Source organism: Canis lupus, chromosome 1, assembly GCF_003254725.2.
Source record: "Canis lupus dingo isolate Sandy chromosome 1, ASM325472v2, whole genome shotgun sequence".
NCBI classification, from domain to species: domain Eukaryota; kingdom Metazoa; phylum Chordata; class Mammalia; order Carnivora; family Canidae; genus Canis; species Canis lupus.
Window position 1 is genome coordinate 5,127,834 of NC_064243.1, and position 70,529 is coordinate 5,198,362.

Genomic DNA, 70,529 nt, shown 5'->3' on the forward strand with positions numbered 1-70,529 from the left:
CGCCACCCAGGGATCCCTATCTGTTTCTATGTGATAGGAAAGCCAGCTATGTCTCCTGCTGTGGAAAGTGGTGACTTAATGACGAAGCCCTGTAGTGCCCTGTACTGCAGTGTCCCCTATTCACCAGAACCTAGCACTTATAGATCTCTGCTATGTGTGTTGTGTTTGTGGCTGAGTCACCTTTTGCCTTCAGCCTTCATTGTCTGCAATGGCTCTCTTCATGTGTTCTGGGCAGAGCTTGGTTCCTGTGTTGTTAGTAGGCCAGTCTTGGGTTGCTTTGGGCTTGAGTTGAGTCGGACCAGGTGCTTGCCAGAGATGTAGTTCCATGAAACCATACTGTGCTTTCCTTATGTTATCCCCTGACAAGCTTTCATTGGTGGTGGGGCCTGTAGGCAGACCAGCTGTCTGCTCCCAGCTCACTGATGGGGTTTCAGTCAGATTGGTGTCCGTGATTATCTTCCCCTCTCCTCAAAGCAGGAGTAACTTTAGGGTGGTAATTGCCCCTGCTGGGGCTATTTGCACACTGCCATTTGTGGCGCCAGTTTGGATGGACTTTTGCTTAGAGTGGGTCTGCAGGAGGATGGATCAACAGAAGAACATGGTAGCGGTGTGTGCTGTTAGCAAGATAGGTAGAGAGTGTTCATGTTGCACTGGTTCCTGCAGGCATCCATATGTTTTAGGCTGTGGGGCAAGGGAGGGAAATGGTGCCTGCCAGCCCTTATATTCTTGGAGAAGTTTCCCAAAGATCCCTGTCCCTCCAGTATATCTCTGAGATTAGTAGATAAATCTCCCTCCTGTTTACCCCAGTCTTTTTTCTTTTTCTTTCTTTCTTTCTTTCTTTCTTTCTTTCTTTCTTTCTTTCTTTCTTTCTTCTTCTTTCTTTCGTCACAGAGAGAGAGAGAGAGAGAGAGAGAGAGAGAGAGAGGCAGAGACACAGGCAGAGGGAGAAGCAGGCTCCATGCACCGGGAGCCCAATGTGGGATTCAATCCCGGGTCTCCAGGATTGCGCCCTGGGCCAAAGGCAGGCGCCAAACCGCTGTGCCACCCAGCGATCCCCCCAGTCATTTTTCAAACTGCTATTTATATGCTATATCTTCGTGGGGTTGTTTGTTAATGTTATTTCTGTAAGGGTAGGGATTTAGTTTCCCTTTGCCCTACCAGGTCTCCCAGAGCCATGTTCAGTGATTTAAAAGTTCGAGATGTTAAGCTCCACTGATTGTAATAACTCTAGAAGTTAGGCCCCCCTTGTTTTCTTTTCTTTTTTTCTTTGTATATTTTTTATTGGAGTTTAATTTGCCAACATATAATATAACACCCAATGCTTATCCCATCAAGTGCCCCCCTCAGTGCTCGTCACACCATCCCCCTGCCCACCTTCCCTTCCACTACCCCTTGTTCGTTTCCCAGAGTTAGGAGTCTCTTATGTTCTGTCACTCTCTCTGATGTTTCCCACTCATTTTCTCTCCTTTCCCCTAGTGAATGAAACCATATAATACTTGTCCTTCTCTAATTGACTTACTTCACTCAGCAAGATAAAAAGCTTCTGCACAGCAAAAGAAACAAACAAAACTAAAAGACAACCTACAGAATGGGAGAAGATATTTGCAAATGACCTATCAGATAAAGGGCTAGTATCCAAGATCTATAAAGAACTTATTAGACTTAACAGAAAAGAAACAAACAATCCAATCATGAAATAAGCAAAAGACATGAACAGAGATTTCACCAAAGAAGACATAGACATGGCCAACAAGCACATGAGAAAATGCTCTGCATCACTTGCCATCAGGGAAATGCAAATCAAAACCACAATGAGACACCACCTCACACCAGTGAGAATGGTGAAAAGTAACAAGACAGGAAACAACAAATGTTGGAGAGGATGTGGAGAAAGGGGAACCCTCTTGCACTGTTGGTGGGAATGTGAACTAGTACAGTCACTCTGGAAAACTGTGTGGAGGTTCCTCAAAGAGTTAAAAATAGAGCTATCCTATGACCCAGCAATTGCACTAGTGGGTATTTACCCCAAAGATACAGATACAGTGAAATGCCAGGACACCTGCACCCCGATGTTTATAGCAGCAATGTCCACAATAGCCAAACTGTGAGACTCGGTGTCCATTGAAAGATGAATGGATAAAGAAGATGTGGTCTATATATACAATGGGATATTACTCAGCTGTTAGAAATGATAAATACCCACCATTTGCCCCCTTGTTTTCAAAGCCAAATGTTATACGGATTCATCTTCCCAGTGCAGCTTCCCCATGCTTGGTGTGCTTGGGGTGCTTGGCTTGGGTTTTTGCTCCTCTCTCCTCTCCACACTCTCTGCTCCACTCCTCCCTTTCCGCATGGCTGTTGACTGTGTTTTCACCCTTCCTACCCTCCTTGATGTGGCCTTTTCTCTACATTTAGCTGAGGAGAATCTGTTTTGCCAGTCTTTGGGTCATGTTCTGGGTTGCTTACACTGGTGTGGGTGTTTTCTAGGTGTATCCATGGGATGAGGTGAGCCCAGGACCCTCTTTCTGCACCATCTTCCCCCTCATTAAGTTTTAATTTTCTCAGCTGTGAAGTGAGAATAGTACCTGTTTCACAAGTTGGTCATGAGAATTAATAAACCCTACAGAAAGAGGCATGTGAACCACACTTGACTAAAGCCTGTTTCCTGAAGTTTCTCCTGTACTTCCTGGATTGTGTGGATTTATACTGGGAACTCCTAAAATATTGAAATAGCAGAAAACAGGAGACTTACAGGTGAATAATGTTTGGTTTAAGTGGGAGGTCTTTAATTAAAGTGATAAACTCTGAGCAGCTCATAATGGACAGCTCTCTAGAACGAGCACATCAGTTCAGGCAAAAAACCTGGAATGGACTAGCTTGGACCAGCTTGGGGAAACCAAAGGGACAAGTCCATGAGTGATAAAATGGTAAAGAAGAATATCTGGAGGAAGGCCAGAATTAGGGACATTATCCTAGCAATTCCTGACTAAGAGCTTGGCCAGTGCTTCATGGAGAGGCAGAATGGAAGCAAGGTGCCAGTTTGCCAGATACCTACAGTGTCAGCCTGGGTTTGGACAGGAAAATAGAGCCATTTAATACATGTGTGTTTAGTATAGGATTTCTGTTTACACAAATGTGGGAAGAATTGGGGAGTTAAGGGCAGTTAAGGGTATATCCAGAAGTTTGGGAAATAGTCACTGAAGACCTCAGCCAGAAGAACCAAGGTAGCTGCTTTTCAGAACTTAGGCAGGAAGATCCTGGGAGAGTTCCCACCAACTGGTTCTCACTGCAATGCCCTGGTGAGCTCAAGGCAACCCAAGAAGCCTTAATCAATCTGGAGCTGCCCTTGCGGGTGGCCACTATCAGCCCCAGGAACACTGGCCTTCCTCGCTATTACTCTCTGCTTCTCCTCAGGAACCTTCTACAGAGGAACATGGCTCCTAGCTTCTCCTCTGCCACATGGAAGGACAACATATGCACTAAGCATCAGGCACTTGAAATACACTGAATTTTCATGCAATCCATGTAATAGAGCCATGTTTATTAAATATATTTTCCTAAGATGTAATGAAGCAAAGCCACAAACTCAAAGCAGGGCTAATTTTAAACCCAAGTCTTTCTGACTCCTGAGCCTTGCTAGTTCATGCCTCTATATTTGTTGTTATTTGCCAAAATGTCGGGTCTAATGTTAACTGTGAATAAATAGTGAGTGGTTAATTTAATGTGACATTGTTTTCTTCACTAAACTTTTTGTTACGTTTATAAAATTTCCATGAAAAAGTATCTGTGTAGTATTGAGCTGGAGGATCCAGCTCACATTATGATCAATACTTTAGTAACTTTACACACGAGACTAATTACAGAGACCTAACATCTTTCTACCCTTTCTCTTTTTAAACATTGTTTATCTCTTTGACTATTTCATTTGCATATATATCTTACTGAGTTTCTCAAGGTCAAAGATTATGCTCTGTAGTTCTCTTATAGCACATTAGATTTTTATAAATGTATGTTGAGTGTCCATCTTTGCTGAATTTCACACAATGTGTACGTTCAAGCTATAAGACAATAACTGCATTAATACGTTCTAAGGGTTCCATTAAAAGGCCATAAAATACTAAAGTTTGAGGTAATTTGTGTCATTCTATTGTATTTGTAATGACTATGATTTAATATTATATATTTAACAAATTTTAGCATAAGCACAATTTAAAACCAAATTATTGTACAATTATGAATATAGATTTTTGTTTAGTAAATAGTTACTACTATACACTACTATATGGCATACAAGTGGTAGAACTTTTTTATTTTATGTTGAGAATCATTCTTTAGAAAAGTTTCAAAGGGAGCAGTGAGTAAAAGTATATCATTTTAGTAAGTTGCTTATTCAGGTAAACATTCTGACTGGAAGGTGAATCTTAGAAGAACTCATGATTTGCCTGGAATTTTCTGTTTGTACTCTCTGTAAGTGAAAAGATACAAAGAACCAAGCTTCTCTTTGGAGGGCCTGAGTAGAGATGAAAGTGTCACCAAAACCTAAATGGACGGAACTGTATGACCTCAATCAGGTTATGGATGGATAAAAGAACATGGGTATAATTAAAGTGTTAGGGAAATATATCTGGAAGGGCTTTTCATGTTGACATTTAAGTAAGTATCTTTATGAAGTGGTTTGGGAATGCTAATTCTTTATTTTTAAAAAAGATTTTATTTATTTATTCATGAGAGATACAGAGAGAGGCAGAGACACAGGCAGAGGGAGAAGCAGGCTCCCTGATATGGGATTTGATCCCAGAACCCCGAGATCATGACCTGAGTCAAAGGCAAACACTAAACCACTGAGCCACCCAGGTTTGAAGTTAAAGAAGGGAGATGCTTTTTGAGAAGCATGTGCGGTCGTGCACACACACACAGTGTTAGTCTTGCCTTATGGAGCACTTTTTTAATGGTTACCATACATTGAGATAAAATTATTCAGAAAATAACTCTAATCCTCACAAATAACTGGCCGTGTCATTATGGCAGTTTGTGGATGAAGTGACTGTACTCAGGTACCTTCCAAATTTACACAGAGCTGGGATTTGAACCTGTGCCTTCCATACTGTGATGTGGCTGAGATGGAAACCCTTTATAGAGGAGCTAGGCTTTCCCTGGAGTCAGAGATTCCAGGCTCCAGTTGTGCTTGTGGGCTTCTAGCCTGCCCTGATCTTTTCTTTTTGCCTGTCTGCCTGTGGACTGAAAGCTTCAGCTAATGCTCATGAGGTCCAGCCTCTTTGTGATTTCCCTTCCTGACTGCCTGTCCTGTGGGCTTCAGGCTTCTCAGCCAGTGTCCATAAGTGTGTAAGTCAATTTCTTGTTATATACAACCTCCTGCCTTTGCCTCTCTGGTCCAACCCTGACTCAACCACCAACCCTCCCACTGTATTTCTGTGATAGTATTCCTTTAAATCTTGCTCCAAGTAACTATTGTTTTTCTATCAACTTTTTAAATATGTTACCATACATTGTTACATATTTATGATAGTCATAAACAAGATAATTTATTTTTCATGTACAAAGTATGTTCAAGAACGGAAGACAGTGCTTCATCATGACTCATTTATCTCTACCTATGAATACTGCTCAATCTTTTCCATAGGGCTTGGGAAATATTCTTAAATACTGAACCCAGAAATGGACCTCAAATCTATGCTTAACTAATCTTAGACAAAGCAGGAAGGGATATCCAATGGAAAAAAGACAGTCTCTTCAATAAAGAGAGTTGGGAAAACTGTACAGCCACATACAGAAGAATGAAACTGGACCACTTTCCTACACCATATACAAAAATAAATTCAAAATGGATGAAAGACCTAAATGTGAGACAGGAATCCATCAAAATCCTAGAGGAGAACACAGGCAGCAACCTCTTTGACCTCAGCTGCAGCAAGTTCTTGCTAAATATGTCTCCAGAGGCAAGGGAAACAAAAGCAAAAATGAACTAGTGGGACTTCATCAAGATAAAAAGCTTCTGCACATCAAAGGAAACAATCAACAAAACTAACAGACAACCTATGGAACGGGAGAAGATATTCATAAATGACATCTTGGATAAAGAGTTAATATCCAAAATCTATAAAGAACTTGTCAAACTCAACATCCCCAAACCAAAAAATTCAGTCAAGAAATGAGCAGAAGGCATTAACAGACATTTCTCCAAGGAAGACATACAAGTGGTCAACAGACATGTGAAAAAATGCTCAACATCACTCAGCATCAGGGAAATACAAATAAAACCATAATGATATACCATCTTACACCAGTCAGAATTACTAAAATTAACAACTCAGGAGACAACAGGTGTTGATGAGGATGCAAAGAAAGGGGTAACCTTCTTACACTGTTTTTTTTTTTTTATTGGAGTTCAATTTGCCAACATATAGCATAACACCCAGTGCTCATCCCATCAAGTGCCTTCTTACACTGTTAATGGGAATGCAAACCGGTGCAGCTACTTTGGAAAACAGAATGGAGCTTCCTCAAAAAGTTAAAAATCAATCGGAGAAGGACAAACATTATATGGTCTCATTCATTTGGGGAATATAAATAATAGTGAAAGGGAATAAGGGGAAAGGAGAAAAAATAAGTGGGAAATATCAGAAAGGGAGACAGAACATGGAAGACTCCTAAATCTGGGAAACGAACTAGGGGTGGTGGAAGGGGAGGAGGGCGGGGGGTGGGGGTGACTGGGTGGTGGGCACTGAGGTGGGCACTTGAGGGGATGAGCACTGGGTGTTATTCTGTATGTTGGCAAATTGAACACCAATAAAAAAATTTATTATTAAATTAAAAAAGTTAAAAATAGAACTACTTTAGCACCCAGCAATGGTACTACTAGGTATTTATCCAAAGGATCCAAAAAAATACTGATTGGAAGGGCACATGCACCCCAACATTTATAGCAGCAATGTCCACAATAGCCAAACTATGAAAAGAGACCAGATGTGCATCAACAGATGAATGAATAAAGAAGAAGATATCCATTCATCTGTTGATGCACATCTGGTATCCTCTTCTTTATTCATTCATGTGTATATATATATATATATACAGATAGGTAGGTAGATAGATACCTTAGTCATCAAAAAGAATGAAATTCTTTGCCATTTGCAATGACATGAATGGAACTAGAGGATCCTATGCTAAGCGAAATAAGTTAGTCAGAGAAAGACAAGTACCATATGATTTCACTCATATGTGGAATTTAAGAACAAAACTGATGAACACAGGGAAGGAAAGAAAAAATAAAATAGGATAAAGACAAAGATGGAGATAAACCATGAGACTTTTAACTATAGAGAACAAACTGAGGGTCTCTGGAGGGGAGGTGGATAGGGGGATGGGATAACTGGGTGATGGACATTAAGGATGGTACATGATGTAATGGGCATTAGGTATTATATACAACTGATGAATCCCTGAATTCTACTCCTGAAACTAATAATATATGTTAACTAACTTGAATTTAAATAAAACAATAAATAAGTAGATAAACATAGGAGTCAAATATTAGGAAAAAAACATGGGATTTCTCTTATGATTCAGCACTCTGAATTCTGTTGGTCTTGGCTCTAAGTTTGGAAACTGACAGTGTGTTTTATTTCTAAGCCTTACGGACATTTTATACTGGCTCTAATATTGTTTAGCATTATGCACTTTTCTTAGAAATATTAATAAGCAACCAGGAGCAAGTTGCACCTCATGAGCATTGAGTGACACATTTAGCATGTCCTGACTCAGCAAAAGTGCCTTGGTTTTTTCAGAAAGGCAAGCATCTGGCTATAATACAACTTAGTGAATGGTTCAGATAATTCCAAGTCATGAGTAGAGCTGGTTCTGGGCGTCAGTTAGCAGCAAGATAGTTGGTGATAACCCTGACAGCATCTTGAAGAAGTGTAAATCTTTTGTCGATATCATAACATTGCTGCACGTTGAGCTTGGTTCCCTAAACAAACCCCATAATTGCAGTTTGGCTGGATATGCCTTAGTATCTAGAGGTTTCTGGAATATCTAATATGATAATATTAAAATAATTTACATCTGAGAGAGTGTTGGAGGAGGCAGTTGGCCAAGAGCCCTGAGTGTTCTGCACATTCTTGCTGAGCGTGCTGGGCTGCAAGACTTATCTGTCTCCATTTCTAGAGCTAGTCACCTAGGAAGTGAAGTCCATTGCTTACTCCCTAGAGGATGGGGGACTGGCTTGTTTGTTTTTTGTTGAAGTATTTCTATTTGTTCCAAAAGTACTGGGCATTGGTTTTCCACAATCTTCCACAATGTGAAAGATTTATCTAGGCCAGTTGTCACCTGTATGGGACATGGGGCATGGGAACCAATGAGACTAGGAAGTTCTGGCTACTGCTCAATCCATGAGCAATAACATCCTTTGATTTTGACTGGGAGTCCTGTGTCTTTGCCAGCTTTTAAGTAGGGTGAAATCTCAGACTCTTCAAAATTTTTATTAAGTTATTTGCCTTTGTTTAGAACCATGATAATGCTGCTTTTATGTAGCAGTCAGTGTTGACCAGATTAAAGACCCCCACAACCAAACATTATTAAGCCCTTGCTGTTCCAGATGTGGCACACACGGGCGCTGTACCAAAAACTTCATAGTGGTATAAGTTAGATATTTCACTGGGCTATGGGCAAATGAAATTTAAGTGCTAAATGAGAGTTCCGTGTTTTTTTCACATGAACAAGAAGTCTAGAGTTCATGGCTTACACCTGGTATGGTGGCTCTGTGAGGTCACTAAAGTTCCAGATCCTTGACTATATGTGTTACCACACTCAGCATGTGACTTTACCTCACAGTCCCACTTTCTCCTCAAATCTCTTGACACCTTGTTCGACTACTCATTCTTGGCTAATGACTATGCTCCTTACTTCACTTGGGAGGAGAAAGAGGGGAAGATGGAGGAAGAGGAAATGAGCAGTATCCATTTCAGAAACATAAAAAAAATTCAGAAATACCTATCGACCCTCGGCTTATGTCTCATTAGCTAGAACCAAGTGTCTTGTTATAGTGAACAAAACTGGGGTTTTGCCAGGAAGGAGAATAAATATGGATTAGGTAACTACTAGCATCTTTAAAAATGTTAGTATCTATATGACCTTTGAAGCTACCCTTACATAGATGTTATTATTTGTTTTCTGTAAGTGTGGAATAAAAAGGTTCACTTGCCCAAGGTCACACTGGTGAATGGAAGACCTAATATTGAACTCTAGTCTCTCCTGTTCCATCCTGGTATTGCTAGTAACCATATAGTTGCTAATGGCCATAGATTCCTCCTAATTGATTCAGTTAATTGACAACGATACTTTGAGCACTACTGTCTTAGTTTGCTTGGACTGCTATGACAAAATACCATAGGCTGTGTGGCTTAAGCAACAGGAATTGTTCACAATTTGAGAGTCTGGAAGTTGAGATAAGGTGCCAGTGTGGTCAGGCTCTGGTGAAGGCCTTCTTCCTGGCTTACATGTGGTTGCCTTCTTGCTGTGTCCTCATATGGCCTCTGGGTGCGGGGGTGGTACACGGAGGGCAGGAGTGGGAGAGAAGTCTTTGGTTTCTTTTAATAAGAGCACCAATCCCATCACCTCTCCAAGGTCCTGTCCCAGTATCATCACATAGGGGTGGGGGTAGGGCTTCAACGTATAGATTGGGTGGGGGGACAAACATTCAATTCAAAGAAACTGCTCTTGGTAAATTGTTATGGTAGGTTCTATGGATAGATATGTTTTCTTCTTGCCCCTGAGAATTTTATATTCCAATAGGCATGGTAAGATATAATCACAGAAAAGGAAGGCTAGGACATACTCCAGAAGTCCATGTTGTCAGAGTTCAGAGGAAAGACTATCTGGCTGGTCTGAGAAGGCTTCAGAGAATAGGGAGATTTGCTCTGGGTTCAGAGAACAGGTCCACATAGAAGAACGGGGTGTCATTTAGGAGCAAGAAATGGTTTGTGTCTTGGTAGTAATGATGACATGTCCTTTCTTAGGACATATTCTGAAGAATCATACTGGGGAGATTAATTATAATTTTAATGCATTCTGACACATATGGAAACAAATAATTTGAATAAGCATGCTGTTGGTAGATTTATCAGTTGGATGTGGGTGAATGTGAATTTATAGTCATCTCATCTCATTAATGAATAGAAAACTATTCAGCTGGTGAAAGGGGAGGTATGGAAGACCCTGAAGGCAGGGACCATGTTCTCTGTATGGCAGTTAATTTCCTTCCTGGGCATCTGGCACATTACCTCAATCTGTTGGGTGGGTCAAGGTTGAGTGCATCAAGCTTCAGAAACCACTACACACATAATAACTTTTTAGTGATGGCTGATCTCTTAAATTTTTTTTTGTTATTCTTGTAATTATTGCTTGGTTATGTAGGCAAACCCAGCTGCTACTGTTGACTTGGGGTGGCTGCATCAGCTAGAAGGAACCATCCACAGGCTGGTCTAATGGCACCAGCCACCTGTGGTCGTTTCTCAAACCTTACGTTAGAGGTATTCTAATCCAGTGGGCATCCAACCAGTGCAACCCACTGTCCTGGGCCTCAGTTCTTGCTGAAGAAAGAAGCAAGAGTTCTTCAGGCTGATAGGGACAATTACTATTTTACTGCCCACACGTAGACAGGTGAAGGATGTCTAGCTTTCGACACAGTTGAGTGGTACCAATATATTTGAAAGAAGACCACAAGGTTCTTTCTCACTACCTTGTTCTGTTCTTTGTGAACTGGAGGCTGTCCTAAGATGCTTCTAGTTATCCTTTTTGACAAGATACTTCTGTGGCAGAAGGTGCAGGAAAACAGAGGTGTGCTCCATACAGGCATGTTGCACATAAAGGAGCACAGTGAACTGGGTGGCCAAATCCACAGTGGCTGGCAAGTTGCTCTCCTGCTGCCTGGCAGTAGTGGGAAGTGCAGCCTCCCCCAGGGCTCTGTTGTAATTCCCAGCTGGGCTGTTGGTCTGATTGTGCTCTTGGCTGTTGCCCAGGTGCAACCTCTACCTGTTCCTCTGTGGCATGTTACTTGGTGGAATGGCTCTATTTCAAAGGTCTAGAGCAGAACAGACTCTCACTTATGAGAAGACCACCTGGGTGGCACTTCCTTTTCCAGCATCTCAGAGAAAATGGGACAAACAGGTTCTCACACTACTTACCAGTGATTATTATATAGGACTATGAAAAAGCTAAATTAACCAAAGTTGATATGAGCATGAAGTCCGTGGATGGTGTCTGGGGTCTGCACACATGCCTCCCCTCTGAGGGCCCAGTTTGCATGTCTTTTACTTTGCTCAAAGTGTCAGAAAGTGGGGTGCCTTGCTCTCTTGGCTTTTTGCTCCTCCTCTGCCTCATATCTTCTGCCCCTGCCCCCTACCTTGCTTTGCTGTGGGCTCCCTTCCTAGATCACTCACAGCCCTTCTACTGCCCAAGGACTCTGACTGTGTCTTCATGTTCTCCGCTCTGTGCTGGGCTTCTTGGCCCGCTCTCATGGCCACATTCACATACAAAACCACCTTGAAGTTGTGTGCTGGGGGAAGGTCAAGGTGTCTTCCTGTCGGAGCTGTCATTACCACTTTCCTTTCTTACTCTAAGGCAGCAGATGGCTTGTGCTCACCAAGGCACTGCTTTTTCCAGTGATTTGGCATGGGGCCTGTGGCTGGTTCTAGACAATGGAGCATGGGTGTGGGGTGGCGGTAGTGACACAGGGATCTCCTAGTGGGAGGTGTTTAAGAGCACGTCCAAGTGTTATAGGTTCTTTTCCCTATAGGAGCAACATAGGTGCCACACATTGACTAAAGTGCAGCCTAGATCCTGAGTGGCATGTGGGTAGGCACCCTGCAGTCCCTCTGTTGTGTGAGTGGGAAAGAAGCTTCTTCAGTGAGCTGTTGGATCACTGAGATTTGGGTCTATTGTTATCGGTGCTGAGGCCAGGGGGCTCTTGCTAATTTAGAAGCCATTCATGAATGTTTTCCCAAGTGACATACCCGTGAATCCCGCTATGGGGGATTCACAGTCTTGGGACTGTCCCAAGAGAAGCATAGCGGGATTCACGGGTATGTCACTTGGGAAAACATTCATGAATGGCTTCTAAATTAGCAAGAGCCCCCTGGCCTCAGCACCGATAACAATAGACCCAAATCTCAGTGATCCAACAGCTCACTGAAGAAGCTTCTTTCCCACTCCTATTAGAAATGACAAATACCCACCATTTGCTTCAACGTGGATGGAACTGGAGGGTATTATGCTGAGTGAAGTAAGTCAGTCGGAGAAGGACAAACATTATATGTTCTCATTCATTTGGGGAATATAAATAATAGTGAAAGGGAATATAAGGGAAGGGGGAAGAAATGTGTGGGAAATATCAGAAAGGGAGACAGAATGTAAAGACTGCTAACTCTGGGAAACGAACTAGGGGTGGTAGAAGGGGAGGAGGGTGGGGGGTGGGAGTGAATGGGTGACGGGCACTGGGGGTTATTCTGTATGTTAGTAAATTGAACACCAATAAAAAATAAATTAAAAAAAAAGGTTGATATGAAGTCTACTTCTCGGCCACATGTTCCTAGAAGATGCTAGAAATTAGTTCTAGGAAAAGGAGATAGTCCAGAAATAGAATTGTTTGTAAGAGAGAGGAATAGACTTGGAGAAGCAGGAAGGATTCAACAGTTCTGTCTGGAAAGTTTCCCAAATGAGGAAAAGAAAATAATTCAAACTCACAGATTCAGAGGCCAATAAACTCGGTTGGGAAGATGAGGATGAATGGAATCCACACAGATTTCAGAGCACAGAACCGCATATACTAAGGGAGGGAAAGCAAGAGAAGCTAAATGCAAAACAGCACAGCAAACCCATGGAGACCTCTATGACTATTTGTCAAGGGATGTTTGGGGCACTTAATTCCCCTCAGACTCTCATTAGCTGCTCAGTAAACTGGATCAAGAGATGTGATAAAGAGGAGAGGAAAAGACAGAGTGGAGGAGTGCAAGCAACATGACCATCAGTACAGAGATCCCTTGGGATGCATCTCCAGGGCTGAGGGTCCACTGTGATTGCCCAGAACAGAAGCACAGCCTCTCAAGAACCGTTAGAAACATTATACCCAGAGTGATGGCTGCAGAGGCCTTCTCCAGTCTTCTCCAGTCTAATTCTTTTGTTCTGGAAAACATTCGGTGGAAAAATGTGAGCCGAATGTGCAGTTATGGTCAGGAAGGGACAGACACAACGATAGCATGGCCTGTGGTCAGGCACCTTTCCCATCTGGACCCTTTTGATTTCTGAGCTCCATCTATGCTCTGGCAAAATGGGATTTTGGGTGTGATTGGTATGGCACAGGCTCTGAAGGAGTAAGACTCCTAGCTTTTCTCATCCAGCAGAGACTTTCACCTTAGCTAAGACCATATGGGTATTTTCCCTCCTCATTTCAGAGTCCCAGTCAAAATGTGGACTTTTTAATTTATGTTCTGTTCATCCCATAACTGACTTTTGGGGCCAAATAATGATTATTTTCACTCTGGGAACTTTATTTGTTGATCATGAAATTTGAGACAGCGGGGCAGACACAACTGTACAAAACAAGTGTTCTAATGCTTCCCGCCAGGGCCAAAGAGTGGTTGATGGTAATTACTCTGGCTCACCCTTTAGAACTATGAATGATTCACTAATAAATCCGCAATAGCATAATTTATGCATAATGACAATTAAGGTAATAAGAACCTCAAGGAGTAAATATTTTATGTAATGAATTAGCCATGTAAGTTTCACTCATGAATGCTAACTAGAATCCTGAACTTAAATCCTATGTGTTGAGAAGTCAGTTTACGTAACAGATCGATTTGATAAAGGATAATGATGCAGGATTTATATTTTAATTTACTGTGATCTCCTCCTGCCGCAAATGTGAGCTCAGCAAGCACCTCCATTCTCCCTGCTGTTCCTAAGAGGAAACCCATGCATGCCCTCCTCTGGCAGTGACACACAACCAAAGGGCCAGGCCTCCTCCTGCAATGCCAACCAGGTTCAACCAGGCTGAGCTGAGTTGGCCCAGAAACATCAGATAACAGATTTCTCATGAACATGAAGTTCCATGGGTCCACGAGTGGTAGGCAGGATTGTCCCCTCAAAATGTCCATTTCCTAATTCCAGGAACCTGTGAATATGTTATTTTACATGGTAAAGTGATTTTGCTGATGTGATTAGGGTAAGGCTTTTGAGATGACAATATCCTGGATTATCTGGGTGGAACTGGTGTAATCATGATGGTCCTTCAAAGTGGAAAAGGGGAGGCAGAAGAGGTCAGGATGATGCAGCACGAGAGGGACTCAAACTGCTGTTGCTGGCTTCTTGACGATGGAGGTAGGGGGCTATGAGCCAAGGATTGCAAGTGGCCTCTGGAGACTGGAGAAGTCAGGGATGCAGTTTCTCCCTAAGAGACTCCAGAAAGGAATTCGGACTTGCAAACACCTGGATTTCACCCAGTGAGACCCATGTTGGGCCAATGCCTCTGTAGGGCAGGTCCTTTTCCTTCTCTAAAATGGTAGCCCTTATCCACCCCTCTCTGTCCTGGTTCTATTCTCATCATGGAATTTACCACCATCTGAAACATTCACATTCATTTCATGTCTTGCTTGTTTATTTTCTTCCTCACTTTCCTGGAATGCAAACTCTGTGAGTATGGGGACCTGATGTAGGCTGGGGGTTTGGACATGATAATCTATCATGCTTCTTCCTGAGCAGATGGATCAAATATCAGCATTGAGCAGATCCAGTGCAAGTGGGGAATGTGGGACCTCTCCCATTTCATTTGCTCTCAATCAGCAGGATTATCCGCAGCTCTCCTGTAGGAACTGAGTTTCCCCCAGGAGCTTGCAGAGAGAGCACTGAGCTCATGGCAGTTTCTCCTCTCTAGCTCACCCATCAGGTAAGCTGCTGGTCCCTGTCAGAGGAAAATGAGGGATCAGGGACAGGTGCAGAATATCCTCCTGCAGAAGACCCCCAACACAGAGACAGAGGTCTGGGGGGGATGAGGTTCTAGATTGACTCCAACCTTGAATCTCTGTGCATCTCCAGTGTCTAAAACCACTCAATAAACAGGGTTCAAGGAATAATGCATAAACGTATTATCTCATTTCATATTCAGAGCAACTCTGAAAAATGTTGTTTTGTGTCTACTCAACTGGGAACCTGAGGTAAACTTCCTGAACTTGGATAATTACTTAAGTGGCAGTGTTAGGCTTCAAAATCTAATTCAGCCTTCCTCTGCAGCCCATTATGCTGCCTCACAGAGCAGCCCTACAGAAAGAGGCAACCATCCGATAGATGTGGGCAAGTCTTGTCGGCCAGTATCAGCTCAGGAGTCTACAGTTGAGCTTTTTGGGAAACCGTGAGTGCAGGGTTTCCATAAGGAGGAATGTTTCAGGCTGTAGGAAACACCTTCTTAGGGCATCTCTTGCTGGGTGCAAATGCACTCTCAACTCCATTCACTGCTGCTCAGGGTGTTCATGACACTGAAAGGATGCTGCTCAGGGTGTTCATGACACTGAAAGGATACTGAGGAGTGTTTTGGTCTTTCCTTGACCATATAAAATTCCTCTGAGGAACTCAAACCCTTCATAGCTACTATTATAGTAATGTTCCCCAAATTCCTGGGAAGGAGGTAGGTGAGCACCAATTCGTATGAGAATGGAGCAAATGGAGAGAAGTACCCATGGTCCTCAGCATTTTGAGGACTAAAGCTAGGGCTGGCATGACCCTCTGTTTGTGGACTGAGCACATTTTATTCTCTGCCTACCAAGGAATATTTGCATCTGCACTCTAACTTAATTGTAGAGAAGGCATTAGAGGACACGCTTAGGTCTGTGACCAACGGGAGCCTTGTGTTCTGAGGAACTTCATAAACTAAGAGAAATTACCAATTCAGCAAAGATTATAGCAGAAGTGTTTGGTAAGGAACATTGTATACACACTGTCTCTCCTGAGCCAACACCCACCACACACCTTGTTCGTAGTGGACCCTTGACAGGTACTGGATACCAAAGTTAGCAGGTTGTACACTACATTTTAGCTAGCTTTACGGCTGTGTGTCCTCATTATACTACATAATTCTTTAATAAATCATTAGTTCCTTCATATTCCAACATGAGGGAGGGCGCTTTTGTCAGCACCCCTCCTTCATCTCGGTCTCAGCCAGCGAGCATGCCTTCCTTCACTTCCCTTCTTATAAACTCTGGTTCCAGCTCTTTTTCCCTTTTCGCTATGAAGTTTAATAGTCTCAATAAACTTTTATCTTGCATTTTATGTGGTTGCTACTAAATCTCTTATGCTGTCATTTTAATGATGCACTTACACCTATTCCAATGGCTCTCAGCTCTGTGATATGGGGACCTGGCATCTGGATCTTTTCTGAAACACAGTATTCGCCCCGAACCATTTCCTGTTATGCCACGCTGGAGTGTTGGTTTCAAGAAGGAATTTCAGGGCTAAATACATAGATGTCCTTCCTTTTGCGATCTCATGGAGTTTCCATTCTCCATAGATTTGAAGGCACAATGCTCTATTTTATTTATTTATTTATTTATTTATTTATTTATTTATTTATTTATTATTTTATTTATTTATTCATGAGAGAGAGAGAGAGAGAGGCAGAGACACAGGCAGAGGGAGAAGCAGGCTCCACGCAGGAAGCCTGATGTGGGACTGATCCTGGGTCTCCAGGATCACACCCTGGGCCAAAGGCAGGCGCTAAGCCACTGAGCCACCCAGGGATCCCACAACACTATTTTAGAAACATGTTCCAGGCCATGATGACATCTGTCTCTTTGAACCCAAACTAGTGTCTGGGCCATTCACTTGGTACTTTCCAGTCTGATTCCTGTTCATATGTTTTGACATCTCACGTATGAATGCTCTGTGTGCACACCAGGACTTCACATTCTGTCATGAGAGGGTCTGCCACTTACACTTAAAACCCTTCTCGCACCTCCCACAGCAATGAGCACTGTCAGTAGACACTGGCCTGAGTGTCAGAGTGCAGGGCATCTTGTTCCTTCTTAGGCTTCAGTGTATAATTAAAAAGAGAAGCATATCCACCAGAAAGAGTTCCCATTGACTCTGGATTCAGTTAAGGGGCCATTGGCCTGGTATTCTGATCTGATCACCAATTACACTACTAGTTACCCTAGAACTTTTTAGATCGAGTCTAGAATCTGAAGGGCTATTTTGATTCTGGACTCCATATAAACCACTCAAGTATTTGTCAACAGCATTAATCCATACTTTATAATTAACTGTATAGTTCTTTAATGATATACCCAAGGATAGAGCTGATTATAGTAATATACAAGAATAGTTAACTTTAATGTGTCCTGGTATTGAAACTCATCCTTTCAAATTAAATTACTTATGAACTACATAGCCAGGGATGTTTTAGGCAGTTTCTATTTTGATATGTATTTTTGTTTGTTGTTCTGAATGTCTCTCTGTGGCCTATGCCGGTCTACAACAAGTCATGGGACAGCCATTTCCTTATATTTGAGTTTATATTAAAATTACATATTTCACCAAGAATGTTATTGCTAGGCACCATATAACAAGAGTCCTCCATACAAATAGGCTCATAAAATGCCTAGTTAGATAAATTTCTTTACTGTGGGATTTCTTAGAGTCTCTAATACTATAATATGTGGTGACAGAGGCTCAGCAGCGTTGAGGAGAACTAGGCTGCCAGCTGATTAAGACAACCAGCCAAAATGAAAATAACAGTCAAGCCTTTACTCACTTACTACAATGGCACAAACAAGAGGCCAAACCAGAGACGGTGTGACTCATTCCTGTTCCATTTCCCATCATGGAAGGGCAACTGCCCAAGGGTCAAGTGGGTCAGCACAGATCTATCAGATGTCATTGCTGAGGGAACCCCAAACAAAGACCCTGGCAGTTTTGAGCACTTGGGGCTAAGAGGAATCAGAGGGGAAAAGGTGGGAGTTGAAGGGTTCTCATGGCTGAGTCTGGCAGAGAAAAGGTCTTTGAGGCTCCCTCCCCTGACCCCCTAAAAGCCAATCTCCCAGAGATTGATGGCTTCTGTTGAAGGCCCCAGTAAAGATACTCTGAAAGGAGAGACCTGGGCTAGGAATGCAGATGTGCACATGGGCTTGGCTGGCCTTGGGGGTGAGTCCTTGACAGGTAACTCCCACCAGAGACTGCAGCACACTGGCATCTCACCCCTGTGAAACTAAAACCTTTGGATTTGCCCATGGTCAAGCCCAAAAACTCACACATAGGATTTTGGCCAGGAGCTGGACTCTGCCTACATGATGACCTTCCAAGAGGACAATACACAAGGGGGCATTTCTCAAACATAGTCAACTATGGAGTTCTTTGCTTGTGGCTGGTATTCTTATTACAGAAGTAGCAGTTTTTCTACCTGAAATTGTTCAAAGCATAGTCTTTATGGAACATTTCCCCTGCCTAAATGCAAAGGTTTCATCACTAACATTTCTTTTGATCCAGCTAAAAAATTCACATAGCTGTGCCTTTCCTGCAGCACTTCTGTGTTTTTCTAAAGACAACTGCAAAATGCTTTATCTGGTGAGAGCTATCTGCAGGTCAGCCGGGTCAGCTCAGGTCAGAGGGATTTTTATAGAACATCCTGAATTTGCAGTCAGAAATTCTCTGCTTAGAGTGATGCATGGATTACCTCCCACCTGAAGTTTTCCTGACATCCACCATCAAGCCCATGATGCTGAAGCACCTGTGCCAAATGGCACCTCATGCTGTGCTTTTATCACAGATGTTGTGGGTGGTGTGTGTGTGTGTGTGTGTGTGTGTGTGTGTGTGTGATTCTTGATCATCCAGTACTTGGGAGGGAGTCAGTGCTAGATAATTTTTTATTTGGTCTGTAATGTGCTGGGTTTGGTGATTCAGCAGATTTAACGGCTACATTTCATTTCGCTATTTTCACATTAAAATTCCTTTGTACTCTCTACAGGGAATTGGCAGGAGAGACAGGCTGCCCAGACTGGCAGGTCAGTTTACACTGTCCTCCTATCTTTGGGTCTTCATTCAAATTGCAGCAAGGTGTTTTGGATCAGGAACCGGACTCACCTACTGGTGTTGTGTTGGCTTATTTCCCTCTAAAGCAGTTTGAGCTATGGAAGGTGAAGGTCTATCTGGTTGTTTATCAAAGGCATCAGTACTCTCGTCTATATGCATCAACACTAGGTTACAGAATTTGGTTGTGTAAAACCGAGTCAGCCCACTCTGAGCAGGATTCAATTAGAAGAATTGTTCTTATGATAATTTTTACCTATGGAATGCTTTCTTCAAGGGAAATCTTAGGAGGAATGCCAATGCCTAAAATCAGAGTAAGTCACCATTGGAAGTGTAGGGGAACTGTAAGGCTCTCTTGGTCTCTTTGAGGGGAATGGGGATCAGAATGAGACATGCTGTGTAGTTCTGACCCCTGGGAGACTGCTTTCTTTAACAATGTGTGCACATGGCCCTGTCGTGGATTTTAAGAACAACAATGAAAACCCAATAATGGTTAAGCATTATTTGGTGGCAGGCTCCGTCCTTAGCACTTTGTATGGATTGTCTCACTTATTCCTCACAACAAATGAAGGAGATGGTGTAAAGCTGGGGACCAGCCCCTTCTGACTCTGACTACAGCTTCTGATGTAGTCAAGATCCCACCTTCAGGTTCACAGATTCACTGGAAGCTGTTATACTCATGGTCATGGGTTAGACCAGCAAAGGAGAGGAGGCATAGAGGGTGAGTCCAGGCAAGCCTGAATGCAGGGCTTCCGGTCGTCCTCTCCCAGTGGAGTCACAGACAACGCCAGCCTCTCCCACGGTGTTGGGTGACAGTGTGCCCAGAGTACTCCCAACCAGAGAAAGCTCACCTAAGATTGGGGGTCTGGAGTTTTACCTGGGGCTTGATCATGTAGGCCTGACCAACAGCCCATGCTGCTGACCTGAGTCTCCAGCCCCGCAAATGTGAACTGATACCTGTGAGACAAAGCCCTCTCCTTAAATCACACTGTCAGACTGCCCTGTGTGACCCGAGAACCTGCCCCCAGCCCCCAGGGAAACATAGACACTTTGGTCAGGCAGTAGATCAGCAGGACAAGAGAGTCCCCAGGAGCTGTCGCCCTGGGCCTGACTCTTGGGCCAGGCAGCTACTGCAATTATGTTTCATTTTATAGATGAGAAAACTAAAACTTAAAACAGGTAAGTAACAGTGTGTAGCTGGGGAAACTGGGTCCCGAAGCCAGCAGCAGAATACAACTCCAGAGGCTATATCTTAACTACAATTTCTTCCAAAGGTATATATCCAGGAAAAAGTCCTCTGTACTTGATGAAATGGTTAATTTAGGCATAACTATACATGATACCAAACAAATCATGGTCAAATAAGCCGTCAGCATAATCCTGGTCTTAAGGAGCCGCCTCTCATCTCTAGAATGACAAGGGAATGCCCCCTCTTCGGCCACACTTGCCAGTCTGTGACTCCATGCAGCCTGTGGCCGCACCTGCTCTGTGTTCAGCCACGAGAGCCCTCATTTATGTCTAATGTTCTAGCGCGTTCTGTTCTCTAACTGCCAATTCCACAGTGCCAGGGTGAGACTTCCCTCCAATGCATATGGATTGGAAAATGCTTGTTACAAAACATCTTTCCGCAAAATGCCTGTGACTGCTTCTAATTGTTTCTTGTCTGTGCTGCTATAGTTGACGAGTTTATAAAATACACTGTTGGCTCTTCCACATCCTGCGGTAATTGGGAGAGACTCTCTCCTTCCACCTTCTAACCCTAGAGTTGCTTCTGATGCCTCACGTTCTGTCAACAACCCCCCCCCCACACACACACACAACACACAGTTGTGTGGCCACACACATCACTCGTGACATTGCTTGAGTTTCACCGTATCTGTGTACGTGAGCCACAGGTGGCCACATTTTCTCAGCCAAAATTTGGGACACATGGCCAGCCGGGATGACTATACATATGGGTACACAGGACATAATATTTCTTTCCCAGAAAACCTGAGGCATATGGTCTCCATATGTACAGAATCTATGGCCTCTCTCATATCTATTTATTGATGCACTTCTAGTCACATGAATATGTAACAATAGTAATATGATTTTTATAGTCTCCCTGTCGGGGCCTTTCCATTTGGGAAAGACAGTCATCATTTCTGCTTATGGCAAGATTACTTCTCAGTTTAGTGTCCAGCCTTACATTATAAGTTATATATCTTGGATTCGATGTTCTTTAGTGAATATATTTTCTTCTATTTTAGGGATCTGTGCTCTGCCTAGGCCAAAAAAGAGAAGAACAGAGAGAGAGAGAGAGAGAGGGAGAGAGAAAAGAAAAGAAAAAAGGCTGTGTGTATTCATTTGTTCTGAAAATGTCTGTGGAGGAGGTTGCTTGATGGGGAGCCAATGCGGGGAATGATTTCAGGGGGAGGTGTGCGGGGAGGAAGCTTTGGAATGTATATTAAAGTTTATGAAGTTATTTCTCTGTTGGGGTCAACAAACACGGGCATTTTGCAGGGCAGAGCAAGTGATTAATGAAGGGAGGACAAGAAAGTGGCAGAGAATGGAAGTTGTAATGGTGTAGAAGGCTCTATTTCTTCTGGGCATCTGTCAGCCTGTGCCCGGGGAGGGGGTAGCAGAGCCAACAACGGTGATGGGGGATGAAGAGGACCCCGCCACCTGGGGGTGTGCAGAGATGTGTTTGAGTAAGGACATAGTGTGCGTAGGGAGCCTGTGTATCCTGTGAGCAACAGCTAATGGCATTCTGGTAGGTGGAGGTAACCTTCAAAGTCAGCAAGAGGTGATCTCCTCGATTGGAAGAACTGAAACAAGAAACTCCAAGGAGAAAAATGAACATTTTGTAGCTGTTAGACTAAACTGGACGTGGTGCAGCTCGTTAAGTGATGAGTGGAGCTGCCATGATCAGCAGACCTTAGACATTACAGATGGACCTTTAGATGGACAAGAAACCCAAGTCTGAAGCACTAAAGAGAGGGATGAATGGGATAGGAACCCCCTCTCTGCTTTTCTTGTCCTTAGGGGCTTTTAAACAAAACATAAGCTCTGCTCAAAGTTCTGTGGGTTTTGGTGACAAAAATTATTCAGCGTCTGTCTCCAATTTACTTCCATTTTTCACTGGGCCATACAGGCCTTTTTTTTTTTTTTTTCCTTCATCTCTTCCATTCTGTGCAAGGAAACTTGCTTAAAACTTGGGTCATTTCCATTACTCGTAGATGAGAAGAAAAATCCTCACCATGGCTTGCGTGCCTTTTGCCTACTTTCACTCCCAGTGGAGTGGTTACCCCCAGTGTCTCTAAGTGTCATCTGCAGAGCTCCCTGGCGTCTGGGAATTGTATTGGTTCTGGCCCCTGCAGGGGAAGCTCTTGCACTCCTTATCCTCATTAACTCTTGCTCAGCTATCCAGGTTCTGCTCAGGTTCTCCTCCTCAGGAAAACCTCTCCTATCCTCCAGGCTAGATAGGTCACCCTGCTAGAGAGCTCACAGTGCTCTGAGTCTTTGTTTACCATATTGGATAGAATCATGTACTTTTGTCACCATCTTCTTCCTCATGACACCAAGCGCTGCAAGGGGAGGGTACCATGTTTGTTTTGTTTTTGTTTTTGTTTTGTTTTAGTTTTTTTTTTTTTTGCATCTGCAAACCTAACATATCACCTGGAACAGTGTATGCTGTAGAGTAGGTGCTTGTCACCAGGTGGGTGTGTGGTATAGGGTACGTGCTCATGACTTGCCTGGTAAAGAGTATGGTTAGAGTAGTGCCTGTCATCTGGTATGGTGTATTAAATTTCTAAAGTGGGCAAATGATCAGTCTATGTGTGTCCCGCGTGGGTATGTGCACCTCTGTGGGTTCCTGCAGGTGCATGTGCACACGTGTGTGCTCAGGCATGTGTGATGGGCCTATATAACTGATGTCCTGGAGAATGTGTACACAGGCCACATTTTGAAGTGACATGGATTTTCAGAGTCTTGAGAAGGACTGTGGAGGGGCAGTAACATGTGTTGGGGGGATGATTACCAAGTCACAGATTGGAGAGAGCCTGGAACGATTCATATGTAGCAGCAATGACCACCTGTGGTGCAGACCCTGGGGTGTGAGAGCTTCACAAAGAACTTTTACACCAGGGGGCTCACCTTGGTGCTCCCTGCCCTCCAATGCCTGGGGCTAAATGCCTGGGTGTTGGAGTCAGTATTGCCCTAAATCCCACTGTTCCTCATTTGCCCCATCTGTAGATTGGGGTTGCAAATATCCATCCACCTTGGGAGGTTGTAGTGAGTGTGCCCCAAATGTGATGGTGTCCCTAAAAAGTCCAGTGCAGTTTTTGGCTCATGAAGTACTAATAAATATCAACATAGCACAGCGGCTAGGTGGATGCTCTGTGGCCTTGGGTTGCCTGACTTCCTGTCTTAGTTCCGATGTTTACAAGCTATGTGATCACGAATAAAACGAGTAACCTCTCTATGCCTCAGCAACTCCCCACAAAGTGCAGTTCCCACCCCATCGCGGCCTTAAAGGAACAAGTGGTGGCAACACTGGGATGATTATCACCATGATACTAACCCTGGGAGCAAACTTTGGTTTCATAGAAGACCCATGTGATGACCAGTGTCCAGATTTAGAAACCCTGATCCCGCACTTTTCTTATTTTCAGTTTGATGGTTTTTGAGGCTTGGGTTTTTTTTTTTTTTTTTTTTTCTGGTTACAAATAATTTCTGTGTATTTTATTTACACAGTGCCTGTCAGTTTCTTATGGGGGTGCTGAGACAAGTGAGCTATTTCAGTTGTAAAACAGTATTTTGGGGCAAAGGCAGTAGAGGAGGGGAGGAGAGACCAAGTCTGACAGTGAAACCAGCCAGGTTACTGGGGCTCGTGCTGGCCCGCCGCCCCCTGCGAGGCCTCCCGCTGCCTGCCAGACACGCGGGACCCAGGAGCCCAGACCCCTCGCTTCCCCAGCCCTGGGCGCAACCCCTTCTCCTGGATGTAGGAACAGCTCTCGGCAGTGTCCCAGCAAAGTGGCCAGACCCAGATCCCCGTGCTCCTCCCGGTTGTGCCATTTTCTGCCGAGGCAGGAAGGCCGGGCGTGTGCTTCTGGGCCAGGCCAGCTCACCTGGGCACAGGTACCCAGGCTTCTCCCTTTGGCCTCTCACTACCTGAGAGATAGTTTTAAGGAAGGCTACTCATTCTTTCCGCTTCTGGCGAAAGACTAGATCTTCCAGAACGTGACTTCAGAGGCCGCACTATGTTAGGACTTAACAAAATTGGGTGTAGACCACACAACCTGGAACTGGTTTAAGTGGACTCTGCTCTGTAGAACCGAATTTCGTGTCTTCGCTGTAAGGGCCACAAAGTCGGCGGATACTCTCCTCTTTGGTGATGTGCTTGCTCACCTGCTGCGCAGGGCAGGAACATGAGTCCGAGGACTTGGGGAGAGAAAGCCAATTTGATTTTCTTTTTTTTTCTGCACCGTGTTCATTTCCCCCGGAAGATTCAATTATTCCCTCATTTTCGAGGCTATAAATGAGTTTGCTGGGCCGGTTCCTGACACAAGCTCTCTCATCATTATTCAGATTGGCTTTCGGTTTTCTAAACTGGTCTTCTGCCTACTGCTCTTGGAGCCCCGCCAGCATTTCGGAAGAGGATTAAATAATCTTCTCTCGCAACTTCCTACATGTTGTGCTATTTTGTTCTCTCCCAAATGTCATCCTCTGCTGGCACACGCACGCACGTTTCCCGCGGGTGAGGATGGCAAGTGGCTCCCGGCGGTGGCTCCGGGCGGCCGGGTGGGGGCCCCCCGGTGGCCGCCGCGCCAGCCCAGAGCCGTTTCCACCCCAGGAAGGCAGAGACCACTGTTTACCCACCGACGGATCGGTTTGCTTTGGCAGAGAGTCCACGGGGAATCTGTCCCCAGGACAGAATGCATGAGGTCACCTGGCACCGGGAGCAGCTGAGCAGCTCCACCGGGGCCCTTGGTGTGAGCTGCTAACCTGGGGCCTCAGCCCCACGTGCTTCGAGATGCCTCCAAGCACCGGGAGGCACCTCCAAGCACACTGGGTGGGGGTGCACCATGCTTCACACGACCCGCGCCTTCCTGCCTGTGGATCCTGGGAGCAGACTTCAGTGGGAGGAGAATTTGTGTCACCTTTCCCGTCCCTGTCCTTGCTCACTACGTGGTCCTTTAACCTCCCATTCCTCCATCTGGTCTGAGCACATCTAGGCGAATCGCAGCCCCTGAGACACGTAGCAGGATCTCCTGCTAGCTTGCCTGGCAGCGCCGCCCGGCCCGTGGACTGGACTAGCCTCCCGTACAGTGTGAGTGTGAGTGTGAGTGTGAGTGTGAGTGTGGGGGTGTCTTCCTGCCCCTCCCCTCTTTCACGTTTTCTAAATTCCTCTTCTGTGGTACAAGCTTTGCCTGTGACTTCCCCGCCTCTCAGGCTCTCAGCTTGGGCGGCAGGTATCCTCACCTGCAGGCCCTCTCCTGGTCGAGTCCTGCCCCCTCCCGCACCCCCCATCGGGATGGTGCCCAGGCAGGGCCGTGTCTAAGATATGTGCCAGGTGGCTCCCTCATGCAGGCAGGATTCAGGACAGGTGAACTGACCCGTGGCTAAACCCTTGGCTTCTCTCATCCTAACGATTCCCAGGAGGGACTGGGACTTCTGTAACTAGAGAGAGCCAAATGGGTAAGTTCCACAAACACCGAGATATATGTGGCAACAAATCTGTGAATGCTGCTTGTGGAAGCCCAGAGGTAGGAATGCACAGCACCCCCTGGGGAGAGCAGGGCAGCCCCAGGAGCTGGGGCATTGGAGGCGCTCAAGGCTTTTTCAGGGAAGAGCCATTTAGCGGAAGGAGCTGCAGGCGCAGCAGGTGCGGTATCTAGGGAGGTACCAGGCAGCACGTGGCGGGAGAAGGGAAGGGCTACAGGGAGACGGCTGCAGTGGATGGACAGAAGGAGCCTCTGGGAGCAGGATGGGGGCCAGGCTCAGGTGCGTGTCCTCACATCGGAAGCTGCACAGCCAGGATGGGGTCAGTTCTTTGTGCTAAAATAATGCCCCTGGCATGATGTGAGGGCTCTGCTGGGGTTGGCATCCTTGAGGTCAGCGAGGTGATGGGGGTCCAGGTAACGGGAAGGGGAGGGTGGAGGACCGGGCAGGCTGGGCTCTCAAAGGGAATTAACACATCTTTATGAATGACTGTTTTTCAGGAGCAAAGGAGGCTGGCTCCTATATTTTGGGGCTGGGCATTGAGTAGGGTACTGCCATTAACAGAGGCTGGACACAGAGGAGGAGAGCTCCCTTCCTTCCTCCCTCTCGGCCTCCCTCCCTTCTTCCCTTCCTTGCTCCCTCCCTCCCTCCCTCCCTCTCTCCCAGCTCAGGTATATGTTTGTTAAGCTTATGGTACCAGCAAGAACCCAGAGAGGAGGCAGCAAGGGGATAGACATACTGTGGGTCTGGGCTGCAGGAGAACATGATGGAGATTTGGGGGCCTGGCATTTGGACAGAACTGCAGACAGGTGTGAGGGCAGCTACCCCAGTGAGGAAGAGATCAGCAGGACAGGGGCCTGGGGTTCTGCTGCTGGGTGAGGACATTGGAGGGGAAGGAGGCCCAGGAGGAGCCTGGGGAGGGATATTCAGAGAGGGAGGAGGGAAAGAGCATGTAGCAGGCAGGGCAAGATCATGTCCTGCCCCAGACTGATTCTGAGCTCATCTGCAGGACAGCTCAGCTTCCTGGGGCCAAACTGAATCTTCCTCCCTCACCAGGACCCCTTCACATCCAGTCACTCACCAAGACCTCTCTGCCTCTTTCTTAGATAAACCCCCAGCCCTCTCCTTGCCATCACCCTGACTTGAGGAGGAGCTCCTGAAACAGCTTCTGAATTGGTCTTACCCCACTCCCCTCCAGCCAGCACGTTTGCCCACCGGCAGCCCACGATCCATGCTGAAGAACGTATTGTAAAAATGCAGCCCTGATTCTCTTGTCAGTGGTTTGTTGTGACCCTGGATTCAAAATCATGATTGTCGGGGGGCATGGTCTAATGTGACCAATGCTTCCATGCTGTCACTCTCCCTTGGTCATCCCACGTGAATGGGGCCATGCTAGGCTCCTTCCCTCCTGGGCCGTGGCGTGTGCACATGGCTTCCTCTGCATGTCCTACTCGGCCAACTCCTACATGCCTCTCAAGTCCCCGCCAAAATATTTCTTCAGGGAGGTTTTCCTTTATTCCAGGACAAGGGAGGTTCCATAGGATGAACTCTTAGAGCATCTCTCTCTCTCTCTCTCTCTCTCTCTCTTTAGTAGCACTTACCACAATTTGTGCCAGGAATATATGCAAAATTACTTGTTTAATAGCTATTTCCCACTGGGCTATAAGTTTATGGAGAGAAGGAATCATGTTCATCTTACCCCTGAAGCTTAACACTCCATGAATGTGCTTAAAACCATTTGCATCAAAACAAATTAAAGACAATGCACATTGAATGTGCATTAAAAAATGAAAACGTTCAAGTAGCTGAAAATCCATAGGCAAATCAAGTAGGATAATGGTTGAAAAAATAAGCAACTCGATTGGCCAATGATGAGGTCAGCATGACTTCTATATTAGGAACAGTCTCAATGAAGAGAGGGAAGCAGAAGCAGGTGTAGAGAGGCGAGAAATTACTGAAAGTTCAGAAGCGATACAGATCGCATCCTCTGCTTCTTCCTCCCCCAAAGGGCTTTTCACAGTCCTTCATCCCTCCCTTGTTCCTTTGTCCCTTGTCACCTTTGGTGACCTCTCCTTCATGATAACAGCACAAACAACTCCTAATCAAGGCCTTTTTCTTGGCTTCGGACATCCTGCAGTATCTCCTGGTTGTTGGTCTGATGTCTGCTCTCACTTCATCAAAGTGATCGATTAGTTTTATGAAGACACTTCTTTCATGTTATAGATCTGTTGGTCAAAAATCTTCTGTAGTAGCCTGAGCCTGGGGTTCATGGCAGATTGTAATCTGGTTCCCAACCTACTTTCCACATTTAAGCTCTGGTGCTCCCAGTAGGAGTCTTATGCCACTCTGTTCTCTTGACCCGAATTAGATTTGCTTAGCAAAACCTTCGGTGCTGTGTGTGGTCCTATTCTCCTGCCAGCCCCAACCTTTCCCCGACGGTCCAAACCAAGTCAGACCACCCCAGGGCAGTCTTCCTTCAACCCATCATGATTTCTATGTGCTGATGGCTCTGGCTGTCTACTTGGTGAGAGAGCAGATAACTTTGCATACACATGTCATTTCCATGTGCAGATGCGCTTGCACACTCCCGAAGGTAGGAGGCTTGGTCCTCTTTGGGAGAAAAAGCATATTCTGTCTACCAGGTGCCCCTCCGGGAATGCACTTCTGCACAAATAGTGACTAGCTTCCCGGTGTCCCAATAAGGAAGAAAATATTTAAAAGCCTCACGTAAATAAAAAATATTTTTAAATATATTGGAGATTATATCTGTGCCGATAAACAGATTATTTTGAAGGTTCAAATAAGGATGATCGACCTGTAAACTATGGCCTGAAAGTTTGCGTGCTCCCAAATTCATATGTTGAAGCCAAATCCCCAGTGTGATGGGTCTTGGAAATGGGGCCTTTGGGAGATGATCAGGTCCTGAGGGTAGAGCCCTCAGGAATGGGGTTGATGTCTTACAGAGGGACCTCAGAGAGCTCCCTTGTTCCTCTGCCACATGGGGACACAGCAAGAAGGTGGCTCTCCGTGAACCAGGAGGCAGGTCTGCACCAGACACCAAATCAACTGTCACCTGGACCTTGGCCTCTAGCCTCCAGAGCTGTTAGAAGTAAATGTGTGCTGTTTATAAGCCACTCAGTTTTTTGTATTTTGTCATAGCAGCCCAAATGGATGAAGAGGTGCAAATGTGATTATCTTAACCCTGTAGAAGTCTTTAGAACAGTAAGTACGCAGTAGGAGTGCTGGGTTCTGCTGACTGTTTGGTTGGATGACTCATTGTTCTGGAGCTGCCTGGGCCAAATAGGATGGTTTGCATCCCAGCCCTCTGCCCACTAGATGCCCGTAGCCACACCTTCCAGCTCTGAACTTCCCCGAAACGTCATTGCCAAATGTCCCTTGGGGGTGGCTGCTGGTGAGGAGCTCTATTCCAGTCATAAGTTTGACCCTGAGTGAGATTTATACCCTTGGGAAAGGTGGATTGATACGCTACCTTTCCACAGGGGGGAGGCTGGGGAATCAGCCACCACGTACGGACAGAAATTGGGCACACTTTCATGCTGCTGCCCTCAGGAGCCCTGTATCTGCATGGAGCCTTCCAGAGCCCTGTGGAACATGATAAAGTACCAGCTCAATGTCAGCCTTGCACAGTGGCCTCTCAGCTTAAACAGTGACTTTTGTACCATGGACCTGGGGTTAATGCACCTGTTGGTCTGGCCAAAAAGCCAATAACTCTGTTCTGGAACAAGGGCCTTCCCTCCCTGGTGATGCCGTGTGTTTCTGCAGGTCCAAGGAGGTGGGAGGCCCAGTGCTCTGGGGCCCGGCTTTCACGGTGGTCACTGAACGCTGAAGGGACATGAGGGGGCCCAGCGGCGAGCTTTCCCAGTCAGAGGTACCTATTGGAGCTTGGCCACTTTTACCACACATGATCCCAGGGCCTTCTGACTGCCTTGGCATTCGTCCGGGTTGTTATCCAGGGACCAGTGTGTGGTGAACAAAAGTGGGGATGCTCAGAGTTTAATTAAGCATCTGTCTTGGGCTTGTGCCCAGATGTTCTGTGATGGGTGAGTCCGAAAATCAATAACCACAGTGAAAGACAGATAGGATAACACTAATGAGCTCAATAATAGCCGCTAGTAACACACGTCCCAACTTTGCAGGCTTCCTGGGGCGGAGGGGGCGGGAGTGATATGCATCCTGAATGCCCAGGAAGGCTGAGCATGGAAATTGGGGTGGGAGTGGACAGGGCCATCTGTGTGGGTCACCGAGAAGCACTGCTGGGCCTGGTGTCGCTAGAGAAACGACTGGACACCCCAGGGAAAAGCAGGCAGGCCTGCCCCCCCACCTCTTAGTAATTCTTAATCTGCTTCCTTTTCTCAAAGTGAGAACATGCCTCACTGTCAGCGGTGCAGATGAGATGAGATGTGGAAAATGCTTCCCACCTGAAGTGTTCCTTAGACGGTGGTGGACGTCACCCCCCGGGAAGTTCCCTTATCAGCCGTTCCCCCTGAAGGAAAACTTTAGATTCTCTTCTCCAGGAAGAGAGCCCCTCCGTGTGTTCTGGGAGTCAGCCCTCAAATGTCGGTGCTGGAGCTTACCCAGCTCAGGAGGGACTGGGAGGGAAGGATCTGGAAAGCATCACCCCCGGGGCACGTAGCCAGGCCAGAGCTGGTGGCAGCCTGCAGGAGGCTGTGTGGCCAGCTGCAGGACTGGAGTCCAAGTGGGGCTGTGCGGAAACGAGCCCACCCCTGTGGGGGCCTCCTCACCAGGGACTGTGGGGACCTCCCCACCAGGGACTGTGGAGCCCTGCTAGTTAGTCAGGAAGATGGGCCTGACAGTGGCTGGCGGCAGAGCGAGGACCATCAGGCCCCCAGCACCTCTGCAGTCCCTGCCCCCCTGTGATGGCAACAGCATCCTAGCAGTGGTGACTTCTGCCCACTGTCCATCAGTCCAATCACACAAGTTCTCCTCCTGGTGACATAATAGAATGTACCTTTTGTCATTTGAACTACTACTAGGGTATAACTCAGTGGCATTTACACATTCACATGTTGTTGTGCAGCCATCACTTTCTATCTGTTCCTGAAACCTCTCGTTTGACCCCAAACAGAAACTAACCATGAGGCAGTGACTCCCCTTCACCTCCTCCTGCTCCTGGTCACCTCCAATCAACTTCTGTTTCGATGAACTTGCCAAATCAGACTTTCATGTAAGTGGAATCTTACACTATGTGACTTTAATGTCTGGCTTTTGTCGTGGCATACTCCTTCAAGGTTCACTCATTTGTAGCACTTGTCAGTATTTCAGGTCTTGTCATGACTGAATAACACTCTGCTGCATGGATAACCACATTTTCTTTATCCAGTCATGCATGGTTGGATGTTTGGATTGTTGCACCATTTGGCTGCTGTGAATAATTCTACAACAACCACTGGCATGCAGGTTATTGGGTTCCTGTTGGCAGTTCTTTGGGGTGCATACCTAGGAGTTGCTGGGTCATATGGTAACTGTATGGTTAGTGTTTCGAGGTGCTTCCTCTCCTGGAATCTACGGAGAAGTGGCTTCTAGGGAACATAGTCTCTGCTGTGGGTTGGCAGGGCAGGGCCTGACTGAAGATGTTATCTAGTACATTCCTAGTCCATTTGTTGTAGTTTCTGAAGGAGCCTGGTGAGGAGGGCTCTCCCCGATAAACTGAGTGGACTGGCATCTCTGAAATTTAGACCTTTAACCAGCCAGAATGTTCCAGACAGTCAGAGACCACAGAGGTGCCAGAGGAGGTACAATCACAAAGGCAAACAGAGCATGGAAGCTGGGAGATTGCTATGTGTCCTGAACTAGATCCCATTTCTTCAGGGGTCTCCTTGTCTACCTGCAGAGGGATTGCCCATGGGTCCTTATTTCTCTATTTATTTTTCTGACAAATTTCATTTCCCATTGTAAATTCTGCTCTTGTTCCCGCAGACTCAAGGAGCCTAATTAAAACATACACCTGCACACACATACACACACACACACACACACACGCATATGTCTAAGCTTGCCCCTTGCCAAGACTGTGCCATTCGCAAGCCTGGCCACAGGATTTCTGCCTAACACCTCACCCGTGACTCACACCACCTCTTGGCTACTTCTCTTTGCTCCCATAAATTACTTATACACTTGTTTCATTCGCAGGTTGTAGGCTCACATGATCCAAACTGAATGATGAGGCATAAAAATCATGGTATAACTTTAGGCTGTCGAGAGTGCCAACCTGGTTAATAAAAACAAAACTATCAAAAATCTTTCCAGGGGTTGAATTAGTAAACCTGGACAGTTGCCTTCAGTTATTTCTGGACCATATGTAAATAGAATGTGAATAATGGATTTGGTTATTTGTTCAAAATAACTGAGAATCAAGTATTTCTTTGTCCCCAGATGCTTATGAAAACTGTATCTTCCCACTCCCTGTTACATTTATGGCCAAGAGAGTGAGGGAAGGTACTAAATCATGCTGTAAAGACTTGGCCAGGAGGGGTTTGAGGCCCAGCACTGCATCTCCATGGGGTGTGCAGGGTCCAGGGTGCATTCCCTGAGGGAGGTGTCCTGAGACTCACGGTCTCAGCCTCAGTGGGGTCAGAGGCCCAGGGCTCACCATGTACTTACAGCCACTATTTTGCTAGCTGGATTCATTGAAATCATGTTCCTTCATCATCCAAGCCAAAGTAAGAACCACCCTCTACTCTATGCATGACAGAGAGGGCCACCCCACCATGGCCTCTGAGGTAGGTTTCCTGTCCTTTCCCAGCTGTGCATCAAGAACCAATACAGAGGGCAGCCCAGGTGGCTCAGCGGTTTAGCGCCGCCTTCAGCCCAGGGCCTGATCCTGGAGCCCTGGGATCGAGTCCCACATTGGGCTCCCTGCATGGAGCCTGCTTCTCCCTCTGCCTGTGTCTCTGCCTCTCTCTCTTTCTCTGTCTCTCTCGTGAATAAATAAAATCTTAAAAAAAAAAAAAGAAAGAAAAGAAAAAGAACCAATACAGAATCACTGTCTCTCAGCCTGTTTGCTCCGTTCTGAGGTGGGGGTAATAATACCCCCCTTATTGCATGGTTATAATAAGGATTATTCAGAAGATAGAAAGATATAAATTTGAGGTCATCAAAGCTACTTTCAGTAGGAGTTTCTGCACTGTACTTAAAATGAGGGCGGGGGGCTTCATGGGTCCATCAGAAGTGACTGTCGCCCTTCACACAGCTTAACTTAACCTGGGTCAGGACACTCTGCAGGGTGTCCTTGAAAGGCACAGCTTTTAGCTTTCAACATATTCTTAAAATAATCTCTAAAAGTGTGGAAGACACATTGCTCTTGTGTTTTTCTTTCAGGAAATGCTACTGTGATCTCTTTTAGAGGCTCTCTGAAATTCTTTCTATTATTAGAACCAAACTCAGCCTCCCACTTGTCCATCAGATTTGGCACTGACAATGTCATCCAGTCCCTGGCCGCCAGCCCCCCTGTTTCACAGCACTTTCCCAGGCAACGTGGGGAAAGTAAAAGGCGTTTGCTTTGGGGAATTGGTGCTACCCAGTGAAGGGAGGGCTCTGTTTCAGCTAGCCTTTTAGTGCACTGCTCAGATTGAACTAATTTTACAAATAGCGGGTCCTCCCCAACCAAGATACAAATCAAATGCCTCCTTCACACAAATTGATTCATGGACATTTTCTTCTATTTCTGACTAACGTGGGCAGGTAATGAAACTCAGTCCCCAGGTGTGCAATAAACAACATAATAAAGTATCCAGTATGAAGTTTGTATCTTTTCCTATAAAATGCATTTGAATTTACAACAGCTGCTATTATTCTATCCAGCTGGCCTGGCCTGCTAACTCAAATTCCACCCCTAACTAGGCAATGAAAGAATTTGAATCAGGTGGGTAGTTCATTATATTATATAAGTAAGGAGGCACTTTGGATGAATATAAAGAGGCCATAAAAAAGGATTAAAATTCAAAAGGTTTAGATGGCTTTTCTGTTTATTCAAATGCAATAAATGATAGATTGAAGTCATAGTTTATTTGAACCAAACATTTCCTCTCCTATGAGCGCCTTCCTTTCATATATTTGCATTTAGCAAGTCACAAGGCATTAATAAAATATTTAAGAAAACAAAGAAACAATAAATGTAAACTCAGATGGATTGCTTCTCTTTTGGCCTTTTGTGCAATTCCTACAGAACGTGTGTGCCCAAGTGTGCGCGCACAGATTTCAAATCCACTTGTTCTTCAGTGTAGGTTGGGCAAGGTATATTAGTGGAAAATTGTTCCTTGGAGGAAAAGGTAAAATACGTGGGAAGGCAGTTCTTCAGTTTGGGGGTTACAACCTTTGATCTTGTTTCTGCCTTTTTGGGTAGGCCTGGAGAAGTGCAGGATGATGCGTGGGCCCTTCATACGCAGAGCTGATGGACCATTCTCTCTGTGCTCCTTTGTTTAAACTACATGCAGTCTGACAAAACTGCAAGCTCCCTGGAGGCAGGAACTAGGCCTTAAACTAGTGTTAGGAGGAGTTTAATAGCTGTTTTCATTTCCTGTTGCAGGAAGTTACCTTCCCCCCCCCCCCCGCCCCCATCCTCTAGGTTTGGGTCCATCGTTGTCAAGGTACTAGTCACAAGCAATGGGTAAATGGCATTTAAAAAACTAAAACATGGTACCTTATTAGACATGGCTTTATGTTAAAACATGGCCTTGAGAAGGTTGCCTTGCTTGACTTTTCCAGTCCATGAGAGGGGTAGGAAGTGGCCTCTGTACTAGGAGCTTCCCTAGAGGCTTTGCCCTTCCCTAAACACCAGGTCGTACTTTTAATTCAATTTGTTCATTTACTATCTATGGAAAGCTGACTCTACAAATGTCCGTATTCTCAATTTTGCTGTTGATGAATTATCCAGTTAATCCTTATATGTTGGGAAAGAAGTGGAAATTGTTTTTTCCCATTGTTCAAATTAAACACATGAAGCTGGGAAGGAGGTAAGACTCTCAAGGAGGCATCACAGGAATCCCATGAGAGCTCTTAGATCTCCTAAACTCCTAATTCAGCCACCTATCAGGCACCATCACCTTCGAAGAGTGGAAGAGAATTATATAATTCATGACCCATTTCAATTATTTAACAAGAATTTTAAATTTTTTGAGGCATTGGATGAGTTCTCAAATATTGAATCTAGTTAGAAATGAAAGCCAAAAAATACCCAGGTGGATTTTGCAGATTTAGAAGATAGTCATTTTCTGATGCTAAGACATTATTGCTGTTAAAATGTGAATTTTATTTAGTTTTTATTAAGCTCCTTGCAAAGGAAAAGAGGTCAGCATTATCCCTGTTGAATTTTCAACATGGTGCCATGAAGGTTGACAAATAAATTGTAGAATTTTTCAAATAAAAAAACGCAACAAAACTCAACAACCGAATACCCTCTGGAAAAAAAAAATATAAAACTTGCTATTGTTTTACCTTCTTTCTAGACTGTCCTTGGGGACCATGACTGACAGTTTGTGCATATAAAAATCAAGATCAACTAATGGCTTAGATTGTCACAAACCAAATGTTTATCTTGAGAAATGTGTTTTTAGCTCAGTTAATGTTAGAAATTATAAATGTTAACACTCATCTGTACTAAAGTATTCCTGTGGTTGGAACCCAAAGTGACAGGGATGTGTTATACTGAACCTTAATCTTGGCTTATTAAAGGAGCACCGGTGTGGATGACCAGACTCTGTCACCCTAAATAGGCCTTTTTTGGCATAAGGATTATTTTGAGAAACAGCAGACACAGAGGAAACTCTGAGAAGAGAGTAGAAGTTACCCTTTTGAAAGGGAAACTTACATTTACACAGGAAAGCTCAATTCCTCCCAGGAGGAGGAGGAAGTCTCTAATCTGGAAAGAAGACCAGTGGAGAATGGAGTGGCTTAAATCTACACAACAAACTTTACCCTTGTTTACCATACTTTTTCTGGTCACCTTCCTATAACTCCCCACTCCCACACTCTTCTTCCTTTGACTTAGCTGAGGGTGGTACCAAAGCCCAAGCTCTAGTCACCTCTTTGAGTTATTTCTCCTAGGTTTATGGGAGATACACCCGTTAATAAACCCCAGTTTATTTTTCTCTTGTTGATTGGTCTGCTGTCACAGGAAGTCCCAGCTGAGAATCTAGAAGGACAGAAGGAAAGGATTTGCTTTCTCCCCTCTAGGGATCCGCAGTCATAGGTCGGCACAGGTTCTTACCTGCTCTTGGTTTTCCTTCAGTGCTTAGAAACTTGTGAAAATTAATGATGGGAAACATCAGCAGTCAATTGTAGACCCAACAGGAAGAGCTAGACTTGACCTTATAGAGATTTGACCTTGGACATAGATATTCCTCATCCTCTTCCCACCCCCAGCAACAGCTCGTTCTCAGTTCCCTCCAAAGGACTTCGGTTTGTAACACTCCTCCCAACTTACCCCTTTTCCTACTCAAAAGAGCCTGCCTCTCCTCCATTCCCTTGGCTCGCCTGTGGTTTTGCAGCAGCTTGTTTGTCCCGGACTTCAATTCTCTTTTATTCCTGAACAAAGCCATCTTTAACTGGTATTATAATCTTCACTATCTATTTTTGACGTTAACAATCTTAAAATGCACGTCTTCTGTACCTTTAAAATATAATCAGGATTTTTTTTTCCTTTTAAGCTCTTAAAAAATTACGTAAGTAATGTTTGTGGAGACAATTCAAATAAGTCAACAAAATTCCCTCATAATCTCACTCACTAATCAGAACAGTGATTAAGTTTCTGGATGTTTCAGACTCTACAGTTTTCTCTCCAACTATCAATTCAAAAACAAAGCAGGGTCATATTATAAAGACTTTCCCGTATCCTCCTCTTCACAATTAATGTATCATAAACATTTTTTCATTTCAATAAATATACATATTTGTTATCATTATAGATGAAAATATAGTTGTGACATAGGTTGTCCATAATTTACTCAACTAATTGCCAGTTTTGGACATTGAAGTTGCTTATAATTTTTCTTTTTATAAATGACATGATATACATCTATGTTCTTTGTTTACTATGTGGTAATTTGCTTAGGATGAATTTTTATAACTGAAATTTTGGGGTCAAAAAGTTGTATATGGGGATCCCTGGGTGGCGCAGCGGTTTGGCGCTTGCCTTTGGCCCAGGGTGCGATCCTGGAGACCCGGGATCGAATCCCACGTCAGGCTCCCGGTGCATGGAGCCTGCTTCTCCCTCTGCCTGTGTCTCTGCCTCTCTCTCTCTCTCTCTCTGTGACTATCATAAATAAATAAAATTAAGAAAAAAAAAAGATTTTTCAAAAAGTTGTATATTATTAAAGCCTTTGCTAAATTGCTCTAAAAATATCTAGCTATTTGTATTCTGTATTTATTACTATTTGGCAATTCAGTAGATAATTCTTGCATTCTGTTGGTTTTGGTTTGTACTGTTTATTAGTGGAGAACATTTTTTCACATCCTCCCTGGAAATTCTTTTATAATTAGTCTATTCACATTCTTTACCTATGTTTTCCTCAGGGTAGTCATCTGTAGTATTATTTATTTCTAAGCGCTTTTAAAACATATATGAAGCATATTGATTATTTGTACAGCATACCTTTTATAGACTTATTCCAGTTCTCTTTCTGGTGTCTGACTATAAGGACTTTACCCACAGGGGCTGTCCTTGTATGTGGTCAGTATGTTTCAGGAATTTAGGCTCTCCGTCTTCTTCTCCTCTGTGTTTTTATCAGAATTAAACAACAGTTCTCCACAAAGGTATGGGAATATTCATCTATATTTCCTTCTACTAATTATATTTATGATGAAAAATCGAATCTACCTAAGAAGGAAACAATCAAAGTTGACCCAAACTGATTCCCTATTTATTGAAAATTCTGTCCAGGTTTCCTTTACCAAGTCAGCCATCCAGGCAGCATGGGGTGTCTGATCTAATCCAAAGAAGGTATGTCCTCCTTCAAGGACACTGCAAACTCTTTTCTGAGTGCAAATGGGCCCCTCATCCCCTTGTTTGAGACCTCAGGACCTCAGCTTCCAAATTTGAAGCTACTTCCCAGTACAATTCAGGTACCCCCAGTTTGGATGCTCTTCTGAGTTCTTTCCCCTTTTCTTCTCCTCTGCCTCATCATTTGGCTACTCAGGAGTAGGTTTTGTCGAATCTCCCCTTCCTTGCTGTTCTTTTATATGAGTTAGACTGCTTCCTGGTGGGGAAATAGCCAAGCACTCACCCAGACTGTGGACAAAGGGAAGCTATGCAGCCTTCCAAGCCGTGGCCTGTGACCCTGGGTCCCAGTTTCCCATTGAGACCCATGCTCCTGTATGTGCCTCTCCTATCCTCCACACCCTAAGCTGCTTTGATTCCGCTCTCAGGGGACAAAGACAGAAATGTCATGTTTCTTTGCTTGGGAAGACAAGTGGCACCTTGCATTGGGTAACACTAAGTGCATTTGACCTTTCAACAAGGAGTTCTGCTGGATATTTTCTCAAATTCTACTCCTTATCTAGGAACTCAGTTCCATTTATTCATGCAACAAATACTTATTGATCCACTGTAGTGTGTCTGAAACTGATCAAAGTTTTGGCAATAGAAAATAAGCCGAAGTTCCTGAATTTGGGGAGTTTACATCCTGTCGAGTATTACTTTCACTCTTCCCTTTATTGCAGATAATAATTTATGCACCTGTCCTGCTGCTCTCCACTTGCCTCACCATGGATTATACTTTTCCTGAGGTCAGGCATCCAGGTCTTACTGAGCTCTGGCTTCATGTTGCACCGAGCATACATCAGGGTCAGGGCTTCTGCTGAACTGAAATTATAGAGTAATGCTGCCCTATGGTGCTATCTCTGTTCTGATCCCAACTATAGGGATTAGAAAATTCCCAGGGGCATTTGGAGAGAGAGATGCATAACAATAACTTCTCACTTTTATTCTGCAGAAACACTTTAAAGTGTTGCTTCTCAGTTTTGGTACTGTTGATGTCTTGGGTCAGATTATTCTTGTTGGGCAATGTCCTGTGAGTGGCAGGGTGTTTAATAACGTTCTCAGCCTCTGTCCACTAGGTGCCAGTAGCACCACCTGCCTCCCTGGTTGTGATAACTAAAAATGTGTCCAGATAATGAACTAGCCCCGAAGGGACAAATTTGCTTTGCTTTGATTGAGAGCCACACTGCCCTAGAGATTTGTGGTAGATTAAACATGGCCACAAATTCTTTGGTTCTACTTTTTTGAGACGCGAGAAAGTCTGTGTTCCCTTAAATCTGTGATCACTTTAACCAAAAGTATACTGCAGAAGTGATGTCGTGAGCCTTCTGAGACTTGACCTTGGAGCTCTGGGCCACTAGGTGAGAAATCTCATTGCCCTGAGGCTGCCATGGAGGCATGCGAGAGGTGGAGAGGCTCTGGAAGGTGTGTGTGTGTGTGTGTGTGTGTGTGTGTGTGTGTGTGTGTTGAGAGAGAGAGAGAGAGAGGAGGGATCACATGCACACACTGAGGAACCCACTGCCTACACAAGCCCTTCCTGAATTCTCAACCCACAAAACGATGAGCAAAATGAAATGGTTGTTTTAAGTCCCTACTCTTGGGATAGTTTGAACACAGCAATAGAAGCTGGAACAAAACACTTTTTGAAGGTAGAGCGGTTCAATAATTGATTATTTACCATATCAACATCACAGATTTCGGTCATTAGCATAATTTCTATAAGCAAAGAGTGGAGGAGCGTCAGGAATCTGTTGTGACGCTGCCATTACTTCTGTTTCTAATGGATAACCCTCATGTTCTTTTATTTATCTCCCTCCCATCGGGTTGACAATATGAAGCAGAAAATTGTTAACGTACTTTCTACTCCCTCTTAATATTATTTAGTTTTTAAATTTGAAAGCACTTTATCATTAGCTAATTCATTTAGTAGTCTTTTAAAATATGCAAATTTATCTTTCTCAATTAGCATTTGATAATAATAGAATAAATTGGAAGAGAACTTTTATTTTTATTCTATCCTCATTACATACAGATATAGTTCGGAAAAAAGAACTATTTGTTAAGGAAATTATTTTGCTCTAAGTCACTAAGTGAATATAATTAGGGAAAAAAATGAAATATACCACATGGCATTAAGATTGAAATTGTGGTTTTCCAGGTGTGACTATTTTTTCCTCCTAAGTAATTATGTTGTGAAGCCACAGCACATTATACTTTAGGTATCTGTGATGACCTAGTGAAATAACGGATATGGGCATCAAAACACAAGTCCACCTAGGACTGTCTTGGAAGTGGTGCTGAGTAAAGGAGAATCTGGCTGTGGGAGCTCGGCCTCGGCTCGGCTTGGGCCTCTGCATCTCAGTTCCTTTTTCCAGAGAGCAGTGTACTTAGTCCCTGATGCATGTAACTGTAAACTCTTATGAAATATTCCCAATTTTCAGCAAATATAATCTACATCGAAATTGGCTTCAGTTATAGCAAAAATCAATAGATGAGAAAGAGCTTCTTACTAGAAAATATACCTCTCACAATGTGCTAATTTAATCTTCCCCACCCAACATTGTTGGTTTCATCATTTCTGTTTTGTAAATGAAGAAATAGGCCCCAAGAAGTTAGGGGAAGAGGAGTCCCAAGGTCCACACTTAAAATGGAAATCTGCCCTTTGGATCTCTGGACTCTGGACTCCTTTCCCAGGGCCCTTCCAGGAGGATTTTTCCTCCATCAGCAAATGTTGCTCCCAGGGTACCCTGGGCTGGGGTACAGCATGATCAGTAGTCAGGCTCTTGGAAGCAAGTGTGAGCAGGTAGGGGGACAAGGGTGAAGTTAAATAGTTTGGATACTCCTATTGGTAAAGACAACTTAGCTGCTAAATGAATGGCCGGATTAAACACAACCTCCTTCATTACGGGCTGGTTAACTTGTTTGGCGTCCTGGCTCTCATGGTGCCTCTGAACTGAGAATCCTGCTTACCATCGGTGGGTTGAGCTAATAGTAAGTTGAGGGCATGATTTCCTGGCTGTGAATTAAAATCTCCTGGGAACTTTGACAAATCTGAGAATCCTGAACCTTTCTAACTCAATTGCTCTGTGTTGGTGGACCAGACATTGGTGATTTAAAAAAATACCTATTTTCAAAAGAAAAACCATTGCGTTGGGATGAGGAATTTTCTTTCCTTCTTCCAGTGGATATATTTAGTGTAATAACTGTGGTTATTGCCAGCTGTCTTCTCCACCTTATGCCAGATTTATGTAATAATCACTTCTCAACAATTATTTGTCACATGATTACATGATGTTTTGGTGACTTTACATCCTGTGTTTCCATCACATTCATGACAATTTCATCTTCAGGGATAAAATGACTGTAAGGTTTAACCTGCCAATACCATAGGAGAACTTGAACCCAAGTCCCTTCGTGCCAGACATTTGCATTTACCCTGCAAGCCACAGAAGGAAAATCTCACTGCAGCCAGTGGCCCGGTCATCTTATACATTCCCTGGTGTGAATGCCATAATCATGCATTTCTAACAATTGCCCTCAGATGTTCTTTGAGCACCTTACTGTTCTGTTTAACTTAGAATTGGTCATAGAAAAAAAATGCAATCTAAGAAGGGCTCCTCCCCTCCTTTCTGGATTCTGCACATTTTCTTTTTATGCAGGATATGGTAGCCAGTAGCTGTCAGCATCCCAGCTCTGGACCTTGGGACCTCCAAGGCGCTCTTGGCAATAGCAGTGGAGGGAACAGTGTGGTCTCTGAGCTCCATCCACATGGTATGCCCTTCCTTCATCACACGGGAACCTCCTAGCTCTTTATAGCCCCAGTGTCATTGTTTACTAGTCACATGCTGGTCTCATGTTTTCATGGGCAGCTTGTGACATAGCCTTAGACTCTTAAGAAAATAGTACCTCATGGCCAACCTGGCCTGCCTAGCCAGCCTGTACAAAGGCATGTGGAATAGGCATTTTCCCTTCTCTGTCCCTGGATCTTAGTCCATGTGGTGAAGTCCATGGACCCCCTCTTAGAATAACCTTTCTAAATGTGCAAAGCACTATGTTTACAAAGGAAACAAATTATATAAAAATGCAGTTATCTACTATGAAAGAATGAATTTGTGATAACGTTAACTTAGGTACTTTATTAATGAATGAAAGGACATCTGATGTGCATCGATGACTAAGATAATTAGAAGCAGTGATGAATGACATTTGCAGCGATCCTATGTAAAATGAAACACTGCGGGGGTCCTCACCTGGGTAGGCTGCCTGCACTGATCATGGGAGTAAATGCTAAATTTTCATTAGCGGTGAGTGAAATAAAGACATGAACTTTTCCCATCTGAAGGCCCCGATATGTTCTCTCCGCAGCCTCCTTAGGTATTCACAAAATGGAGTTTTGTGGGATGTTAATAGGTATTAGGATTTAAAACAGCTCTGTGGTTAGAGACACTTGGAACATGCTCTGTTGAACAAAGTAAAACAAGTTCCTTTATTGCAGAACTTTTAAGATCCTTCAGATCTATTCTAAATCTCCAAGGGGCCATTTTCAAACCATTGCACCAAGTAACTCTTGAGAGGAGCGCATCCCGAAGGCAGAAGCACTTCAGGAATACCCCGATAACGAGGGCCAGCCGCAGGTTCCCGGTGCCGGGCAGCCGAGCCCAGCCCGGCTGGAAGCACAGGCTGGAAGGGCTCCCCGCTGCCTGCCTGGGGCACCTCAGCCCTGAGCCGAGGGTGTCCAGAACTCGGGTAGATTGTAGACCCGGCCCTTCCCAGGATGCGCTGCCTCTGCCTCGGGGGTCCTGCAGACCCGAGAGCCTGCAGCTGTCAGGAGTGGCCTCGGGAGTCACTTCGGATTCTTGAGGAGAGGGCTGCCAAACCGCCCGCAGACCCTGCCCCTACCCAGTCTGCCTTTTGGGTCCTATTCCCCACTTCATCACCTTTCAACACTTGTCTCACAGTCTCCAGGGAAACAAAGACCCATCCTTCTCATGGGGGCTGTACATGTTTGGCTTTTTAAAAAAAATTTAATTAAAAAATTTTTTTATTACTCTTCTTTCTCAAAGGGAAGTGCATTGTTTACTTACAGCAGGGACACAAGGTTCAATACTACATGCCCCTTCCCTGCCAGGTACTGTGCTGAGAGCTTCATTCCTGCCCAGGCCTTGGAGACAATGCTACAGGTTCTGAATCACAGTCTCTTTGAGGAGACAGCAGGCAATGGCTGACTTCTGCAGGTCTGGGCCTGGTTGGCTGGTGTGGACTATGTAGCTCTGGGATTAGTGGCTGACACTGGAATCTGGGAGATTTCTTTGACAGCCTTCACTGATTTTTGTCTCCTTTGGTGGGAAAGGATGGGATGGAGCAAGGAGACGGAACTGGGCAATTTGAGGAACGTGGAGTGTGGGGACATCACTGTGTAGACCGTCAGCCTGCCTCCTTGAGAGGACCAACTCCTGTCTCTTTCTAGAGCACACCATCTTTCTTTTGAATGATCAAAGAAACCATTCAAGAGTGAAATGAAGGGCTCCTTATCTCCCTACAGGATCTGAGCTCAATATTGTGAAATGAGAAGGGCGATAATTGACCAATCACATATCAAATGAATACACCGGACCTTCACCTATCACCAGCAATTTCATGCCATAATTGACAATAAACCGCTGCTTTTGAAAATACTTCTGCAATAGCATCAGTGCTGCTATTGTTTTTTGGGGATTGTATTTTTTTATTTCAGAAAATGCGATCTCCTTTCAACCACCTCAAGCTCACCCTGCCAACTCAATGCTTTCACATACTCCCAGATTTTCAATCTCCACTTCCTGGTTTTTGCTTGTTTGACGTTTGAAGATATTGAAGGGTAAGGCAGCATATCCACTACTCAAAAAATATTTTCTTATCATTGATATGTACCAGATACATAAGCTAAATAAGTTGGCACATGTTTTTATATCTACATGTTTTCCATTAAACATGTAGTTTCTTACATACGCATCAGAAAAGTGACTTGAAGCTCTTTTATTATATAGTTTCATTTGAAAGAACTTCTTATTCCCCCCCCCACCAAGACCAGTCCTTTAAAGTTGTTTATTTGTTTTGCAATCATTCATTTACTGAATGTGTACTCTCAGCCAGGCACTGTATTAGGCATTCAAATACAGACAGATGCTTCATGCAGTCCTGCTTTGAGAACAGAACAACAGAATAATTTCTGTGTTATTAAATAATAGTTTAATCCAGGAGTTTAGGAAGAAAAGAAGATTAAAATACAAGATTAAATAATTTAGTGATCCCAAAGAGATCATCTGAGGAAAGGGACATTAAATTTTTAGAAATTATTGCATAATCTTATTTTGACCAAGATGACTGAAACTAAAGTTAAAGCAGTATTTATTGCCCTTACTTGAATGTGTGCCCAATTATGTAGTATATTTAAGAATATTAAATGTGGGTGCACCTGAGTGGCTCAGTTGGTGAAGCATCTGCCTTTGGCTCAGGTTATGATCTTGCAGAGTCCTGGGATGGAGACCTGAGTCCCAGCTCCCTGCTTAGTGGGGAGCCTGCTTCTCCCTCTCCCCTTCACCACTGCTCATGCTCTCTCTCAATCTCTCTCTCTCAAATAAATAAAATTCAAAAAAAGAATATTAAATATGTATACAGATATAGTAGAATCAAAGCCATACATTTTCATTAAAACCATGGCTAAGAATTTGAACATGACTATGGACTTCTTTGTGTGTTTGTGTGTGCATGTGTGTATTTGTTGAGATAGCTGTACATAAGCTTCAATAAATCTGAATTTAAGGTTTAGGCTTTTATCCAGGAAATGTATCACAAAGACTCTGGAGAAAAAGCCAGTTGATAATTTAATGAAAAATTTGGAAGCTCCAATGAAAACTAAGCCTAAGCTATGTGCTACCAGAGGTTTTTCTAAATTCTTCAGAGCTTACTTTAGCTTCAGGTATTTAAAAGTCAACCCTGTTTTGATTTAAAGGTTTAAACAGCTTAGAGTTTTCTAACAGAGATTTAAAGAATTTGAAGAAGGGCAGGCCAGTTAATCCTAAATGTGAATTCAGTTGAAATACTGATTCAGGGTTTAAAAAATCATAATAGTTGGCAGAAATGGGAAGCACTCTCTTCACGTGATCTACCTTTGATGTTTAAACTAATCTTCAAATGCTTTTTTGGACACCAAAGACAAAGGTTGACCACTGAGCTACCTGGGCACCTCTGCTGAGTAAAATCAAAATATGCACACAGCCTTTGTGATCCTGGACCCGGCTCCCATATCCGTTTCACATTATCTGCTGGCTTGTTTCTTCTCAAGAAACAAGGATGGGCTCCGGTTCTATCAAGTTATGGGATGGGGGCCATAAAGCTCTGGTGAGTGGAATAACATGCTGGGCAAGATTGTGAATCAGGACACTGAGGGAGACATGCTCAAAGCCAACAGTGAAATAACTCTCAGTTTCTTGGTACAGTTAGGATGGAGTCTGAAGTAGTCACTCTTGGGGTTTAGAATTTAAACTCTGGGTAAGAAAGGGAGGGCATCTTGGAGGTTCCTGTAATGTAATCGGAAGGACTCTGCACAGTGAGGTCTAGAAAGCTGGGTCCATCCTACCAAAGACCTTGATGGGACAGTTATAACTGGCAGTGGATTGGAAAGGAAGGAGAGGGGGGGCTCTTGGAAATCATGGCATTAGCTTTCCTCTTTCCCTTCCAGCACCCACTGTTGGGACACTGGTCGTGGCTTCACCATTGCTGGTTGGAGTGTTCTGAAGCAAGTCATTGCCCTTTTCAGCCTCAGTATTCTCTGCTACACAGTGGGAATAATCCCACATGCCTGGTGCAATGCGAGGTGTTGCTTGTAGAGTCATATTCAACCATGTAGAGTAAGTAGCATACTTGTAATGACGTGAAACATATTTTAGGGGATCCCAAGGTGACTCAGCAGTTTAGCGCCTACCTTTGGAACTTTCTCTCTCTGTCTCTCTGTGTCTCTTATAAATAAATAAATAAAATCTTTTTTTAAAAAAGAAACATGTTTTAGGCATGTGTGTGTGTGTGTGTGTGTGTGTGTGTGTGTGTGTGAAAGATTTTCCAGGCTCCTATATTTGTTTATTTTTAACCTTGATTCTCTGCTATATTTACTGTACATCCTCCTTTTTATTTCATTTAATTTTTTAAATGAAGATTGTATATATTTAAAGTGCACGATGTGATGATTCCATGTACATATACATAATGAAAAGATCACTGCGTTTCTTTTCGCATGGCTACCATTTTGTATGCATGTGGTAAGAGCAGCTGAAATCTACTCTTAGCAAATTTCCAGTATTCAATATTAGCTGTATTATTAACTGTATTATTATTAATTCTAACTGTATTGTTAACTGTATCTATACTCATCAGGCTGTACACTAGATCTCTAGACTTACTCATCCTATGTAACTGTAACTTTTTTACACTTTACCAACATCTTCCTATTTACTCCACCTCCTACTCCTGGTAACTACATCTATTTATTTACCTTTTTCAAGTTTCTGCATGTAAGTGAGAACATTCAGGGATTTTTCTTTCTGTGCCTGGCTTATTTCACTTAGCAATGACCTCAACGTTCATCCATGTTGTTGCATCATGGCAGGATCTTTCTTAAGACTGAAAAATATTCCATTGTATGTATAGACAACATTTCCTTTTTCCATTAATTCTTTGACAATTAGGTTGTTTATGTATCTTGGTGACTGTGAATAATGCTGCAGTGAGCATGCAGGCACAGATATCTCTCCCAGGTACTAATTTCACTTCCTTTGGTTATAGGCCCGAAAGAGAGATTTCTGGGTCACAATGTATTTCTATGTTAATTTTTTTGAAATTCATACTGTTTTCCATAATGGCTGTACTAATTTATATTCTCATCAACACAGTACAAGAGTTTCTTTTTCTCCATACTTTTGCCAACACTGATGTTTCTTTTTTTTTTGATAATAGACAACCTAACAGCTGTGAGGTGATACTTCGTTGCAGTTTTGATTTGCATTTCCCTGATGAGCAGTGATGTTGAACACCTTTTCAGACACCTGTTGACTATTTTTATGACTTCTTTGGAAAAATGTCTATTAGGGTTCTCTGCCCTCTTTTAAATCTTTTTTTTCTATTGTTATATAGTTGTACGAGTTTGTTATATATTTTGGATATTAACTCATCAGATATATAATTTGCAAATATTTTCTCTCAATCCTTAGGTCACTTTTTCATTTTTTTTTTTTCTTTTTCTTTGTGGAAGCTTTTTACTTTGATGAGTCAACTTGTTTATTTTTGCTTTTGTTGGTGGAATTTTTGGTGCCACAAACAAAAAATCATTGCTGAGGCCAAAGTCAAAAAGCTTTTTCTCTATGTTTTCTTCTAGGAGTTATGCTTTTAGGTCCTATGTATATGTCTTTAAGTCATTTTGAGTTTATTTTTGTGTATGGTATAAGATAAAGGTCCAGTTCATCCTTTTCAATGTGGATACCCAGTTTTTCCAACACTATTTATGGAAGTGATTATCCTTTCTCCATTGAGTATTCTTGGATCCTCTGTCAAATACTTGTTGACTGTATGTGCAGGGGTTTATTTTGGGGCTCTTTCTTCTATCCCATTGGTCTGTGGGGCCTATTTTTATGTCAGTACCACACTGCTTTGATTACTATAGTTTTACAAAATAATTTTAAATTAGGACTGTGTTGCTTTTAACTCTGTTCTTCTTTCTCAAGATTGCTTTGACTGTTCAGGGTCTTTTGTAGTTCCATTAGAATTTTAGAATTAGGTCGGGCGGTTTGAACGAGACGAAGACGGAATCGAAGCCGGGCACAGGCAGTGGACGCGGTCCCGCAGAGAGCCGAAGATGGCAGTGAACGTATACTCAACGTCCGTCACCAGTGATAACCTAAGTCGACATGATATGCTGGCCTGGATCAATGAGTCTCTGCAGCTGAATCTGACAAAGATTGAACAGTTGTGCTCAGGGGCTGCCTATTGTCAGTTTATGGACATGCTATTCCCTGGCTCCATTGCCTTGAAGAAAGTGAAATTCCAGGCTAAACTAGAGCATGAATACATCCAGAACTTCGAAATACTACAAGCAGGTTTTAAGAGAATGGGTGTTGACAAAATAATTCCTGTGGACAAATTAGTAAAAGGAAAGTTTCAGGACAATTTTGAATTTGTTCAGTGGTTCAAGAAGTTTTTTGATGCAAACTATGATGGAAAAGACTATGACCCTGTAGCTGCCAGACAAGGTCAAGAAACTGCAGTGGCTCCCTCCCTTGTTGCTCCAGCTCTGAACAAACCGAAGAAACCTCTTAGCTCTAGCAGTGCAGCTCCACAGAGGCCCATTGCAACACACAGAACTACTGCAACCCCTAAGGCTGGCCCGGGTGTGGTGCGAAAGAATCCTGGTGTGGGCAACGGGGATGATGAAGCAGCTGAATTGATGCAGCAGGTCAATGTATTGAAACTTACCGTCGAAGACTTGGAGAAAGAGAGAGATTTCTACTTTGGAAAGCTAAGAAACATTGAATTGATTTGCCAGGAGAACGAAGGGGAAAACAACCCTGTATTGCAGAGGATCGTGGACATTCTCTATGCCACAGATGAAGGCTTTGTGATACCTGATGAAGGGGGCCCACAGGAGGAACAAGAAGAGTATTAACAGCCTGGACCAGCAAAGCAACATCCGAATTCTTCACTCCAAATCATGTGCTTAACTGTAAAATATCCCCTTTTATTATTCTTAGAGGACTCACTGGTTTCTTTTCATGAGCAAACAGTACCTCTTCTTAAAGTGCACTTTGCAGAAGTTTCACCCCTTTTCCAATGAGTTTGAGTTAGGAGCTTTTACCCTGTAGCAGAGCAGTATTAACATCTAGTTGGGTCACCTGGGGAACAGAGAGGCTGACCATGGGGCTCACTGTGTGGATGCTGGTAACACTCACTGCTGGAGAAGGTGCTTTTATGTCATACACTGAGGTGGAGTCCTCAGTAGAGAAATGTAAAGACTGATTTGAATTTTAAGCTAATGTGAAATCTTGGCAGAGAACGTTTTAATAAATAAATGCCTTAAGAGTATTTAAAATATGCTTCCATATTTCAAAATATAAAATGTACCATGACAGGAGAATTTTACATGTTTGACAGGGTGTCTGGGAAGGAAGGGCCAGACCTCTGGACCTTTGGAATCTGCTGTTCACAGGCCTTGCAGGGCTGCTTGAATCCTCAAAGACCTAGACCTTGGCTCAAAAGGGAAATTTAAAAAGTTGCTCTGTAAAGCCATTTGGTGTCCTTGACCAATCGTATCCCTCCTCTAAGAAGCAAGAGGCATTGTTGCTTGGATGAATAGAGGGCATGTTTCAGCCCTGAGATGTTGAAGAGCTTGAATTTCCTTGAACATTTCTCTGACGATTTTTCCAGTTATCCCTGAAATTTCTATGTATTGTGTTTTTGGGAAATGAGGTGTGTCCAGTTTCTAAATCTAACAACTACTTTTGGGGACTTGCCCACATCTCTGGGATTTGAATGGGGGTCATGTCCCATTTTACTGTCTTTTAAGTTTACATTGAACATGTTTCTCTTCTCTGCTCCCTGTGCCCACTGGGGACTCCTCTTTGGCTCCTTAAAGTTTGCTGCTTAGAGTGTAAGTTCAGCAGGCAGGTGGTCACGCTGCAAGTCTTTCTAGACCTCTGGCAAAGGGAGTGACCAGTGAAGGCCATCGCTACCTTAGGATCTGCAAGGCTGGGTGTTCTCGGTACCTGCTGTCCACCACCCTCCACTGTTATCGGAATACTTTGCCAGTGCACTAATCTCTTTGGAGATAAAATTCGTTAGCGTGTTACTAAATGTTAATTTTCTTTTGCAGAAGATACAGTACCGTGTCTGAATTAATTATTAATATTTAAAATATTTCATTCCTTAACTCTTCCTCATTGCTTTGCCCCTAGCCTATTCAGTTCCTTTGTTTGGCAGAATTCTGCAAAATGTGTGTCACCCACTACTGAGATTGTTCAGCCCCTGATGTATTTGTATTGATTTGTTCCTGGTGGTAGCTTGTCCTAAAATGTGTGTAGAAAGCAGATATTTTATGATAAAATTGTTGTGTAGTGCATGCTCTGTGTGGAATTCAGAGGAAAACCCAGATTCAGTGATTAACAATGCCAAAAAATGCAAGTAACTAGCCATTGTTCAAATAACAGTGGTGCTATTTCTCTTTTGTGGCCTTTTAGACTTTTGTTGCCCTAAAATACCATTTTATTGGGAACCCATTTTCCACCTGGTCTTTCTTGACAGGGTTTTTTTCTACTTTAAACAGTTTCTAAATAAAATTCTGTATTTCAAGAGAAAAAAAAAAAGAATTTTAGAATTATTTTGTTCTATTTCTGTGAAAAATGTCATTGGATTTTTTGTAAGCATTGCACTAAATCTGTATATTGCTTTGGATAGTATGGGCATTTTAACATATTAATACTTTCTATCTATGAACATGGCATCTTTCCATTTCTTTATGTCTTCAATTTCTTTTATCAGTGATTTATAGTGTCCAGTGTACAGCTCTTCCACCTCTTTGGTTAAATTTTTTTCCTATGTATTATATTCTTTTGGATGCAATTGGATATGGGATCATTTTCTTGGTTTCATTTTCGTTTTCAAGCATGTTGTTGGTGAAAAAATTCAACTAATTCTTGTATGTTGATTTTGTCTCATGCAACTTTCTTGAATTTGTTTGTTCTCATAGCTTTTTGTGTGTGCATGATCCTTTTTATGACACTGTGTAACCACAAGTTAACACAATAAGGAGGACAATAGACTAATTATAACTAAATTAACCAAATAAAATTCCTTTTTTCCCCTCAATTGTTAACTCCAAGCCAAACCAATTCTTAAATTGAAATATTTGAAGCAACTACTTCACTTTCCTTTTGCAAATCAAATAAAGAAAGGCAGCAGGATTTCCAGACGAAAGAAAGCACTTAAGATTAGTTTCTTCTAGTTTGCCAGATGCCTTGGAAATGTCACTCACCTGCTGCGGTTTTCAGGCCTTTCTCTGTTATAATGAGCAATGTTAACCTATTTCATGTGATTTTTGTGAGAAAAAGGAATAGGATCTCCATTGCTTAGTTAAAATTAAAGAGCTGGGCTGCCCGGGTGGCTCAGTGGCTTAGTGCCGCCCTCAGCCCAGAGCGTGATCCTGGAGACCGGGGATCGAGTCCTATGACGGGCTCCCTGCATGGAGCCTGTTTCTCCCTCTGCCTCTCTCTGTGTCTCTCATGAATGGACAAATAAAATCTTAAAAAAAAGTGAACCGTCTTTGTAAGTGCCTGCTGCTGATGACAGTTTTGATAATAATTATATTGGAGACACCTTAGTGGGAAGTAGTTTTACTGAGGCCTTCATTTTACTTCCTAGCTTGTGCAGGTCTGAAGGAAAGGACAGGTACCAATTAGTGTTGAGGGGCATGTTGAGTTTGTGTTGTGCAGTAATGGGAGCTGGGATCCTGCTATGACAGCCGTCAGCATTGCTAATGTGTAAGGACGACCACACCCAGAGGGAGCTGACTTAGGCTGAAATCCAGGGGTGTTCAGTCATCCACTGTGTTCTCCCAGGGTTTCTGGATGGAGAGCATGTAGGTGCATGGACTCTGGAGGCTGACAGGAGGGGGTAATATTAAATATTTAACAACAGTTAAGACAGGGGCTTGGGCACAGCCGTTCAGAAGGTACAGATGGAGTAGGGCCAAGTCTTCAGTTCTGGGTTGGGGGGAAGGCAGGAGTCTCCTGGAAAGATGTCAGGGTGACTAGGACAGTGGGCAGGGGCACTGGAGGATAGGGGATTGGGGGGAGCTTGGGAAGTGGTTGTTTACCAACCAGCACAACACGATTTCAATGTTTCACTGATGGGTGTAGCCATCAATATGGGCTGCCCGCCCCACAGAAAGATCTGCTTTTGATCTTGACCAAAGTTTGGCCTTGGACAAATTGTCTTACCTCTCTGACGCAATTCCTTCATCTGGAAAGTAGGGACATTAGTAATGCAGACTTTGTAAAGTTACCCTAAAGGTGAAATGAGATAATGAGTGAAAAATGGGAGCTTAGCGCCTGGCCTGCAGAAAGTGTTCGATAAATGGCAGCTGTTACATTGTTATGGTTATATGCTTTCTGCCTATCGTCACTGGTATTTTAAAGGATTTTAAATGGAAACAGCTTGGTGTGTATGGTGCCCTTTTTTGGAAGAGATTAGACATCGCTGTTTAGAGTTTATTTGTGCATAGATTTCTGCTTAAATTTTATGATAATCTTAAAAATACTGATAGGAGAAAAGGCAAAAATGATGCTTTAAATTGCTCTGTTATTACGGCCATAACTAACTAATAACAGGCTCACAGATTGAGAGTTTCTGAGATGTAGAAAAAGTCTTCACTATCTACTTAGAAACAACTTAATTTTTTCAAGTTATTGGGGCTCCTCTTCTGAATCACAGCTTTGTTTAGAGGCCTTTTTTTTTTTTTATCCTACTATTAGACAGGGAAGGGATAAATGAAATGAACTTGGATGGGAATGAATCTTTTTTAAGATTTCCATAATCTTAACGAAACGCCTTGGAACATTTAGGACATGCATATCCGTCACAGAAATGTTATGAAATATTGAATAGAATTATTTTGAATGTATAAAGGAGCTCACTAACTAAAATAATATTTTGGAGCAAATCAGTTTGTCCAAACTTTTTATTTTATGACATTTCCCTTTCACATATCTACCTAAATTACTATAGGTATGTGTATGTGCATGTTGAAGTAGATATTCTTTTTTAATCAACAGCTTTTTTGAGCCATAATTCACATGGCCTGCAGCTCATCCATTTAATGTCTACAATTCAATAGTTTTCAGTATGTTTGCAGAGTTATGCAACAATCACCACAATCAGTGTTTGAATATTTCCATCGCCATAAGGAGAGAGTGTTTAATTTTCAAGTATTGGTGATTTTCCCAAAAATCCTTTATTCATTTCTAATCACATTCCATTGTGGTCAGAAGACATAGTTTATATAATTTCAATCCTTCAAATATGGGGTGGGGGGATCGTTTTTATGACCTCATATGTGGTTTATCCTGGAGGAAGGTCCAGGTGCACTGGGGGAGAAAGTATATCAGTGGGCGCTGTGTGCGGTGCTGTATGGATGTGTTACATCTGGCTGGTGACAGTGCTGCTCAAATCGTCAGTTTCCTTGTCAGTCATCACCTGGTTCTTCCATCCACTGTCCATTACTCCATCCAATATTGGGGTATTGAAGTCTCCAATGGCTACCACGAATGGTCTATTTCTCCCTCTAATTCTGTCTGTTTCACTTCATGTATCTCAGGCTCCCTCTCAAATACCCCAGGGCCCAGACTAGGATCTCAGGAGAGAGAGCCCTGTGGTCTTGGTAGCTATCCCCAAGGGGCAGAGTTTCCATCTCGTGGAGCAGATGTGGAATTACCAACTTCTTTGTGATAGAGACCCCCTGACCCTCCACCCAGTTAATTCTGATAATTGATTATATATATATGTAAAATATATAATCGATATCAATATCAATATCAATATATATAATCTATATCTATCTATCTATCTATTCAAACTTTTTGGTGGTTGTGGGGGAGACATTAGAATAAATGTTTCTGCTTTCTGTAGTGACACTGTTTCAAATGCATTTTCCTCTAACTTATCCTGTGATTTTTAACCATTAACTTCCCATCTACGAAAATGGCGTACATAGCCTTATTATCTAATTACTCATGCGGATGTATGTATAAAGAATAAATGGTTCAGGAGAACATTTTTAATACAAAATTGGTTTTACAGTCCTGATCTGACCTGAGTTTTGAGCACGCAGCTTTATTTCCCCTGGGTACCGACTCCATCTATTGCTCAGGTTTTCTGTTAGTTACTGCTTTCTGTGATGATAGTCATGCATTTTTTGGTCTTACTTTTTGGCCGTTGTTCACTGTTTCAGAGTGCTTCCCAAATAAATCTCATCTGCATCCCCTACCCATTTTTGTGTGTGTCTATGTCAAATTTTCTGTGGATGTATAATGACTCTATCACTAGTTAGCAATAGAATGGCCTCTGTAAGGTATGGTTTCTATTAATGTATACCTACCTCAGTTTACACTCTGAATAATTAACCCTTGGCTTTACATAGTGCAAGTAATTGTAAATATCCTCTTATGGGCCTGTGCATTATTGTCTGTGTAATTTAGGTAGGAACTTGGTCTCTTTTGGTTTTGTTTGCACTGGGCTTTAAAATATAGATTGCTTCAGATCCTCCTTACATAGGACAACTCTTAGGGAACATTTCTCCCTTGTTACAAATAGTTTTTATTTTACACTAAATGAATGTGCGTGACCTGTAATACTTTAACACCATGTAATATTTGACCCTTCATATCTTATTTCTGTTTGTGGAGAGATATTATTTGGAATACAGTTTCTCAGGGATCCCTGGGTGGCTCAGGTGGTTTAGTGCCTGCCTTAGGCCCAGGGCATGATCCTGGAGTCCTGGGATTGAGTCCCACATTGGGCTCCCTGCATGGAGCCTGCTTCTCCCTCTGCCTGTGACTCTGCCTCTCTCTGTGTCTCTCATGAATAAACAAATAAAATCTTTTTTTAAAAAAAGGAATACAGTTTCTCATTTATTAACTCCTCTAAATTTATTTAAATTCATAATTTCTCCTGATAATTGTAGAGACTTGATCACAAGGATGAGGGAGTTTTTTTTTTTTTTGTATATATTTTTATTGGAGTTTGATTTGCCAACACATAGCATAACACCCAGTGCTCATCTGGTCAAGTGCCCCTTCAGTGCCAGTCACCCAGTCCCCCCCATCCTCCTTCCTATCTCCCCTTCCACTACCCCTTATTCATTTCCCAGAGTTAGGAGTCTCTCGTGTTCTGTCTCCCTCTCTGATTTTTCCCACTCATTTTCTCTCCTTAACTATTTTTCATATTTTGAAAGTATCTTAAAACTTATACGTTTATTTTTAGTTACCTAAGAATGAAAACCCCTTGATTCTTTTCTTTGCTTTTATAACTTTGTATCTCAACCCTCTTTTCATGTTGAGAGGCAAATAAAAGAAACTCTTCACTAGCACCTATGAGTTCGATTGGCTGCACACGTCTTCAGCTTGAGGTCAGAGGTAATAAGAGTGTGGGCCAAAATGCTTAAATGAGCAGGGCCTTATCTGTGAAGGAGCCACAGAACCCAGGGGTCACACATGAGATATTATTATTATTTATTTTTGTTTTTAGCTCAAATTTATGTGACCCAGAGTTTGTTAGGTCTTGGAAGTTTGGTGGGTTAGTCTACCAGAAAAAGTCATTGTAACAGCATGCCTTGAGGAAGTTAATACTGAAAAGCAGACATTTTAAAAATGTGGACACCTAATGAAGACATCTGGGAAACAGAAACCCTCCTAATATTTTTATTCACTGATTCAGTCATTCAAGATCCTGTGTTGAACACCTGGAAGTGCTGGGATGAAGTGATGGCAGGACATCTGCCCACAGGGCGTGAGCATGTGCCATCGGACTGAGGAGGAGACACAGAGAGAATGGGTGAGTATGTGGAGCTGAATGGAGGTCTCCCTATCCCAGCACACACATCAAGAGCACCCAGGAAACTAAGCACACCCTGTCTCCAACCTCAGAAATAGCTGAAGTCATTGACTTGCTGCTGGGGTTTATGCCCTGATTAGCACATTAGAAGAAGGTGTGGGTGTGTAAGGCATGGCCACTTTCATCCCATGGGAGCTAGGGCAAGAATGGCCAAACTAGAACACAGAAAGGGTACTTTAATTAACGTAGTATGTCTTGAGCAGTGTTCCCCCTGAGCTGAGAAAAGAAGTAAAAATCCTTATAAGAAGGCCATCACTTTCTCAGAGACGGAATTTCTGAAGTCCTTGTAAGTAAATAAACAGCTAGCATGTACTGAGCACTTACTATGTACCAGGCACTGCTCTAAGACGTTTATGTGCAAATAATTAATATTCATTACGGTTACTCAACGAGCTATCACGCAGCAGAGTGTGCACGATGCTTTCCCATGGTTTATTGGTGACAGAACTGATTCTACAGTCTAAGTCAGGGTACCTTCCTGCCTCTGGTTTCCAGAGGTGGCTAGATATTCTGCAAAAGTGGTCAATAATACTGATTGGGAGACTGATTAATAAAGCATTAAATATCAACGCAGAAGGTAGAGGAGGGGTGGGGAGGATCAGGGAGAGCATGTTGTTGACTTACTATGACCCACTTGGAAGTGCTCTGTTCCCTAGAGCTGAGATCCTGGGCCGTGAACGGCACCCACCTCCTGGCTCGGAAATGCATCAGGGCCAACTTCAGAGGGTTCGCTGGCAGCTCCATTGCTCGGTTTTGATACAGCCATCGAGGAAGGAATATAGGTCTTCTTCCTTTGTAAAAGAACCGCCAAGGAGGCAGCCTGATTCCCAAGAGGGTGGATGACCTGTGTGGTCAGTTAATAGACAATAACAGGCTGGGAATATTGGGGCTTCCCTCCAGTGCTCATCAATTTCACCCTAAATTCCAGTTTCATTGAATAAATCTGGTATCTTCTTTCCCTTTTTCTCTTTCTCTCCTTTCTTGTTCTTCTTTTCTGTTTCCCCCTTCTTTTTTTAATTGAAGAAGTATTCACTGAGCACCTACTACATCCCAGGCAGTGTTAGCTGTTGAGCGTTCATGATGAACAACAAAAATAGTCTCTGATCCCCATGAGGTTTAATGGGTTAGGCAGTCAAATAGTCACATGAACACGTAAGTGACAAGAACCCCAAGAGAGCACACGATTTTATGAGACCCTGGAGAGCTGTTTGGTCTAGTGGAGAAGAGCAGACAGGGTTGTCTGATGAAACAATGACCAAGCCAAGAAACAGACAGAGGTATGTGAGAAGGAGCCCAGGAGAGCAGCACATGCAGCAGCCTCATGCTGAGTCTGTGAGTGTGCCCAGGCCAAGAGAGGTCCATGTGGGGAGGTACAAAGGTCAGAATCGAGAAGAGGTGAATCCGAAGGACAGGGGGCAAAGCCAAGAATGGAGGGCCTAGCAGGCCACACTCAAGATACGTCTTTGTCTGACAAGCCAGGGATCATCATGGAGGTGACATGGCCAGATTTGTATTTTGGAGGACACTCTGGCTCCAGGGATGGCATACTTGAACGGAGAACAGGGCTGGATTTATGGTGATGCACAGAGGGCTATTGTGCACAGGCCTGAGGTTCCTCTGAGACCTTCCCACAAGGAGAGGTCAACTATACATGCATTGGAGCTTTCCATTCTCACATTATTATACATTGTCTTTTTTAATGAAAAGTCCAAAAAAACCAGGGAGGTCAGACAAGTGGAGGTGTTATTGCTTAATGAGACCCTAAGTATTACAGAAGCTCCACAAAGGCTGGTTATTGGCTTAACAAATTGTTTCTTTACAGTCAGCAAACAGATTTTAATACTGAGGCTCTTTTCCTCAGAAATTTTGGGAAAGGAAGGACTTTGATTCACTGTTTGTAGAAACTTTCACATCAAGGATATATAGGCATCATTTTAAACTTACTATTTATTCAGTTTTATCTAATTTTGGACTTGTGTTTATGGCGAGGATAATTCTCAGTGAAGCTTATCATGACTACAACGGTCTGTACCTCATATGCATCCTTTTCTCTCATGTCAATTTCCAGTTTTTCTAGTTGTCCCCACTTACAATCCAAAGAGACTCCTCAGCAGAATTTAGCATCCACAACATGTCACTTGGTTTTCTCTGTTTCTTTTTTTAAAGATTATTTATTTATATGAGAGAGAGCATGAGCAGGAGAGGAGTAGAGGGAGAGGGAGAAACAGACTCTCCACTGCGCATGGAGCCTGATTTGGAGCTTGATCCCAAGACCCTGAGATCATGACCTGAGCTGAAGGCAGATGTTTAACTGACTGAGTCACCCAGGCACCCCAATTTTATCTGTTTAATACTTGTATGTTGATACATCCCAGAGGACTTGTTAGGCTCTGAGGATGGATTGAGGCTCAAGAGGAAAATAGCAGATGGTCTAGAGATTTGTTATGTGTGTATCACAGAGTTTCTCAGAAGTATTACCTATACTTAAAAGTGGGCTAAAGATTGAAATACGTCCTTGGAGGAATGAGATACTACAGTATAGTTGACCGTAGAACAATACAAGTTTGAACTGCACAGGTCTTCTTATATGGGGATTTTCTTCTATAAATGTGGTATAATATTGTGTGATTTTCCTAACATTTTTTTTCTAGCTTACGTTATTGTAAGAATACGACATATAATCCATATAACATGCAAAATATGTGTTATCCACTGTATATGTTATTGATAAGGCTTTTTCAACAGTGAGCTATTAGTAGTTAAGTTTTCAGGGAGTCAAAAGTTATATGCAAATTTTTGACTGCACAGGGGTTGGCAGCCCTAACCTCTACATTGTCCAAGCGTTCACTGTACATCATGGAGGATCTTGCTGAACCATTTAATCTAATAGTGTGCTTCGGATAACAAATACTCTACAATTGAGGACAATTATTTATGTCATAATAAATCTGAAATGAAAAGTTTTTTAATTTAAAAAACGTTTAGGTACACAAAACATTACCTTTCCAAAGTCAGTGCTTCCTGAAAGACCCATTAGAGATTTTGCAGAGCTTTTCTTGGCTTTGCTTAAGGTACAAAGTATTTTCAAGACCATTGTGAGAACATTTAAAGGGGTCAAGGTGATATGAAGGAATAGATTTGGGATATGAACTTTTAGAATACGCTAAAGCAATAGAATATGCTGTAGGTAGAGAAATCCTTATTATGATGGCATCCAAGTACCACAGCAACAAATGTGTTTTATCTACTAAAGTCCTAGCCTCTAAATCTCACTTCAACTCTTAATTTGAAGCCAAATTCGTTGCCATTTTCTGCCTAGGGACTATTGACAGGATATAAAATGATGATTAATTTGGAAAGGAAGATAATTTAAGGTAGACAGGTTCATTCCTTCAATAAATGTAAATACCAATTAGCCAGGTATAATGTAAGGTACTCAGAGGAGAGCAGTGAACAAGGTATAATTCTTACTTTCAAGGACTTTGCAGTCTAGTGGGGCAGGTTGACCATTAAAAGAGCAATTACATAGTATATATAATAAATGCTACCCTATATTCAAATGAGGAACACATAAGAGAGGCACCTACCAAGACAGACTTCCTGAGAGGAAGTGGCTTCTACACCAATAAGAGTCAGCCAGGAATGAGTAGAGAGGAGGCTGAAGAAGGGGTTACTCATACAGAGGCAACAGCATGTACAAACACTGTAGTATGGCACTATCTGGGAAGGGATGAATGCTTACCACACCATACAAAATAAAGGGCTTGGAGCAGAACCCCCAGTGACACAGGATCCTAAATATTGCCAGTCTTCATCATGACTGTTTCTTGCTCTTGAGATAGATGAGATGAAGCAAGCAAAGCCTTGGGTTTCAGCAGATAGAGTATGGTGGGTAATAACAGGTTCTGACACCTCCCAGGGCAGCCATGTGGTTTCATAAGGCTCTTATCCCTCCCACACATTGCAGTCTATTGGTTCTTTACACAAAGGCATGATGTTAAAAAGGTCTTGGGTCATGATGAACAAGGAGAGAGCACCCCTTTGTTGTAAAGACCATATTTTAAAGGCGGAAAAGTGCTTTGATTTATCTTTTTCCTCTGAATTTCTTTTGTCTATTATTCACAATTGTGATTTCTTCAATTTCCTATATTTTCTGATTTTATCAGAATTTTCTGTGCATTCATTTTTTGGATGAGCTTCTTTGTTGTTCAAAAAGAAAACAGAGCAGGAGCCTCACTCAGACCCATGACATGGCCCTAGACAGGGACAGAACCATGGCATCAACTCTTGGACCAGAAACCAGCCGTCCAACTTGTCAGCTGAAGACTCTTTGTGGATAAGGCATAGGTCCTTCATTGTGAAGCAATACTTGCTCCTGAGAGAGGAAAGAATTCTTGGGCTTTGCTGCTGGTCAGGCCAAGATGCGGTCTTGAAAGGAGAGCTCAGCTGTCCATGGTGCTCACTCCATTGACTTCCTGGTCACTTTTCTTGGGCTTTGGTGATTAACCTAGTTGCAATCCATTTTACTTTCACTCTTGATCAGGACCCCATCACACTGGTCAAGCCACTGATATTTTTGGTTACATTATAATCTTGACCTCCTCAGCTCCTTACTGGCCTGACCACACCTCCTCCTACACTGACTGAATCTGTTGATGCTCTGTTAAGTTCAGGGACCACGTTGTTCTGCTCTGGTTTCTGCTGAATGTCCTTGGATTTATTTTCCAAGTAAAAAAAGAACCCTGTTTTATTATGAATAATGAAAATGTTCTCAGTTGTTAAAAATGTAAATGAATATCTGAAAAAAAGCTTTCCGGCTATTTGATTCCTATGGACTGAAAGGCAGCTCTCATCAAGATAATAATGGAAATGGAGACAGGTCACTTTTATTATCAGCTGTTGTCTTCTAGGGCTGATTTTTTTTTATTAAAAGTCATAAAATATCATTTGCAACCGGTATTTCTAGGGTTTTATTCCATATATTTGAAGGAAAAATGTCAGCTCAAACCTTAAAAAATGTGAGAAATCTTGAATTGATTAATTTTTCAATTATTCTTCATGACAAATGACTTCTCTTGCAATTCCAGGTGAAAATCAAAAGGTGTTCTTCAGCTCCAGGTAAATGTTGACTCTTTTGTCTCATAAAAAAGCACTTAGACATGATAGATAGAATTAAGGAGTGAAATGAGGTCTCTTAGCAAAAACAAACATTCTGACAACATTCCTGACTTTCCTGTCTTCTTGCAAGTTAGATAACTGAGAAGTGTTCTGCTAGCAATTATTAGCCAAATTTTAGCCTTTCAAGAAATTGACATTTTAGACCTAAATTAAAAACCACCTATAATATTAAAAGCACTGAATAAAATACACTACAAATTTGAGGCTTGATATATATGTCATAGCTTTGCAATATTTCAGATACTCACAATGGCTTACTGGAGCCTAAACAAATGGGACAATGCAAAGTCTACAGAGGTTTTTAAAATTTAGTTATATGTTTTTAAGCATTTCTTCCCTAATTGTTCTGGGTAATTCATAAAGGTTTTTTATCTTTATGTTTGCCCTCCCTTTTATAATATTAGTTCAACATATATGTACTATCTTTCTGGGACCTTTTATATTTTTGCTTTAGTCTTATCTGTCTCTAACAGAGACTGTCTCTATTTTTGCTTTTGCTAAATCTATTTTTGCTTTTGCTAAATCTGTCTCTATTTTTGCTTTTGTCTATCTGTCTCTAATTGTTTTATCTGTCTCTAACTATACAACAGTGCTTGTAGAAGCACACACTGTGAAGATTCTGGGAAGGAAGTTTGAATGTCTTCTTTTCCTAACTATTCACCATAGACCACCTGTCTCAAGCCAAACAGAGATGGGTTTATCAGAAGGAGTGGCCCAAAAGATATGAGTGAGTCTCAGGCTCTGCCAGGGCCTAAACAGTTCCATTTGTGGGTCTGGGGATTAAAAAGCAGCGATTACTGGAATGGGAATTTGGTAGATCATGGGGAAGTCTTAGCTTTTAATGACTTGCGAATTACTCAAGAAATGGTTTGAAATTTCCCATGTGCAAGAATCCCTAAGAAGATCTGCTACACTTTTTATTTTAATTATTTTATTTTTAAAAGATTTATTTATTTGAGAGAAGGAGAGAGTGAGCAGGGGGAGGAGCAGCAGGAGAGGGAGAAAGAATCTCATCCAGACTCCCCACTGAGCAAGGAGCCCCACATGGGGCTTGATCTCAAGATGCTGAGATTATGACCCAAGCTGAAATGAAGAGTTAGGAGCTTAACTGACTAAGCTGCCCAGGGCCCCTCTGTTACACTTTTAGAAAGCAGAATTATTGAATGTATGGGTCAACTCTATTCCATTCACCCTTTGCTAGGCAGGGGACTAAGCTTAGAGAGCAGGGAGGCGAGATGCTTCTTCCTGGTACCAAGAGAGACTTCAGCTTACCTCCCTCCTGACTGAGGAAGACCTGGATTTCTGCACACACATATGCATGCACGCACACATCCATGCACCTACTCAGTTATAGAAGTGGTTGCTCTCAATTGAAGCTTCTCAGCAGCTTTATCTGAGCCCTAGTGAATGGACAAAAACAAAGTGACAAACAAGCAGGGAAAGGAAGAATTGATGACAAGTGAAATGACGTAAGTAATTAGAGCATATAAGAAGATTTATTATAGCACACAAGACTTTCAGAACTAAAAATGTGATATTAAAGAAAAAATTCTGGTGAGGAGAGAATTAGTGCTGAGAAGACTAAGGAAGGAATATCTCAAACCATAGAACAAAAATATAAAGAAAGATGAAGAGGACAGATCCTGGCAATGTAACACACAAAAAAACATCTATTGTGAAAGAACCTTCTGGAGGAAGTGCAATAATTAAGCAAGTAATAGTGGAATACTTCCCTGAGTGAAGTAGGACTTGAGTTTGAAGAGTTAAATGTGTTCCTGAGGCTCATCAAAGACTGATATAAAGAAAACACATGGACATGTTCCAGTTAGCTTTCTGATGCTCAGGAATAAAGAGAAAAACCTTTATATTCTGAGAAAGAATGAGCAGGTTACTTATGAAGGAAAAACAAAAGATTAGAAATGGCTTATCTGCAGTTCTGGATGCTTGCCAGATAACATGCATAGACTTCCAAGAATCACCTGCCAGGGTGAGTGAAGTTTACAAATACTCAGGATTCAGAGATTGTATCATCCATAAACCCCATCTGTAGACAATACACAAAAACAGACTCTAGCTAAACAATCAATGAACCACTACAGACATTCACGTGGGAGAGGATTAAAAGGAAGAGAAAGCAGAAGTTAGCAAGAACAATCCTGTAGCAGTTATTAGAAAAGTACAAGCAAAGGAAATAGAGAGAGAGAGAAAGAAACAGACTCTTAACTATAGAGAAAGAAACTGATGGTCACCAGAGGGGAGGTGGGTGGGGGGAGAGGAGAAACAGGTGATGGGCATGAGGGAATGCACCTGTGATGAGCACCATGTGATGTATGGAAGTGTTGATCACTATATTGTACGCCCAAATCTAATATAACACTATATGTTAACTACACCAGAACTTAAAATAAAATAAAATTGATTTTAAAATAAATAATTACATTCAAGTTTTTTTTAAATCTAACACCCTAGAAATGAAAGCATTTAAAGTATTAAATTTTATCATTATTTGGGAGTCAGTGTTGGGAGTGATGGTACCGGAAGAGAAGGAACAAGTGAAGGCTCTCATTTAGAGGAGGAGAGGGCAAAAATGCCCCGAAGATTTCCTCTGACAGCCACAGGGGCAGAGGCAGAGGAAGAAAGGAGGATAGAATGTCTGGTGGAGGGAGATCCATGATGGTTGGCTTCCATACAGGGCAGGACAAATGTATGTTTGATAATGAATTTTATGACAGGTGACTCGTGGGAAAGTGTCAGGGGACAGAACCTTTTACATAAACACTAATCAATAGGGACATGAGTGTTTACTTGACCAAACCAGTGACTGAAACAAAAGAAAAAGGGAAAACCAGAAAGTAAAATGAATGCAAGATGGAAGGAATAAAGCCAAAATTAGAAGTAAAAGGATGAGAAAATAGAATGAGAAAATGGACAATGATGGAAACAGACGGAGAGCGAGACTGACAACAGTCTTAGATGAGGTGAAATGTAAGCACTTGACATAGCAGAGCACAAAACACCCACTCATTGAAAAGAAGTTTCATGAGTGTATTCACACCAGCCGCTATAGGCAGAAAGAAATTGAGTAACATAAACAAATTTGAATATGTAATTTATATTTTTGGATCAAGAACATAATTTCTCTTTCTTCTTTACTTAGTGAAATATTAAAAAATTGGTCATGCCAATTTTTTCCATGACCACGAGGAAAACCTTAGCAAAATAACCAATAACCAATAACCAACTTAACAGGACACATCCTCTGATAAAAAAATGAAATTATAAATAGATAACAAAAATAGGAAATAGTATTTTTTTATAAATTTATTTTTTATTGGTGTTCAATTTGCCAACATATAGAATAACACCCAGTGCTCATCCCGTCAAGTGCCCCCATCAGTGCCCGTCACCCAGTCACCCCCACCCTCCGCCCACCTCCCCTTCCATCACCCCTAGTTCGTTTCCCAGAGTTAGGAGTCTTTCATGTTCTGTCTCCCTTTCTGATATTTCCCACTCATTTGGAAATAGTCTTAATATGAGATCAGTGGAGAAACCTAAGAAAGAATTAAAAGGATATGTCTCACAAAAATATATGGGATAAGTGAAAGTTGGTCCTCAATGCTTTGATTAATAAGAGTACAGGCCAAGAACATAGGAATTTATGCTCTTTTGAGAAATTATAATAGAACAAAATTGAGAAAAGAAAGTAGGAAAACAGAATTAGCCGAACTGAAAGTTGAAATATATGTGAAAGTATGTACTAAAGATAAATAAATGAAAAGTAGTTTATCTTTTGAAAAGCCCAATAAATATGTAAGCCCTTGATGGAAAATGATAAAAATTGTACAAGACTTAGGAACAGAAGAAATGAAGATAACTATGATAATACTCTGTGTACTCCTTGGCATCAAATTTGGAAACTAGAGGGAGTTGATGATTTTATGGTGAACCATAAATTACCCAAGTTGAAATGAAGACATAGGAAGTTCAAATAGACATTATAAGATATTAGAAATAGGATTAACATATATTATTAAAAAAGCCCCAAGAATTGATAGTTTGATATCCAAGTTCTATATAACACTTAAAGGATAATTCTCAAGTTAACCCAGATTATATGTAAAGGTGGGAGGATTCCCAACTCAGTTTTTGAAGCCTGTAAAAATTAAATACCAAAACATGCAGAGGTGGTACAAAGAAAATAATATAGATCAGTCAGTGTCACTTTTGAAGAGATATGAACATTTTAAATAAAATGTCAACAAATAGAATAAATAGGATAATACACTGTCAGGTTTATAATGTAAGTCAGGTTTATTCAAGGAAAGCAAGGAAAGTTCAATATCAGGAAATATATTAACATAATACATGAAAAAGTGGAGGGGAAAACCAATGTGGTCATGTTGGGAGGTATCAAAAGTATTTGATTTAATGCAATAAAGATGCTTGGACATTTTCATTGTATTGTTAAAATAAAAACACAAAGTAATATATAAATAAATAAAAACTACTTACATATATTAAAATTTCTTTTCTTCTTTTAAAACTAGTATAGATCTGACAATTCCAAACATCAGCTGGTATTCATCACAAGTGCACTCATTCATCCCCATCCCCTATTGAAATTTATTTTCAAAAATTATTGTCAATAACTAAAATGTAAAATCGTAGAGTGATTCTAAACAGAGACAAAATTACTTATTTTTTAATGGATGATTGGAAATGAATGAATGAATAAGTAAAAACAATCACTTAAATTATTTTGCAGATTATACTAAAGTTCACAGGAGAAGAAAATGAAACAATTTGCTATAAAGGTTGGAAAATAAAGCATCTTCACAGAAGGATCCTTTCTGGGCTGCCTCCTATCATGGAGGAAGTCAGGATAAATTCCACAGTGTCCCAGGGTCCTGGATAAGGAATAGGTTTTATTGATAAAAGGAAAAGTTAAAGACCAGATTTTATAGATAGAGATGTGGGAGTCCCCCAGTGAAGTCATCCTGGAGAGCTGACCTGGGTCTGGGTGTTTCTGAACACGGCCTGTGTTCCATGGTCCTAGAAGGATGCCACTCTTCTGTCAATCTCTCTTCTGGAGGATGAACATGAGAAAGGAGCTTTGAAGCAGGTCACAAAGACTGAAACCAAGCAGCATGGGTGTGCAATGGTAGAGATTTCTAATAGTTTCTGGGAACTTCAACTGCCTTGCACCTGCGGATCGGGGTGACAGTATGGACCTTGGGAGCCATGGGGTGATGCAGTGACTTCAGCCAGTGGGAGAAGGTCTCAGCTGAGTCTGAGTGCAGCTTGGCTTCCTATCAAAAGGGGGACACCCTAGAATGAGTATCAGGGTCACTCCTGCTTCTTGAATAATGGAAAGAAAAAGCAAACTACTTCGTTTACCTGGAGATATGATTTCATAAAAGGAAAACCCAGAAGGCTTGACTTTAAAGGATGCATATAAGATTAACATATAAAAATCAATAGTTTCTTAACTATTGGCAATTACCAACTAAACATAGAAATATGGAAAACTTAATTCACAATAGCAACAAAAGCTATGAATTATTTGGCAATGACTTTAATAAGGAATCTACATTCAAAGAAATTATATGATTTTTTGAGGGATTAAGAAATATTTTTTTCAACTAGCACAGGGGTATACCTGACCATGGATGGAAACGTTTAATTACTGAAAGCCATTAATAAATGCCTCTAGAATTTACATATTATATGTAATTAAATCCTAAATAGAACCACATTTTGGGGGACGCCTGGGTGACTCAGTAGTTAAGCATCTGCGTTTGGCTCTGGGCATGATCCTGGAGTCCTGGGATCGAGTCCTACATTGGGCTCCCTGCATGGAGTCTGCTTCTCCCTCTGCCTATGTCTCTGCCTCTCTCTCTTTTTGCATCTCTCATGAATAAATAAATAAAATCTTAAAAAAAACCCCACATTTTGAATTAGATCAAAATCCCCTATAGAAGACAAATACCTGAGAATAAGCAAGAAAATGCCAGATATCAAAAGGTAATACACAGTCCCAAATAGAATAAAAGTTATTTCTAAAAAAGAAAAAAGAATCATAAACAGATCTCAGATATATGGGAATTTAATATGAAGCAAATTTAGTATTTCAAGTCAGTTGTTTTATATTTTTTTAAAGTTGCTATCAAGAAGGAAAGAAAATTAGACTCTTACCTCATACACCAACAGATGAATTAAAAAACTAAGTGGGAAAAAAAACCCCACATCTTAAAAGATGGTTTAGATGACTGGGAATTAAGGATGCCTTTCTAAGGAAACAAGAAATCCAGAAGCTGTACAATAAGGATACCACATAAACAACATAAACAGATGATGGCTTAGGAAAACACTTGCAAAGCAGGTTCTGTCTTTTGCTTAAGATATAAACAACTGAGTTTGGAGGAGGGAAAGCAATTACATGTGACATCATCAGATATGATATAATTCCATTTGTGTGCATGTATGTGCACGGGCATTTGTGTGTGTGCAGAAAGATGTGTGAGATATGTTCACCAAGTGTTAATGGTGGTTCTTTTAGGACAATGGTATTTTAGGTGACTCGTACTTACTCAAACTTTCATGTATTGCTAAAACACTTTATCATGATTATGTTCAATCTATATATCTAGCAAGAAGCTTTTTTCTTAAAAAAAAAAACAAAAACATCGGGGTGCAGGTGTCCCAGCATTTCACTGCATCTGTATCTTTGGGGTAAATCCCCAGCAGTGCAATTGCTGGGTCGTAGGGCAGGTCTATTTTTAACTCTTTGAGGAACCTCCACACAGTGTTCCAGAGTGGCTGCACCAGTTCACATTCCCACCAGCGGTGCAAGAGGGTTCCCCTTTCCCCACATCCTCTCTAACATTTATTGTTTCCTGTCTTATTAACTTTCCCCATTCTCACTGGTGTGAGGTGGTATCTCATTGTGGTTTGGATTTGTATTTCCCTGATGGCCAGTGATGTGGAGCATTTTCTCATGTGCTTGTTGGCCATGTCTATGTCTTCCTCTGTGAGATCTCTGTTCATGTCTTTTGCCCATTTCATGATTGGATTGTTTGTTTCTTTGCTGTTGAGTTTAATAAGTTCTTTATAGATCTTGGAAACTAGCCCTTTATCTGATACGACATTTGAAAATATCTTCTCCCATTCTGTAGGTTGTCTTTGAGTTTTGTTGACTGTATCTTTTGCTGTGCAAAAGCTTCTTATCTTGATGAAGTCCCAATAGTTCAGCAATGTCCACAATAGCCAAACTGTGGAAGGAGCCTCGGTGTCCATCGCAAGATGAATGGATAAAGAAGATGTGGTCTATGTATACAATGGAATATTCCTCAGCCATTAGAAACGACAAATACCCACCATTTGCTTCGACGTGGATGGAACTGGGGGGTATTATGCTGAGTGAAATAAGTCAATTGGAGAAGGACAAACGTTATATGGTCTCATTCATTTGGGGAATATAAAAAATAGTGAAAGGGAATAAAGGGGAAAAGAGAAAAAAATGAGTGGGAAATATCAGAAAGGGAGATAGAACATGAGAGACTCCTAACTCTGGGAAACGAACTAGGGGTGGTGGAAGGGGAGGTGGGCGGGGGGTGGGGGTGACTGGGTGACGGGCACTGATGGGGGCACTTGATGGGATGAATACTGGGTGTTATTCTATATGTTGGCAAATTGAACACCAATAAAAAAATAAATTTATAAAAAAAAACAAAAACAAAAAAAAGCCCCCCAAAATAGAAAGAATCTACATCCTTCTGGGCATGATTGTGGGCATTCAACCACTGGCTCTGGTTAAAAAAAAAAATTAACCTGTCGCTTTTGAAAATGCTTTCCTGTCTGAACACGGTTATCAATATTGAATTCATTTCTGGACAGAAGCCCTTGGTCAGGAAGCATAATGAATCTGGGTAATGCCCTATTTCTTAGGGTTTTGACATTCATATTTGTATCTTTTATTCTCTCCTTGCTGATGGCAGCAACATGTTCTCCCCAGTCGGTGCTCGTGGGTTTCCTGGGGCTGCTATCTTGTGAATACATGCATCACAGGACAAAGGGACAAATCGCCAGAATGGCATTAGGAGGTACTCTGTCATTTATTCTGTGAGTGTTGAAAGGCACCAGCTGCCCTTCAGAAAACCAATAACCCCTCAGGAACAAAATGGTATAATATTGTGCGCTTTCTTTGCTTTAGTTAAAAATATGACAGCAATTCCATAATATTCTACAATTTTAGATTATTAGTATGGGGAATGACTTTTAGAATATTTCCTATCATCCTATAAGTGGATTGTCGTATTGTAAATGTCTGCCGATACTTGCTCACCAGGTTTTGAAGGGGAGCTGGTGGAGTTCCTGAAAGTGACATAAAAACTTGGTGAAGGATCCAGACAACGATCCACAGTTGTAAGGCTGATGGAGCTCGAAGGGAATTCAGGGGACCCTCAGTTGCTACTTCCTGGCTTTAAATGGAGACGTGCCCACAGCGTGAGTTTTTCAAATCAAATCTTCATAACCACATGCTAATTTAGATTTTGCTTTCTTCCTATATGGATGGTGGGACCTTCAGGAAAGAAATAAGTCTTTACATTGAAATTTGTAAAAAAAAAAAAAAAAAAAAAAGGTGCTATTTATTAGGACTTTTATTACTGGGGCACCTGGGTGACCCAGTTGGTTAAGTGTCTGATTTTTTATTTCAGCTCAAGTCATGATCTCAGGGTTGTGAGATTGAGTCCCATGTCAGGCTTTGTGCTGGGCAGTGGAGCCTGCTTAAGATTCTTTCTGTCTCCCTCTGTCCATCGCCCTCTCTTGAGCTCTCTCTCTAAAAATAAAGAAAAAATAATCTTTATTACTAATATTAATCTACATTTGTGAAGATCATAAAAATGGCTAAAACAGAGACTGAAGGAGATTCTTTACTTGGAGTACTATAAAGATGACCAAAATGTTCTTGAGGTGAACTGAAACCCTACTCTAGGATTAGAGAGACGTAGAGACACTTACTCGGTTAACCCAGGCATGACTAGCTAAATGCGCATGTACGAGTGTGTGTTCGTATGTATCTAAGACAAGTGGCTTTAACTCTTACACAACCACTGCTGTGTAGTAGGTGCTCTGAAGAGGCTTGCGCTGTCATGGGGCTCTGATACTAATTTCCAGTTCCTCCCAAATCTGAAACTAGAGAAAACCATCCATTTTAGTCCAAGGCTAGTTGATTTTTCTTTATCATCTCGGCTCTGGGTTCTCTATTCATCTTCCCTTTGTTCACAGCAATTATATTATGGAATAATTATTTGTTTGCATCAGGGCATTGAATGCCAGTTGGTCTATGGTTGTTTATTCCACAAGAATGCCTCTCCATCTGTACAGAGTGGTGGCTCTCTCTGAACCGAGGGTCCTTCCTCAGCCTCGGGGTGGGAGAGCTCATGTGTCTGCTCTGCCTTTTGCCACGGAGGTGGTGCAGGCATCGAGAAAGGTTTCCTATTACACAGAAGTTACTGATGCTCTTGATACTCTTTGGGCACCAGGATTAAACACTCCCTCTGGCCGTTAGCAACTGAGATTTGTCCCTAAGCATTTTAAGTCAGTTAGTTTAGAAATTCATAGCATTAAAGATGGGATTTCCAACACATAATGATCATCATATTTTCATTATACCTGATTGTCTTTTTTTTTTTTTCTGCTTGACTGTAAAATCCTACATTATTCTTCTATCTTCATGTGGTGCTTGGTCTATGTTGAAATGCAGTAAATGTTAGTTTCCAAGTGTCTCCTCCTGGTGGATTTTACCATCATTTATTTAAATGAAGGAAATCACATTAACAGGCTTATTTATATTCCCTGT

At 42.4% G+C, this 70,529-nt stretch overlaps 1 protein-coding gene and 1 long non-coding RNA gene across 2 annotated transcripts; both read left to right on the top strand.

Annotated features, from left to right (window-relative positions):
• The first annotated feature begins 30,814 nt into the window (after positions 1 to 30,814).
• On the top strand, positions 30,815 to 60,608 carry LOC112643972 (uncharacterized). Its single transcript, XR_007411632.1, has 3 exons — positions 30,815 to 30,997; positions 55,313 to 55,429; positions 60,577 to 60,608. It is a non-coding gene; the product is annotated as an uncharacterized LOC112643972 (long non-coding RNA).
• On the top strand, positions 47,611 to 48,917 carry LOC112643971 (microtubule-associated protein RP/EB family member 1-like). The gene has a single exon (XM_035712353.2). The coding sequence runs from the start codon at positions 47,688 to 47,690 to the stop codon at positions 48,492 to 48,494; it is 807 nt and encodes a 268-aa protein (XP_035568246.1). The 5' UTR covers positions 47,611 to 47,687; the 3' UTR covers positions 48,495 to 48,917.
• Positions 60,609 to 70,529: the final 9,921 nt, after the last annotated feature.

Coding starts and splice junctions, on each gene's coding strand:
- LOC112643971 (XM_035712353.2), top strand. CDS start 47,688: ATGGCAGTGAACGTATACTCAACGTCCGTCACCAGTGATAACCTAAGT.